Source organism: Gopherus evgoodei, chromosome 18 (genome assembly GCF_007399415.2).
Source record: "Gopherus evgoodei ecotype Sinaloan lineage chromosome 18, rGopEvg1_v1.p, whole genome shotgun sequence".
NCBI classification, from domain to species: domain Eukaryota; kingdom Metazoa; phylum Chordata; order Testudines; family Testudinidae; genus Gopherus; species Gopherus evgoodei.
Genome location: NC_044339.1, coordinates 3,255,133 through 3,327,221, shown reverse-complemented (window position 1 = coordinate 3,327,221; position 72,089 = coordinate 3,255,133). Strand labels below are relative to the sequence as shown.

Below are 72,089 nucleotides of genomic sequence, written 5' to 3'. Positions count from 1 at the left end.
CAGCCAGGGGCACCCATGATAGCAGCAGACAGCACAGAAGGACAGATAACCATCATTTCATTGCCAAATTACCCTAGCAGCAGACAGTACAGAACAACTGGTAACCATCTCTGCTATCATGCAAAAGCAAATGAATGCTGCTGTGTAGCGCTGGAGTATCGCCTCTCTCCGCGCCATCCAGTACACATACAGTGACTGTAAAGAAAAAAAGCTGAACGGGCTCCATGGTTGCCGCGCTATGGTGTCTGCCAGGACAATCCAGGGAAAAAGGGCGCGAAATGATTGTCTGCCGTTGCTTTCCCAGAGGAAGGAATGACTGACGACATTTACCCAGAACCACCCGCGACAATGATTTTTGCCCCATCAGCTACTGGGCTCTCAACCCAGAATTCTAAGGGGTGGGGGAGACTGTGGGAACTATGGGATAGCTACAGAATAGCTACCCACAGTGCAATGCTCCGGAAATCGACGCTAGCCTCGGACCACGGACGCACACTGCAGAATTAATGTGCTTAGTGTGGCCGCGTGCACTCGACTTTATACAATCTGTTTTATAAAACCGGTTTATTTAAAATCGGAATTATCCTGTAGTGTAGACATACCCCCAGTAACAACAGCAGTCCTGAAGGTTCGTTCAGCAGATTGGTTGTTACCTGGGCAGCCCACAGAGCCAGGTGTGTGCCCCAAGCTGCTGAGCTCCAGCCAGGATGAAGGGTGGAGAGGCTGGTGCTCTCTGGGATCAGCTCTGGGCCCAGCCCCATTGAGTGTACATGGATGGGAACTGCTGCACCAGCAACCATGAGGTTGCTGAGTGCGGGGCAGGCATGTGCTGCAGAATTCCTCCCTTTAGGAGGTAGCTGTTGTCCAGGTCCTAGCCGTAAGCTGCATGTGCCACAAAGGGAGGCAGTGACGCTCAGCTGGTTTCTCTCCTCACATAGGCCTAGGCGTGTGGAGACCAGAAAGGACAGTGATTCATTGTCAGTTTAGAGAGATTTTATGAGAGGATGGGGGTAGGGGAGAGAGAAGTTCCTGGCCTGCTCAGTACAGTTACGAGGGGAAGGTGCTCCTCTGGGACTTGTGAAACCTGGGCTCAAGTCCTGCTTGGTCAGTGACTTGCTGCGTGACCTCAGCTGAGCCACGTAACCCCTCTGTGCCTCAGCTTCCCATCTGTAAAATGGAGACACAGCACTGCTCTACCCACAGAGGTCCTGGAGGTAAATGTCTGCCAGACTGTGAGGTGCTCGGCTACTGTGGTAGTGGGACCAGCTATCTGCCTTGGGTAATGGATAGTGCTGGGACAGAGGGGAGGCTCCCTTAGGCCCAGGAGCATGGCCCAGGGGGCTCCAGGGCTGGGAGATGCTGGTCAGTGGGATTTGTTGAAATTCAGATTTTTTTCTGTTGCTCTGTATCTTTCTGAGAATGAACTGAGAGGGGCTTGTTCAGAGCCCCTTTCCACCTCTGTCTTGGAACAGCCCTTTTTGATCAGGAATCAAAGTGCGACTCAAGCCCTTGAGGTGACCGTGCGCTGGTGTAATTAAAGACTTTACATTTTCACTGAATCATCAGGGCTTCATGACATGGCTGTTCCTTAACAGGGGAGAGCAAGAGAAGAGGGAGGTGACCGCGCTAAAACCCATGTTTTTTTGTTCAATCGCTTTAAAACATCTCTCCCCCTGCTCTGTTTTAAACCGGATTTTCTTCTGTTAATTTTTTGCCCTTTCCATTAACAGAAGGGGCATTCAGATCCACCTTTGTGTCAGAGCACTGAGGTCTCACCCTGCAGTGTTACCACACAGCTGTAACATCAAAGGCCCAACCATTCAATCAGAAATCAGGATTCCCAGCCGGACCTGGACTGTGGGAAGAGGAAGGGCGTGAGCCAAGTAGGATTTGACTCTGCACATGTCAATGGGAAGTATGGGAGACTTGCTGAATGAGGCTAGCGTCCTGAGGATACTATTCCCACATGCTGCTAGCTAATGCTGCAGGGTCCCCCACAAGAAATGAGATACCTCAGGAGGCAAGCTGGCTATAATATAAGCAGCTACAGGTGGGCGATCTAGGAGAGGCTGACCCAAAAAGGAGTCCTACGTAGCCAAGGGCTTCCTGGGCTTCTGGCAGTACTGATCCAGTAGCCAGCTTCCCCGCTCAGTGTGCTTTATAAACTATGTATTGCTGACTCCAAAATGCTAAATGGACATGGGTCCCAAACCCAAATACAGATGTGCCTAGCCTGGCTGGGCATCTGACAGATAGCTGTGGGGTTTGTCTCTTTCTTACAGTTAAGCAACACTGGTAATGCTTGTCATGCCCAAAAAGTCTGATTGAATTGAAAGGGCCAGTCCCTGGGCAGGAGGAGCTTACAACTTGTGAATGCTAGAGCTGGCCACAATTTTTCAACTTCCAAAATTCTGAAGGGGACAGGGGGGAGGGATATGTGTGGAGGAAATAATGAGAGGAGGCCCAGAGCCAACCATGGCAGTGTTCGGAGAATCTATAAAACAGTACATTCCCTTTTACTACATATAGCTGACCATGATCACGCTACCCTGCACAGTTGCCCTTTTCTGAACTTTTTCTAATGCCAGTATCTCTTTTTTGAGATGAGAAGACCACATCTGTACACAGTATTCAAGATGTGGATGGACCATGGATTTATAGAAGGGCAGTAAGATATTCTCCATTTTATTCTCTATCCCTTTTTGAATGATTCCTAACATCCTGTTTGCTTTTTTGACTGCCTCTGCACACTGCATGGATATCTTCAGAGAACTATCCACAATGACTCCAAGATCTCTTTCCTGACTCATTGTAGCTAAATTAGCCCCCATCACATTGTACGTAGAGTTGGGGTTATTTTTTTCCAATGTGCATTACTTTACATTTATCCACATTACATTTCATTTGCCATTGTGTTGCCCAATCACTTAGTTTTGTAAGATCTTTTTGAAGTTCTTCCCAGTCTGCTTTAACTATCTTGAGCAGTTTAGTATCATCTGCAAACTTTGCCACCTCAGTGTTTACCCCTTTCTCCAGATCATTTATGAATAAGTTGAATAAGACTGGTCCTAGGACTGACCCTTGGGGAACACCCCTCTCCATTCTGAAATTTTACCATTTATTCCTATCCTTTGTTCCTGGTCTTTTAACCAGTTCTTAATCCATGAAAGGATCTTCTCTCTTATCCCATGACAACTTAATTTATAAGAGACTTTGGTGAGGGACCCTGTCAAAGGCTTTCTGAAAATCTAAGTACACTGTGCCCACTATATCCTCCTTGTCCACGTTTGTTGACCTCTTCAAAGAACTCTAATAAATTAGTAAGACATGACTTCCCTTTACAGAAACCATGTTGACTTTTGCCCAACAAAGTTGTGTTCTTCTAGGTGACCATTTTATTCTTTACTAGGATTTCAACTAATTTGCCCGGTACTGATGTTAGACTTACCGGTCTGTAATTGCCGGGATCACCTCTAGAGCCCTTTTTAAATATTGATGTTACGCTATCTTCCAGTCATTAGGTACAGAAGCCGATTTAAAGGACAGATTACAAACCATAGTTAATAGTTCCACAATTTCACATTGGAGTTCTTTCAGAACTCTCAGGTGAATGCCATCTGGTCCCGGTGACTTGTTACTGTTAAGTTTATTAATTAATTCCCAAACCTCCTCTAGTAACACTTCAATCTGTGACAATTCCTCAGATTCCACAAAGGACGGCTCAGGTTTGGGAATCTCCCTAACATCTCCAGATGTGAATACTGAAGCAAAGAATTAATTTAGTTTCTCCACAATCTCTTTAAGCGCTCCTTTTGTATCGCAATTGTTCAGGGGCCCCACTCGTTGGTTAGCAGGCTTCCTGCTTCTGATGTACTTAAACATTTTATTACCTAGATGTTCTTCAAGCTAGTTTTTGGCTTTTCTTACTACATTTTTACACTTAATTTGGCAGTGTTTATGCTCCTTTCTATTTACTTCACTTGGATTTGACTTCCACTTTTTAAAAGCTGCCTTTTTTATCTCTCACTGCTTCTTTTACATGGTTGTTAAGCCAAGGTGGCTCTTTTTTAGTTCTTTTACTATGTTTTTTTTAATTTAGGGTATACATTGAAGTTGGGCCTCTATTATGGTGTCTTTGAAAAGCATCCATGCAGCTTTTCACTCCATGCAGCAGGGATTTCACTCTAGGCACTGTACCTTTTAATTTCTGTTAAACTAGCTGTGATGCAGTAGGGACTGTCTGTGTGGGGAGTGGGAGAGCAGGGGAGGACTTTAGGGGATGGACGACGCCAGGGCCTGTAACCTGAGCTAGGTAAGGGAGGGGAAAAGTCAACACCTTTGCCCGGGAAGGGGACAAAGGAAAGGAGTGGCAGGAGGGAAGCAGTTTGAGTTTGAGCTTGGGGCTGGATGGGCGGAATTCAGGGTATCCTAGCTAGGATCCAAGCACCCTGAAAGCCCAAAAGGACTCGGTGGAGGGGTCCTGACTGTGCCTGCAAGCCCTGCTGTAACCTGTGTTCCTGTTGTCCAATAAACCTTCTGTTTTACTGGTTGGCTAAGAGTCACTGTGGGTCCCAGGAAGAGGGGTGCAGGACTAGACTCCCCACACTCCGTGACAACTGGTGGCAGCGGCGGGAGATACTGCACCCCGTGGACAGCGCTTCCTGGAGTAAGTGATGGGGGAGCAGTAAAACGAAGGGGTGGTTAACCCCTGGGAGTGTGTGCCCAGTGAGAAGGACTTTGCAATAACAGGGTCCCCCGGGGGATTGCAGCAAGCGGTCCCGGGGCGAAGGAGTCTGCAGCTCGAACCTGGCAGAGAGGTGGTGACCTCAAAAAGGGCTGGTGCACTGGGGGTCCCCCTGGAAACTGTGGGGAGCGGTGAGCACCCCACCCTGTGAGTGGCCAGCAGGAAGATGTATGCCAAGCGGCGCAAGTGCGACCTGCTGGAGCTGTGCAAGCAGAGGGGGCTGCGCCCGGGGAGGCTCAGCAAGGACCGGTTGATTGCCCAGCTGGAGGAGGGAGACCGCATGAATGAACGGAGCCATGTCTCTGAGGGAAGCAGCCGGGCAGATGCAGCGCAGGCACCAGGGTCTGTCCCCGCTGGGAGTGGTCAGCCGGCGAACGAGGGCTTCCCGAGACCCCCCCTTCCTAGGCCTAGGGGAAGGGCAGGGAGGAGCCCAGTGTATACCAAGGGCACCGTGACACCCCCGACCAGCAGGGAATCCTCCCGGCGAAGCTCACCCCCCAGCAGGGGATCCTCCCAGCGACGCTCGGCATCCGTGGAGCGGATGCAGCTGGAATATGAAAGGGAGCTAAGACGGGAGGAGCTCAAGTTAAAGAGGCAAGAGCTGGAGGAGAAGGCGAAACAGCGTAAACATGAGGAGAACCAGCGTAAACATGAGAAGAACCAGTGTAAACATACACGGGAGAAGAAGAAGAAACAGCGTAAACATGAGCTGGACCTGGCCCAGCTGAGGGGAAGTGAGGCCCCAGCTGCGGTGAGTGAGGGGGGACCCAAGCCTACAAAGAGCTTTAATAAGCACTTGCTGACCCGGCGTAAGGAGGGGGAGGACATAGATACCTTCCTGACGGCCTTTGAGAATGCCTGCGAGCTGCACAGGGTTGACCCTGCAGACAGGATCGCAGTTCTCACCCCCTTACTGGACTCCACAGCCGTGGAGGTGTACAGCCGACTGAAAGGGGCGGAGGCAGGGGACTACGAACTGTTCAAACAGGCCCTGCTCCGCGAGTTTGGGCTGACTCCTGAGATGTACCGGAAAAAGTTCCGAAGCCAGCGTAAAACCCGTGAGGTCACATACCTACAACTGGTCAACCGGGCGCAGGGGTATGCCCGCAAGTGGACAGCTGGGGCCCAAATTAAAGAGGACCTGCTTGACCTATTCATACTGGAGCACCTGTACGAGCAGTGCCCGTCCAACTTGAGGCTGTGGTTGATGGACCAGAAGCCGGAGAACCCACAGCACGCAGGCCAGCTGGCCGACCAATTTGTGGACAGTCGGGCAGGGGATGGCAGGAAGAAGTCTCAAAGGAGCAGGCCTGCCTCAACGCAGAGTCATCATGGGACCTCCCAAAGGGGGCCTATGGAGAACCCCCCCAAAAGGGGAACATCCAGCGTCAGGTCCCTCCAACCCACTCAAGGGGACTCACGAGACATGGGCTGCTATCGCTGTGGCCAACGAGGCCACATACGGGCCCAGTGCCCCACGCTCAGGGACAGACCAAGCAGACCCAACCCGCAGAGGGTGGACTGAGTAAAAACCCAATCAGAGGAGGGGCTACATTCCCAGGAAACGGGGGCTGGCAACATACCACCTGTGGATGCTCTAGGCTCCGGGTTTTTGGTTTACCGGGCGGGCGCGGGGTTGCCCCTCCGGAAAGGGTGCATTGTTTCCCTGGAAGTGGATGGGAGGAAGGTCACTGGGTACTGGGACACGGGCGCAGAGGTGACGCTGGCCCGGCCCGAGGTGGTGGCCTCAGATCGGATGGTGCCCGACACCTACCTGACCCTGATGGGCGTGGGCGGGACCCCATTCAAGGTGCCCGTGGCAAGGGTACACCTGAAATGGGGGGCCAAGGAGGGCCCCAAGGATGTGAGGGTACACCGATATTTGCCCACTGACGTGTTAATGGGAGAGGACCTCAAGGACTGGCCTAGTAACACCCAGAATGCCCTGGTCGTGACTCATAGTCAGAGTCGGCAAAGGGCACTGCACCCCGACAACGGGGAAGGTACTCGACCCAAGGTGCAGGACCCAGGGAGCAGGGAACGCCCAGGGGCACGGTTCAGAGAGGCTGCGGCCTCAGACCCAGCCAGCAAGAAAGAGCCGGTCCCCATCCCTGTCCCAGCTGCTGAGTTCCAGGACGAGTTGCGAAAAGATCCCTCCTTGCGGAAGCACAGGAACCGGGCTGACCTTAGTGCAGTACAGACCATGAGGAGAGGTTGCAAGGAGAGGTTCCTGTGGGAGAAGGGGTTCCTGTACGGAGAATGGGCTCCCCCAGGGGAAGTAGAGTCATGGGGAATCAGGAGGCAGCTGGTAGTTCCCCATAAGTTTCATCACAAGCTGCTGTACCTGGCCCATGACATCCCTCTCGCAGGGCACCAGGAAATCTGGCGCACCAGGCAGAGGCTGCTACGGAACTTTTACTGGCCTGGGGTCTTTACCCATGTCCAACAGTACTGCCAATCCTGTGACCCTTGCCAGAGGGTGGGGAAGGCCCGGGACAAGGGGAAAGCGGCTTTAAAGCCTTTACCCATCATAGATGAACCTTTCCAGAAGGTGGCCATGGACACAGTGGGACCCCTCAGCAAGACGACCCGGTCAGGGAAGAAATACATCCTGGTGGTAGTGGATTTTGCCACTCGCTACCCCGAGGCGGTGGCCTTGTCCTCTATCGAAGCAGATACAGTGGCAGATGCGCTGCTGACAATTTTCAGCCGGGTGGGGTTCCCCAAGGAGGTCTTAATGGACCAGGGGTCCAACTTCATGTCGGCCCTGCTCCGGTCCTTATGGCAGAAATGTGGGGTCCAGCACAACTGGGCCTCAGCGTATCACCCCCAGTCCAACGGGCTGGTAGAAAGGTTCAATGGGACGCTAAAGATGATGCTAAAAACATTTATAAACCAGCACCCGCAGGATTGGGACAAGTACTTACCTCACCTGCTGTTCGCGTACAGGGAGGTACCCCAAAAATCTACCGGGTTTTCACCTTTTGAACTGTTGTATGGAAGGCTGGTAAGGGGGCCCTAGACCTAATGAGGGACAAATGGGAGGGAAAGGCCGCTCCCGAGGGAGAGTCAGTGGTGAAGTATGTCCTGACCTTCCGGGAAAGACTGGCCGAGCTCATGGGCCTGGCCAGGGAGAATCTGGCCCGAGCCCAGAGGAGGCAAAAGGTCTGGTATGACCGCACGGCATGGGCCCGTGCCTTCGCTACCGGGGATCAGGTGATGGTTCTCATCCCCGTGAGGAGAAACAAACTCCAGGCCACCTGGGAAGGGCCCTTCAAGGTTATCAAGCAACTAAATGAGGTAAACTATGTGGTGGAGCTGTCAAACCGGGCACATCACCGTCAGGTGTACCATGTAAACATGATGAAACCATACTATAAAAGGGGGAATGTGGTGTTGGCCGTGTGTGAACATTGGGAGGGGCAGGGAGATGACCCCTTAGTAGATCTATTCCCTGGGACAAAAGCTGGTTCCCCCCTGGAGGCGATTCCCCTCTCTGATCAACTAACCCTGGGCCAGCACGCTGAGATCAGGGGGGTGCTGCATCTATACCGACAGCTGTTTTCCAACCAGCCTGGACGCACTAATTTGACTGTCCACCGGGTGAAGATCGGGTCACATCCCCCTATAAAATGCTCCCCTTTTCGGGTCACTGGTAAAACTGCCCAGAATCTTGAAAGAGAGGTCAGGAACATGCTGGCTTTGGGGGTAATCCAGCCGTCTTCCAGCCCTTAGGCCTCGCCAGTGGTGCTGGTCCCCAAGAAGGATGGGTCAATCCGGTTCTGTGTGGACTATCGAAAGCTCAATGCCATCACCGTATCTGATGCCTACCCTATGCCCAGGCCTGACAAGCTCCTAAACAAGCTGGAAGGTGCTCGGTACCTCACCACTATGGATCTTACCAAAGGCTACTGGCAAGTGCCGCTGGACGCAGATGCCAGGCTAAAATCGGCCTTTATCACCCCTCTGGGGCTCTATGAGTTTCTGACCCTGCCCTTCGGCCTCAAGGGAGCACCGGCCATCTTCCAGCGCCTGGTGGATCAGCTACTGAGGGGAATGAAGAGTTTTGCCGTGGCGTATATTGACGACATCTGCATCTTCAGCCAGACCTGGGAGAACCACATGTCCCAGGTTAAACAAGTCCTGGACCAACTCCAAAAGGCTGCGTTAACAGTAAAGGCTAAAAAGTGCAAGGTGGGGATGGCTGAAGTATCTTACCTGGGCCATCGGGTGGGGAGCGGCTACCTAAAGCCGGAACCAGCCAAGGTGGAGGTGATCAGAAACTGGCCTGCTCCCCAAACCAAAAAGCAGGTCCAGGCCTTTATTGGGATGGCGGGGTACTATCGAAGGTTCGTGCCCCACTTTAGTGCCATAGCCGGCCCCATCACTGAACTGTGCAAAAAGGGGAAGCCAGACAAGGTAATCTGAACTAAGCAGTGCCAGGAGGCTTTCCGGGCGCTAAAGGAGGCTCTGGTTAGTGGCCCAGTTCTGGCAAACTCAAATTTTAACAAACCCTTTATGGAGTTCACCAATGCCTCAAACACGGGACTGGGGGCGGTGTTAATGCAGAAGGATAAAAAGGGGGAAAGACACCCCATCATGTACCTGAGTAAAAAGCTACTACCCTGGAAACAAAGCTACGCGGCCATCAAGAAGAAATGCCTGGCCATGGTGTGGGCCCTTAAGAAGCTAGAGCCATATCTCTTTGGGCGACACTTCACCGTGTACACCAACCACTCTCCCCTAACCTGGCTGCACCAAATAAAAGGAGCCAACGCCAAGCTCCTAAGGTGGAGCCTGCTCCTGCAAAACTATGACATGGACGTGGTCCATGTGAAGGGAAGTGCCAACCTAACAGCAAATGCGTTGTCCCGGAGAGGGGGCCCTGAACTTCCCCAGGTCACTGGGCAAAGTGACCCTGCTCAGTTCAGTCTCAAAAGAGGGAGAGATGTGATGCAGTAGGGACTGTCTGTGTGGGGAGTGGGAGAGCAGGAGAGGACTTTAGGGAATGGACGATGCCAGGGCCTGTAACCTGAGCTAGGTAAGGGAGGGGAAAGGTCAACATCTTTGCCCGGGAAGGGGACAAAGGAAGGGAGTGGCAGGAGGGAAGCAGTTTGAGTTTGGGCTTGGGGCTGGATGGGCGGAATTCAGGGTATCCTAGCTAGAATCCAAGCACCCTGAAAGCCCAAAAGGACTCGGTGGAGGGATCCTGACTGTGCCTGCAAGCCCTGCTGTAACCTGTGTTCCTGTTGTCCAATAAACCTTCTGTTTTACTGGCTGGCTAAGAGTCACTGTGGTTCCCAGAAAGAGGGGTGCAGGACTGGACTCCCCACACTCCATGACACTAGCCACCTCTTTTTTTCATAGTTCCCCTTTCTGAAATTAAATGCCATAGTATTGGGCTGCTGAGGTGTTCTTCCCACCCCAGGAATGTTTAATGTTATTATATTAAGGTCACTATTTCCAAGCGGTCCTGTTATAGTTACCTCTTGGACAAGATCCTGTGCTCAACTCAGGCCTAAATCAAGAATTGCCTCTCCCCTTGTGAGGTCCTGTACCAGCTGCTCCAAGCAGCAGTTATTTAAAGTATCAAGAAATTTTGTGTCTGCATTTTGTCCTGAGGTGACATGTACCCAGTGAATATGGGGATAATTGAAATCCCCCACCATTATCGAGTTATTTTGATAGCCTCTCTAATCTCCCTTAGCGTATCATCGTCACTAGCACTGTCTTGGTCAGGTGGTCGATAACAGATCCCTACTGTTATATTCTAATAGGAATATAACAAAGAAAGTCCTGGCAAAATTCAAAGGGTGGATGAAGAGAGAACAGGCCTCAGAAAAATAAAACCTATAGCTCACTCACTTTATTAACAGAACAACAGTAAAGACAGAGCGTGAGAAAGAGCAGCTAACAAATCTAGGAAAGCAGGACCCTCATCCTCTCCCCTTGCCATTTTGCCTCTGTTACTTTTGTGCCTGCAGCATTTCAACTTGCAGCAGTGTGACTGAACCAGCACAAACTGCACTCATGTGATAAGTTCATACCGCCTAATGTGGCTTGGATGCAAATGCTGCAGGTTCTGTAGCAGATGCATATGGTATATTACTTACCAAAGAATTATAAGATAATTAAAGGTATCAGAAGAATGTTAAAGTTGAAAGGTCAAGCATGCAGCATTAGGAAATGCTAGAATGCAGGTTATTCATGCAACTTTAATTCAGCCCTTTGTGTGTATATACACTGGGATATAGTGTGTGCATCCTAATGCCTCCGGCAGTAGAAATGGAGAAAATGAATGAGTGCTACAGAACCCCAGTGAGATAGATGATTTAAAGGCAGCTGTTGGGAATTAAGATGTAGAAGTGCATGGACTGCCTAGCAACCCCCGTACTGTACCTGTGAGAGGGTTGGGTCTCTTGAAACAATATGGCTGTTAGTATTCTCTATTTAGAGTGGATTTTTTTAATTGATCAGCATGGTCATTGGTTTGTAGATGGGATTTTGTTTATGGGTTTACAAGGCTTTCTAACAGGATCACTTCTACCTGCACAAGGCAGGGTACTACATCTATGTCATTTCCCATCACCAAGGCAAGAGTTCTGCCTTTGCACCAGTGAGTGACTAGAACAAAGCCCCTTCCTAAAGCCAAAACGCTAGAGTGCAGAGGTTGCAGTCTACTCAGGTACAGCCCGAGGAGAGAAGTAATTTAAAAAACTGAAAATAATAAAGATACTCTTTCCTAAAATTTTGGCCTTTACAAAAATAAAGGCAGCTGGACAGCAGAGCAATACGACAAAGCAAGGAGCAGCTGGAGGTTCTTCTGGCACTTTAAACCAATAATTAAGATGCCTGAGAGGCCGGCAGGACCACAGCTTTTGAGAAGGGCCTGCATCCAATCCTCCCACCTGAAGAGATGACGGGGCTGGGTAGCACACTTTGTACAGTAAGAGCAGACAGATGAGCTATTCCTCCATCGCTGTTCTCAATTGTGGTGCAATTTATTACCAATTTATTACCAAGCCCAGAGAAGACACAAAAGATTCCCAGCAGTTTATGCACTCTCTTCTCAGGTGTGCTGGAGTGATGCATAGCACCACACAGCTCTCTTCTGGATGGGCAGCAGTCAAGGTGCTTGTTTTTCCTACACAATACTCTGCCCACATTTTGACAAAAGCTACATCCCGCAGAGTACAGTGTGCACCACAAAGGGTGGGTGCTTTCCCAAAGGGACACTAGGAAGTTCGCTTATATTTTCCCAGCTCAAGCCTGAAGCTAAATACCACTGTTCTGTAGGGTAACTGACCCCAGGTCATGGTGACTTATCTACCCTCATTCCGGGAGAACAGTTCCTAATACTCTAAAGCAGGAGGGCTAAACATGCCAGGGGAAGCAATAGTTGTGACCCTCAGCATAACAGTACTAAGGATCAAATGTGTATTTGACTCTGAAGTGAAAGCACGTCCCTGAGCTGTGCCCTGTAACTTCTAAGTGGAAGTGTCCGAATCAGCCCCGGGGAGGTGGCCCCTTTCCTGTAGCCCCAGGGCCACTGACAATACAATCTGGGAGCCTCCCACACTGCTGCTGCCGCCTCTTCTCAGTGCTCAATAGCACCTCCACGGGGCACCTGTACTGGAGAAGAGCAGCCCTCTGGCTATTCCAGTGCCTGCTTCCCTGCCCAGCTGCAGTAGCCCAAGAGACAAATCGGAGCTCAGTGGGCTCCAACTAAATCTAGGGAACCCCCTAACACAGGATAGCCCCCATCCTCCCAGCCATCTAGGGTAAGGGGGGAGCTGAGAAAGAAAGGTTACTCACCCTGTGCAGTAACTGGAATTTTTTTGAGGTGTCCCCCCAGGGGTGCGCCATTTCAGGTACGCATATGCCCTTGATGGACTTTTAAAAAAAAAAGTAGGGTCTATTTTGCCTGTGCATGCACCCTACACACTCTTTGACCCTACACCAAGGCTGCATAAGCAAATGACTCAGTTTCTTCTCTACCATTACTGCTGAACAGTATCCCCAGGAGGGAGCATCAGAACAGAGTCTGGTACAGCCGACAGAACTGCACTTCCCAGTCCACGTCAGATCTAAAGGCATGAGGGGGAAAAGCATCATACTGGGAGAAGACCCTGCAGATTTCAGGTACTGGAATGTCCTTAAGAAAGGCATAGATGTAAACTGATCTAGTGCAGAGAGGGCCAGAACTCTAGCAGGAGGCTGAATATTGTCAATTTTATAGCAATGGATAATACAGCCCATCCGCAATGGAGTCAAATAGTCCAGACTTCCAGAATGGGTTGGTCCTACTGAGATAGAAAGTCAAAGCTCTTCTGATATCTAATGTATGGAAGAAAGATTCTTGACCCAAATTATGTGGTTGGGAGTTGTGGGGAGATGGTAAATGTATGGCCTGGTACAAATGAAACTCAGACGATACCTTAAGAAGGAATCTGGGATTTGGTTGTAGGGAAACATTATCCCTGGGGGAGAAAAAAAAAACAGTAAAGAAAGAGCCCACTATCAAGGCCCCCATTTCCCCAACTCTTTGAGCTGATGTAATGGCTACTAAAAAAGGCAGTTTTCATGAACAGGTTTAATAAAGAGCAGGTTGTCACAGGTTCAAAAGGAGGCCCTGTGAAAGCTGAGAACTAGACTGAGATCCCACACTGGAGTGGGGGCTTTTACTTGAGGGAAGTACCTTTAACAAACATTGCAATTGTGGGGTGAGAGAATACAGAGAACCTCTCCACTGGAGAATGGATGTTGATACTGCAGCCAGGTGAACCTTAAATCAAGCTAATTGATAAGCCTGCTTTCTTTAATTGCAGCTGGTAATCCAGCATAAAGGAAGTGAACTATCGAGGTGGAGAATACCTCTATTGGAGTGAAGCATTCAGTCGACATCTTGAAAGAGATGACAGCATAGAAGATTGATCGCTTGATGAAGAAACAGTCAAAAGAGGTAAGGAGTCTATGCTTGTCTAGACTACATGGGGACTACCTGGATGTCCTTCTCCTGCCTGATCCTGTTAGTCACTTTTAGAATTAGAGGTGTTGAGGGAAATGCCTAATATATATCCTTCATCCTGAGGTGACTGACTGCCCCGGACTGTATGAACACAAACATTCCCCTCATCCAAGCAGCAATCCATCTGTTGTTATGGTAACCATCAGCATTAACCAAAGAAAGAATGCCATCCCCCACACTATGGTGGTATTTCCATCAGTCTAGGGAATGTTTCCTTTGGTGTGGAACTAAAAAACAATTGTCCAGGCAGTGTCTGTTTGATGAGTAGACTGGCCTGAGCCACACCTGAAGGCAGAGAAGACGTAATCTTGCATGATCTGTGATGAAAGTACAAGCTGCCATGTGACCTAGGAGATGCCAGAGCCTCTCAGAGGTTTGAGGGTTCACTTAAACTTCACCAAGACTGTTGGATAACGTTACGCATCTGTCCATGGGAAGATAGGTCCTGGCAGTCAGCAAATCCAAAAACAACCCTCAGAAACGTATGGTCTACATCAGGCTGGAAGCCTAACTGCAGGAATAGTGCTAGTGCCCTCTCGGTGGCCGCCAGTACCTCCCTGTAAGACAGATCTTTGAACAACTGCTTATCAAGGTATGGGAATACCGTAAGAGCCTCTCAACAAAGATGAGCAGCCACTACTGCTAGAACCTTTGAGAACATTCTTGGAGCTGAAGAAAAACCACAAAGAAGCACACAATACTGGTAGTGATCCCAGCCTATCAAAGTGCAAGTACCTTCTGAGGGCTGGGTGTATGGCGATATGGAAATATGCATCTTGGAGATCAAGAGCTGAAAACCAATCCCCTGGGTTCAATGAAGGAATTATAGCTGCTAAGAGTCACTATTCTGAATTTTTGAGACTTCACATTTCTTTAGGCGTCTTATATCTAAAATTGGTCTCCATACTCTGGGTGTGGAGTTTTTGGTACAAAGAAATATCAAGTAGAAACCCCAATCCCGTGCAGAGCTGAGATAGACTATTGTTCCTAATCAAAGGAGGGAGATTATCTCCTGTCTTAGTAGGAGCTCAAGAGAGGGGTCCCTGAAGAGGGACTGGAAAGAGGGGTGTGGGTGTGCGTGTGTGAGATAAGCTGATGGCATAGTTTCATTGGGCTATCTCCAAAACCCATTTGTCTATGGTGATATGCTCCCATGCACATTGAAAATGGGAACAATGGCTTACAAATGGGGGAGGGTGGGCAAACTGTTGGAGCTGGCAAGTTAAAGAGTGGAGAGGCTTCAAACCTTAGACCAGCCCATCAAAATAGCTTTGAAGACAAAGCCAACTGAGTGCTTGAACCAAATGGTTTTGTGCTTCTCTTCCTATGGAACCCGTGCTTTTTTCTAGGGGGCTCAGCTAGCCTCTGGAACCCAGAGAAATGTATTGGATGGGATCTTTGGGCAGTGTGATATCTACTAAACCTCCTCTTGCTTGCAGGAGTATAGATTCCTAGTGACCACAGCTTAGCTCAAGTCTTTTAGAGTATGGAGGGACTCATCCATGTTCTCTACAAATAACCTGAGCTTGTCAAATTGAAAGTCCTCCACCATACTCTAGACCTCCCTTGGGAAGCTGGACTGCTGAAGCCGTGACTGGTGCCACGGAGATGCATCTAGGGACGGTTGAAGGGATGTTGACCAATAACTGTCCTTCCACAATGAAAGCTTGGAATGCTCTCTTTGTTCCAGAGGAAGATGATTATATCAATTATGCAAAGTTCAGTGCATTTATTTGTATTTGGACATAAGTGCCTGATTAGTGATCCAAAATTGTACGGCTGCTGATGAATAGGACATCTAAAATGATCAAGACTCTTCTGGTCCTTATCATATGGGGTTCCCTTGGCATGATGCTGCTTCCTCCATTCATTTACTAACCTCCACCAGCAGGGAATTAGGAGAGGGATGAGAATTCAGAGTCCCTGGTTGAAATGTAGTATAGCTTATCAGACCTCTTGCAAGTTGGTGGTGTTGGTGCTGAGGTCTGTCAAACAATCCAGTCAGGATCCAAGATCACCTTGTTAATCAGAAGAGCAACTCTAGATGATGTAACTGATTGGAGAATATCCAATAACTTATGTTGTGGCTCCTCGGGCAGTATCTGAAGGGAGTCTGCCACGTGCTTGATGAGGTCTTGGAATCACTTACAGTCATCAGCCATAGATGGTTGAGGGAGCATCACTGCTTCATCAGGTGATGATGAGATAGCAGTAGATAATGTAGATGAGAAGGCTAACCTGTTCCTCAAATGTCTCCCCCTGCTTGAGAATGGTCTGACGTAGCAGAGATTGAGTCTCATCCCGGTGGGTTGGGTTTGGAGTCCAAGAAAACTGCTGATGGTAAGCAGTCCTGTGGTCCCAGTTTGACCACTGGAGGGGTCCATAGAGGAGCAATGGTGGCACCAAGGGTTGTGATGTCTTGCTCTGGACTCTTCCTTGTCTCCCTGGTGCACATATAAACGGTTCCGATATGAGTAGATGGGGGAAACGCTACACAAAAATTGACAAGACTGAATGGACTGAGTGAAAGTCCCCTTCATTCTCCTCTTCCTCAGAGTAACGGAGTCATCCCAACTGAAAAAGAAGTGGTGAATCAAGTGTCAGTGATAAATGGGAGTCCAACAACTAAACTAGTCTTGGTACCGTGGAAACCTTGGTGCCCAGAATCAGCAGAGAATGCAGTTCCTCTACTACGGCTAGGTCCTTAATTAATCAAAATCCCTGCAGTACCGAATGGGGTGACAGCACTGACGCAATTGTCTCTGGAAGCTGACAATACTGAGGGTTCAGAATGCTTTGATGAAGGTGCTGAAGTAAGATGTTTACATTATTACAGCACCAGTAGGCCTGTCGGAGATACTGATGAAAGATACACCTTGTCTGTATGAGTGTTTCTCCTTATCATTCCTGTTGTGCCTGGTTGGTATCAAGGCTTACTTGGAGCAGTGTTTACTCTAACTTTCTTGGTTGTCTAGCCCTGACCGCAATGAAGGAACCTGCAGCCTCCACAGTACTGGATCTAGAAGTCAATTATTCCAAGACTTTTGATTTAGTAGGAGACAAGGCCTCTTTGGAGCAGATTCCTTACAAAGTGAGTCAGACCCCCTTTTCCTGGGGCCATTAGAGGTCTCTGAGGCCTTCTCCTTCTTGGGGGAGTGATGGGCTGAGGTCAAAGGGGCACTAGATCTGCCCAGAGACCGATGTAGAGGGGAATCCTGATCTTGCTCTGCCACAGGGCAAAGAGAGTACTCCACCATCAGATGTCTCAGTTTGATCTCTTGGTTCTTCGTAGCCATAGATTTGTTTGATGTGCAATTTTTCAAGGCAGCGCAGACACCTGGAGTGGCCATTGCTAACCAGCAAAGCCTCTTGGCAAGTGAGGCAATGTTTGAAGCCCAGGGAGCTGAGCATATCCTCCCAAAGAGAACTCTCCTGGATGGGAGAAGAGAGGAAAAGAAAGAGGTGCTCCTCTAAAACTAGACTAAAAACTAAACTATTACTCAGATAAAAAGGGAATGATTCTAGGAAGAGGAGGCATGCTGGTAGCGGACATGCTACAGTTCTGTCTTAGGCCAAGGTGGTTGAGAAGGAACTGACTCAGGTTTGCCTGCACAGCCCTCTATAGCCTTGGTGCTGCGTACAAGGGTGTGTAGAGTGCATGCAGAGGCAAAACAGCACTGCTAACAAAAAAACACTAATCAAAAGACATCCAGAGCGCGTTTGCACCTGAAGTCGAGCAGCCACAGGGATGCTACTTGAGGAACCAAAGCTGTGGCCCCTAATTCTCTGCCCCAGCTCAGGATACAGCAGCTTGTAGGGACCATTTGCCATCAGTTCCAACGTCCCCTGAAGCAAGAGCTGAAGAAGAAAACAGATGGGGTAATTGGGTCCGCTGTGGACATACTAGGGAATCCCCGGGGATTCCATGTGATTTCTGCTTCCCTTGCACTGGACTGAGCAGAACTAGACTGAGAACCTGCCCCAGGATATTGTGGCCCCTTGAAATTTTTCCATCGTATGTTTGGCCTTTGTGCTGGAAAGGGTGTACTGCAGGGGTATAAGGGAACCAGGTGCCATTGGAGACCTATTCAACGGTTGTTTCTTTTAACATCCTAAATTAAAAGTAGCAAATAAGCAGCACATGTAGTACATCAATAGATTCAGAGTGTATTGCCACAAAGCGCCACAGTGATCAATTCAGGGCTTCTGCCTAATGAAGACCAGAGAATTTCACACACTACACTTGCCATGTTAGTGTAAATATGGGGGAGAAGCAACTTCCATGGCATTTCTTTCTTTTCTGCTCTTTAAGATCATCTCTCCTAATGACACAAGCTACATCTGAAGTTTGGACTGCAGTTTCCCCTGTGCCATATTTCTTTAAAACTGTTAAAAACACCACAAGTGAGTCAACAACTGTATCTACCTGATGATGATGTGTAGGCCATCGGTTCGATGGTGACATTTTCATGCTCTCTTTTTGTGGATTCTGGAGTGACTCTGGAGTCCAAAGCGTGACATGCAGGCTCATGAGCAGATGAGGCAGACAAAGTCATTGGTAAGAGTCTTGATAGCTATAGCAATTGTATGACGCTTTTCTTTCCCTTGCAGCTAACAAAGCAATTATTTCTGTACTCTTCAAAGGTTTGGAAAGCTCTGAGTGCTGGGTGTTGTCAGACTGATCCATTTGACGCAGCCTTCTTGAGATCATCCGATTTTATTGCACCAAAGTGTGGGCTGTTCTTGATGCTGTCCTTGTAGCGTTTTCTGGGGTGGCCTTGATTCCGATGTCCTTGTGCCAATTCTCCATAGAACATTTTTCTGGGGAATTGATGTTCAAGCATCCTAATGATGTGTCCAACCCATGTAATTGGGCTTTTATCAGCAGGGCCTCGATGCTTACGGCATTTGACCTTCAGAGAACCTCCAGGTTCATAATTTTGTCCTGCCAGCAGATCCCCATAATGGCAAGCAGAGTGTGGTTATGGCCTCTAGCTGTTTGATATGCCATTTGTATGGTGTCCAGGTGGCACAGCTGTAGAGGAGAGCTATGAGCATAAAAGCATGACAAAGTTTTGTTTTTGAGAGGGTTCTGTTGTGGGATTTCAGGACTTTGCCACATAGCTTTCCTAATTACTGAGAAGCTTTCTGTATCCTGTTAGTGATCTCTTTTTCAAGAGCTTCATCATTGGAGATGTTACTGCCGAGATAGGTAAAACTGCCAACTTGTTTTAGTTGGATTCCACTCCCGGATACGCTAGGGATATAGCATGGAACCATGAAGATGACTGGTGCAACACCTACCTGCCTAGATAGATCTATTCTCCTAATCACCATAATATCTGTCAGCTCCTTGTGCATTTAAACAACAAAGTGCATCTCTTCCCTTATTTCCAGACTGTAGGAGAAATAGGAAGTAGTTTCCTGCCCTCTTCTTTCTAAAAAAAGATAATGGGAATATTAAGTGGAAGAGCTAAGTTCTGAGTAGGGTGAGGCCTGTGGTCTCTCTCTTGCGGAGAGTGTCTCCGTCCAGGTCACAGTCTAGGTCCAGCTCCAGTGAAAATTCTGGTTCCAGCACTCATAAGCCTCCTCTCCACTGGTCACAGGTTTCATTGTTACAGTGGAATACAGCCGTCAGAGTGCTAGGGCCAACTGCACTGAAGGCTTTGACCATCAGGGCAGATAGTGATCTTGACTCTATTCAATAGGGAAACCCTGCAAAGCATCAGGGTGATGTGTCTCACAACAAATCTTCAGTTGCCAAGAGAGGCTGCTGCCTTTTGTACAAAATGGAGCTTTTACCAATGCTTAGGACTTCATTCTTTAACAGAAGCTTTAACCGAGCCTGGAGATTGCACCAGGTGGCTCTCTCTAGCTAATTCATAACAGATTCAGAAAGCACTCAAATGTGCCATACTATGATGCCAAAAAACTGTCTTACAAGCCCTGCTCTAGCCCACTGTTGCATATACACAGGGCCCTGTTCCATCCTTACCAGGGGTGAAAGTAACTTAATGGACTTACCGGTACTCCAGAGTCCTGAGCAGGGTGTGTGCCCTCAACCAGAAGAGTCATGGCCTCAACTGGAAGAGGCAGGGCCTCTAAATTCCCCGGGCCCTTTAAAATCAAGATTTAAAGGCCCCAGGGCTCTGGTTGCAGGTGGGAGCCCCGGAGCCTTTAAATCACCCCTGGAGCTCACAGCTGCAGAGGCAGTTGGGAGCCCCAGGGCTCCCACCGCTACCACAGTGGAGTTCAGGGCCCTTTAAATCACCATGAGAGCCCTGCCGCTGCTACCTCAGGGCTCCAGCAGCAGGGCTTGGGCAGCGCTTTAAAGACCCTGGGGCTCCTGCCGCTGCAGGGAGCCCCGGGCCCTTTTAATCACCAGCCAGTCTGGTCCAGCATGGCGTACTGGCTCTTGCCAATACACCGTACCGGCTTACTTTCACCTCTGATCCCCACTCTTACCAATACATCTTTGCAAAAAATGACCAAGACACAAAGCTGGAAGTTATGGTGAATTTGGAGCCAACTCCCTATGACTAGGCAAGGATTAGAAGTAGCTTAGATTTAGAGAGAGTAATTCCACATCCTAGCCACTAACAGCCTCTCTCCACTTGAACTGCAGCTGTGTTCCAGACCCAGAGTTAGTTGGGGACACAGCCTTGTAAAGCTGTAGGGAAAAATCTCTATAAATGATTTCTCTGGTAGGCTGCTTATTAACAGCAGGAAGATAGTATAAGCATTGTTCTGGGTACCTGCTACCAAAAAAAGTTAGACCATTGCTCCTTAGGACTTAAATGTAATATTTTCAGAATAAAAAGTTTTGGATGCGTGCTATTCTACCACAAGGACGAAATTAATACAAGTAAACCTGCTAGGGAATTTCTTCCTTAAGTGGCTTGGTTTTACTAGTTAGAAGATATATGGCCCATCAAGCACTTTTCTGTTGCTTGGGTTGGCCTCACCTCCTCTTTAAAAGAGGATTACAACTCCCATTACTGCGGAGCACGAGGCTGAGGGATGTGCAGCATGGCACTTCTCTGGTACCATATCTATTTCTGCAGAATCAGAGCTTTCATTAAACCAAAACTTCTGCTTCTAGCCCCGATACTTAGGTTAAAGATTTTCCATTGCAACTACCAAATTGCCTACTAGAGACCTTTCCACCCACAGAAGTTTCCAAAAATTTTCCACCATTTCTCACAGCAGTTCAGCTCTGCTGATATTAGTGCCATGAGGACATGCAGGCAGGCTACCTGGCTAACACTGATGTAACCTTGCTCAGAGCAGGTCTAGATGACATGTATAAAAACGATCAGAGGTCTGTCTACATTTGAGCACCCAATATTGCTAAAGTGGGGAAAGCTGAACTAGTACTGGCACCAGATTTTTAGCGTTGACCTAAACAGAAAAAATACTTGAGAAATGGGAACTGTTCACAGCACCGGAGTAATAATTTAAAAAGTTATATTATATCATCTGCAGTATTGGTATAGCCATGCTGGTCCCAGAACATGAGAAAGATAAGATAGGTGAGAGAACAATATTAATTGGAACAAATTTTGGTAGTGGAAGGTACAAGCTTTTGAGCTACATAGAGCCCTCCTTCAGGTCTGGGGAAGGAAATCAGATTTTCTAATAACTAAAGTCGGTCGAATAAAAACATTACCTCACTTACCGTGCCTTTTATTACAGTGTTGAAATATCAGCTGTTCACTGGCAGGATCTTTCTGCTAAGAAACACTGAAAGTGGGGCAGGGAACAGAATTTCTTTCCACACCTCATCTCCAGCCCTTACCCATCTGATATTACTACTGAATTAAAGTACGTTAACTTTACCATATAGCCTCTTTGAAACAGGCAACTACTTTATATGAAACCAGGACTCTGCTCTTAACTATGTTGTTAGGCAGACTAAAGTTCTTGGGGATGCTCTAATCCACCTCTTGTGAGAATACTTTCCAACCTTTGAGTGCACTCTCTTTTCTGAATGGACAGATAATACGAGAAACAGCCTAAAGTCACAGCTTCTGGAAGCACTGATACAGGAAAAGATGGGGATCAATATGAAAACTGAAAGGTGGATAAGGAACTGGTTAAAGGGGAGACTACAATGGGTCGTACTGAAGGGTGAACTGTCAGGCTGGAAGGAGGTTACTAGTGGAGTTCCTCAAGGATCGGTTTTGGGACCAATCTTATTTAACCTTTTTATTACTGACCTTGGCACAAAAAGCGGGAATGTGTAATAAAGTTTGCGGATGACACAAAGCTGGGGGGTATTGCTAACACGGAGAAGGACCGGGATATCATACAGGAAGATCTGGATGACCTTGTAAACTGGAGTAATAGTAATAGGATGAAACTTAATAGTGAAAAGTGCAAGGTCATGCACTTAGGGATTAATAATAAGAACTTTAGATATACATTGGGGACGCATCAGTTGGAAGCAACAGAGGAGGAGAAGGACCTTGGGGTATTGGTAGATCACAGGATGACTATGAGCTGCCAACGTGATATGGCCGTTAAAAGAGCTAATGCGGTTTTAGGATCCATCAGGCAAGGTATTTCCAGCAAAGATAAGGAGGTGTTAGTACCATTATATAAGGCACTGGTGAGACCCTACCTGGAATACTGTGTGCAGTTCTGGTCTCCCATGTTTAAGAAGGATGAATTAAAACTGGAACAGGTTCAGAGACGGGCTATTAGGATGATCCGAGGAATGGAAAACCTGTCATATGAAAGGAAACTCAGAGAGCTTGGCTTGTTTAGTCTAGCCAAAAGAAGTCTGAGGAGGGATATGCTTGCTCTTAATAAATATATCAGAGGGATTAATATTAGGGAGGGAGAGGAATTATTTAATCTTAGTACCAATGTAGATACAAGAACAAATGGGTATAAACTGGACACTAGCAAGTATAGACTTGAAATTAGACGAAGGTTTCTAACCATTACAGGAGTGAAGTTCTGGAACAGCCTTCCAAGGGGAGTAGTGGGGGCAAAAGACATATCTGGCTTTAAGATTAAGCTTGATAAATTTATGGAAGGGATGGTATGATGGGATAGCCTAATTTTGGCAAACTGATCTTTGATTATCAGCAGATAAGTATGCTCAGTGGTCGGTGATGGGATGGGACCTGAGTTACTGCAGAGAATTCTTTTCTGAGTGCTGGCTGGTGAGTCTTGCCCACATGCTCAGGGTTTAGCTGATCGCCATATTTGGGGTCGGGAAGGAATTTTCCTCCGGGGCAGATTGGCAGAGGCCCTGGAGGTTTTTCGCCTTCCTCTTCAGCGTGGGGCATGGATCACTAGCTGGTGGATTCTCTGCAGCTTGAAGTCTTCAAACTACAATTTAGGGGTTTGTTATAGAAGTGGATGGGTAGGGTTCTGTGGCCTGCTTTGTGCAGGGAGTCGGACTAGATGATCACATTGGTCCCTTCTGACCCTAGAATCTATGAGTCTGAGGTACAACCTGTGACCAGGACACTAGCAGGCAAATTCAAGGCCATTGAGATCAAGCCAGTAGTCTGTACTAATATCTTGAACATTAGAGTGCTGGTAGTGTTTTAATAAAGTTCTCCCACAAAATTATTCTCCTTCCGCTTTCCTAATGACAAACCACTCATACAGGGGGATATTTGTTGTCAGAGACGGAAGGGCTGGGGATCTAGCCATCTGTTCTCCTATTTAAAAGGATAAGCAAAGGAGGCAACATGCTGTAGTAAACATGCTTCTATTAAGCTCACCTCCTACCACTCTGAGCCTGACAAATAGAATCCACAGATTATCACACTACATTCAACTTGTATAAAAAGACTTTTTGGATGTGGGAGCCAGCTGCTAGCAGCAGCCTTGTAGATTTTTAGGACAGATGGGTTCCAAAACAGAAAACTGATCATTACATTTAAGCAAAACAATTGTTTTCCTTCCTCTAGCAGTGGAAGGGAAGATGGTCCAAGCATCCTTTTAGTGTAGTGCCGAGCTAAGAGAAGCCTTGTCACCCGGTTGTGCTACAGGTGCAAGGCAGCACACCATTGCAGCTAAGTAATAGAAAGAGGTAGTAGCTATGTTATCAAAGCCACAAATTAAGCTGTTTTCATTATCCAGGATCTCATCCCCTTCTAAAACAGGAATATGCTTAGAGGTACATAGTAGGAGATGTTGCTATAGCTACTGGGGGTAGTAGGATGGGAAAAGAGGCCCTCTGCACAAGGTTTGTAAGCTAGTTTTGCAATTTAGATAATTCATCCTACCAACAACTAAGTCAAGACAGTCCATTGAAAACCCACGTTTCTCCATGAATCAAAATGCCTTCAGCATTCTTGTCCAGAGAGGTTAGGCACTCAGCCAATTCTGACTGCAGACCTCTCTTCCTAGCTAAGTTGCTGGGGTTGGGTAGAAGACTGGCATATCCCTTTTTGAGAGGGAGGAGGTACACGATGAGACATTACTGGTCTTGAATGAGACCGACCAGCCAACTAGCTGCATACACAGCTCCTCCATGAGGATGTACACAGGTAAAAAATGAGATGCTTATGAGCGAGAGCAACAGCTTTAGAGAGTAAAACAGCTACTTCAGGAAGAATAATGGAAATTGATATGGTCCCCAAACTGGGGGGCGTGCTCCCCAGGGGGGCACAGAGGAACATTTGGTGAGCATTGGCAGGGCACAAGCCAACACCCACAGGGAAGGGAAGGAATGCCACCCAGCCCTGCTCTGCCCCCAGCCACAGCTGCACTCTTCCCCCCAGCCCAGTCCCACCTCTAGCCCCAGTTCCTCCCATCCCCAGTTCTGCCCCCCAAGCTCTGCCTTCAGCCTAAGCTCCTCTGATGAGGAAGCCTTAGCTGTGCAGACAGATTCCATTACTGGAGAGGAGCACAACAGGAAAAGTTTGGGCACTGCTGCTTTAGTGCCTGCCTGTAACGAAGCAAGCTCTGATCTAAATTCAACAGTGAAACTGGCATGTTCTGCAGGAGCATGGTCAGCTCTGGGGTCTGAGGAACAGCATGGGAAATACAAGTCCCTGTTTCTCCCTGCCATAGGCTCTCAGAAGCCTGCAGCCTCCAACCTTTGTTGGATGTCAAAGCCAGTATTTCAACAGCATTGACAAACTTACCTTGAAGCCAAGCCTTCGTACGCAATCAGATAAGTTGAACTCCACAAAAGCAGTGCTGAGTGGCAGCACCAAGAGCAAAGCTTAAAAGTTGGAAGCCACCTGGATTTTAAGTTTGGTTACGTAGGTTTTTGTACAATTCTATTCAACTTCTTCAAACAAAAGTAATCTTCAACAAAGCTCTCTGGAATGTGTTTTAATCATTAATACAAAATAATGCTTCCATACTGCAAGACTTCACTGATCTCCACAGCTGAGAGAAATTGCTAACGAAACCAAAATAGACATTTGGAGAGGGGAATATCACAATATTTGGTTTCCGGAGATCTATGCACAAGCAGAAAGCAACATGGAGTTTCAGTAATAGCATCGCATCTCACTCCAGAAAAAGTAATCTGAAGAGGTCATCTTTTCATTTACTAAAGATTTTGGAACATGTGAAATATTAAATGGTGAAATCTCAACAGCCCTAAGTTTAAGAGAACAGCATGCATCTCTTTACAGACCCTGATGCTATCACAGTAATTTTCTGATGTGGAAGAATTACTTTTGAGCATTACAGTAATGAGACCATTAACGAGGGAGGAGAGCACGGGAGGGATAAATATTTGGAACCAGGTGTAAAGAATGGAATGAAAGCTACTCAACTGGAGAGCAGGGCTCAAGGGAGAAAAGTTAGCTGTGTTTGCAAGTCCTTAAGGAACCATAATGAGAGAGTGAGGGGGAAAAATTACCCTTAGGCGGGCTTGTGAAGATATTTTATGTTTAATACATCTGAAAAGAATGCATATACAAAGAACTTAGACAGACAAAGCATTGGTTCAACATTAATGAGTTTACAAGAATTAGGAATTTGGGAAGACTGAAAGAATTCCCCATGTACTAAAAAAATTTGAATCTGCAAGCCAAAATATAGTTTTGGTAAAATCCCTATTAACACTGGAGTCTAAAGATCTCATACACGATCCTTATTAGACTGGAACCCATCTTACAGGCTTTAGGGTTACTAACATGCACAATGCAGATAAAGGAGATTCCCCTAACTGGTCCCTATGGTGCCACACCAAACACTAGACATCCCTCCCCTGCAGTTCTTTCCTACTGAGGCAGGTCTATTTTTCCACTCCTCCTAAAAGGATGCTGAACTGTTCTGTAGGATATGCACCCACCAGCACCACTTCCCCAACTCACCTTAATACATCCCAGGCTCTTTAGAAGTGTTCTAGTAACATCACACTGGTAATTTGTAAGCCTGTCCGTACCAAGCAATTCAGTGATTGAGAGGAGTATGGGGGGTTTTGCTTTTTTTTCCTTGTTAAAAACCAACTATAAGTTGGGTGTGCTTAAAAATGTGCGGTTATTTCTTCACATTTGATGAAAGCCTGTAATGTGTTTTGAGGAAAAAAGTGACCCATTCCTCACCTCCACTGCCAATAATAAACTAATTTTCTTAAATACAAGTTGATGGTGCATCCACAGAGAAAGGAACAATTCACCTCTCATTTCAAAGGTTTCATAACTTAAAAGGACAGGGTAGGAATTTCTGACCTGCTCAGAGAAAAGTGAGGGAGAGAGATAAGGCAACTTTTAGAGAAGGAGCACCAGCTGGGGACATCTTAATTTCAGTCCTCAAAACTGAGTCACAAACATGCTTATACCCAGGCTGCCTGCTGATTACAAAATATAGCCCCAAAAGGTCAATGAATCAGAGTCTTGCCAGCTTGGGACAAGATTTCAGTAACACAGCCCAGAATTAGTCTGTTACAGAGAAAGTCATCAGAAGCATGCCTGGATTTTGAACAAAAATTAGAAACAGTAAACGAAATAAAAAAACTAGTACTGATCAGTATTTTCTGATAATACGTAATTACTCAAAATTAACTAGTCTGTAACTGAATTGGGAAGGGCATTGGGAATGAACACTAACATTCTCAACTCACACAGGGAGAGTGTGGGGGAGATGGGAGTGCAGGGCATTTGTCATTATTGCAAAAACAAATTTTAAAATTTGTATCTTTAGTTTGATTTAAACATTGCTTTTAGTATGACATCAAACATCAGCTTTGCAGAGGGGCTGTGGAGGGACGCTCATAGCAGCACACACCTGCGACTCTTCTTCGGCTCCGGAGGCTCCAGGGCAGCCAATATCGCCTCGTCAAATACATTCTTTAGGCCTTTCTGAAAAGGGGCAAAGAGAGAAAGGGGCGGTCTCATTTTCTGGGTTGTTATAAAAAACAAAAATAAAACCAAGGCGGAATTAAACCCCAATAATGGTGAATAAAGCATTGAGATCTACAATTTCCAGAAAGTCATTTTGCTTTGTCCAAATTGTGTTGCTGTACTGAGCAGATCTTTAGAAGAGTATCTGATATTCAGAATAGTACAGTAGTCCTTTGAAACCATTTTCTGCAGACCAGTGTATTTCATAAGCAGCAAAACAAATACAGAAGTAACTGCCTCAATCAATGGCGGTTTTAAGATTATTTTGCTGGTAACGAATTTCACATGCTAATGACAAAGCAGAAAGTACTGCATTCAGATGAAACAGCTGAATCTGGAATACAGAACAGTAATGATTCCAGAACATGTCGCAATGACACCTGTGTTATACAGGAGGCAAGCATGCAAAGATGGATCGCAGTCTGGTATATTTCAATCAAGCTTCTGTTCCCCGCACCAAATGTTTAGCAGCAGCCAGATAGAATTCAGAAGCTGTGCATGGTATCCGTACTAGAATTCAAATGAGAGAATTACAAAACGAGTACTATAACATTGTATAAATGTTAAATTGAAGCCAGTGAATGCAAACAGAAATAAAGCTTCATCAGTCATTTATACAAACTGCACTTTTTAATTCCAAAATTTAAAGTAACTACAATTGAAGTTTTCCCCTTAAGACAAAAATCAGAACCATGAAATTAAAAGGCAAACTTTACATGTTACATTAACAAGCTAGCTTTAAGAATCAGTTATTAAAATGAAGCGGTCTACTGGTGTTAGTGAAAGCAAGAATTTAACATCTTTGTAAAGCAGTAGCAGATACATTGATATTTCCTTCCCCCGAGGACTGACAAATACTCCACTACAGCACAGACAGCCAAAGCAATAGCAACAGAAAGTCTCACTGCACAAAGGAGAACCAGAAAATCCTTCACATTACACCATTACTTGCAGGTCACTTTCATGTATGTTTATCATGCAAATACAGTTAACAATAGACTCAAGTAGAAAATGAAGTGTGCATTTTTATCCAGTTGGAGCTCAGGAAGATAAAACATGTCTTTATTCCTTCTTGATTAGGGGTTTTTTGTCGTTCTGTTTTTACATGAACACCCAGGCCCTTTCCTCAATAACCTAAATTGTAAAGCTATCCACATCTGGCAACCCAAGCAGCAAAGAGTTAAAGGAGTCCAGTTCATGTTCCACAGTGACAAATGTTTTACTAAAGAATCTATATGTTGTTTTCAGTCCAAAAGCTAATACAGAGGTTGCTCTAAGATGTTAAGTAGAGACACAGAAGCTTTCAATCAGGATGGTTTTATTCATTTTTAATCAAGTTTCTACAGTAGTGGGACAGAAGAAGCAGCAGCAAGAGGGGAAGGAGAAAACAGTTTAGAATATACAGCACTTCCTTTTGGGCTGAGTTTCCGGAGGCTCGAGGGCAGCTAGGATAGCCTCATCAAACACATTCTTCAGACCTCTCTACAAGACAGAGGGGAGGAGAAAAAACAGCAGCCAGGTTAGAGGATTAGAGAAAAACAAGCAGATAAAGAGCATTCAGGATAAGTTGGGCTGAATTCACAGAAGCAGCAAGCAGATTTACTTTGTTGTAACAAAGTAGATCCTGGGGAAAATAATTCACCATTTCGATGATCAGGAGATCAAACTAACAAGACAGATGTGTTCAGAAAGCTAACAACTGAATGAAACACATACACCCATAAGGACAAACATAGCTAGAATCTTAACAGAATCTTCGCTGCCACCTATCTGAACTATTAGACTGAACATTTCCAATGAGTTTTACATACAAACGTGATACAAAAGTAGCTTGTCCCATGTGGCTGCAATGGAAGGTCAGGTACATACACATCTTTCCTATCCATATTAGATACGTTATTTTAGGTATGTGACGTTTCAAACCTGTGCTGCTATTCCCCACTTACTGCAGAAGCAGTTAGTTTTAAGTGGTACCTTCAAATTACTGGATTGCTATGTGAATTCAGCCCCTGAATAACTGAAGATTTCCAACACACAGACGGCGGGCAGGTGCACGCTGGGATGGAAGCAGGACTTGTGTCTGGTAAACCACTCATCCAATGTAAAGGCTAAGTAATTTAACATAAGGCAATGCCTTATCAGTGCTATTATTTTGACATTTAGAAAGCCAACTACAGAAATGGTATATTCCAGTTAGTCAGCTATACTGTTACTAAAGCAAGTATTATAACCATTCAAGTTACAGGGAGACAGAAAAATGGTGTTAGAGTTGGAATGGTTCTTTGACACTATGGAATCCAACATCAAGCAAGCAGTCAAAAGCTTTAAGCAGTCTGCAAGGATTACACCAGCACAAAGCATGCATTAGAGCTCAGCGGTTCTCAAACTTCATTGCACTGTGACCCGCTTCTGACAACGAAATTACTACATGACTGCGGGAGTGAGAAAGGCAAGTCCAATCCCCATCACCATGAGAGGAAGGGGGTGCTTCAGCTTCAGCCCTGGGCCCCAGCAAGTCTAATGCTGGCCCTGGTGACCCCATTAAAATGGGCTCCTGGCCACAGTTTGAGAACCACTGCATTAGCTCTACAGAAACAGGAATTCTACAATATATTCTCACTGCCATACAATTCTAAAAAGTTAAACGTGGGCACCAGAAGAGAAACCTTGCTCAGTTTATACTAACTGGACTTGCCTAGCTTTACTGTCATGAGTGTGACCTGCAAAAATTCAGAGAAAGGAGGTTTACAAGATAAGAAAAAGGAAAACAAAGGTAAAACTCACTCCTCAGACTACCATCTGTGCATAGGGAGGAAATTCAGTCACCCAAGATGAAAAGCATTTCTCCCCCACTGATTTGAATAGAAAAAGCATTCAGGTTTGAATACTGGTTTTAGGAAAAGCTTTAGTGTATGTTTTTAGACGTGTGTTTACGGGAATATATCTAGTTGTGCTTTAGAGCTTGCAGGAGACACAAACTGGGGAAGCAGTAAATAATGAAGAGGACTGATCATTGATTCAGAGTGATATGAATCACTTCATAAAATGGGCACAAGCAAAATGCAAGTGTATGCATCTAGAAAAAAAAGAATATAGCCCATACTCAAAAGATAGGAGACTATCTTGGGCAGCAGTGACTCTGAAAAAAATGTGGGGGTCGTGGTGGATAATCAGCCCAACATAAGCTCCCACTCTGTGTCCAAAAGAGCTAATGCACTCCTGTTCATGCATCCAGGGTTATCTTCAGTAGGAGCAGAGAGGTTATTTTATCTCTGTTTTATTTTGTCATTGATGCGACTGCTGATAGAATGTTTTGTCCAGTTCTAGTGCCCACAGTCCAAGAAAGACATTGATCAAGAGGGTGCAGAAGAGAGCCACAAAAATGATTAAAGGATTAGAAAATATGCCTTACTATGATAGACTCAAGGAGCTCAATCTAGTTAGCTTAGCAAAGAGAAGGTTAAGGGATGACTTGATTGTCTGCAAGTACCCACCCGGGGAACAAATATGTAATAATGGGCTCTTCAATCTAGCAGAAAAAGACCTTAGAATCCATTAAAGGAGAAAGTCACCTTTTGGGGAAAAAAATCACCTCTAACTGAAAATGTTTAAGCCTATTATTGTTACAGGTAACATCTAAGATTGTTACAACTGAAATATAACTGATACAGAATGTTTCTCCTCTATATTTCATAAATATGTCAAACATTTTGTGTAAAATCCATTTTCATTTCTCCTGGAAAGGAAGTGTGTTTCTCCTTTTGTTTCTATGGCTCTTTCAAAAGCACCAACCAGAGGAGAGGGGAAAAATTGAACGGCAAATGACCAACGTCACCAAGGCAGATGCAGAACTATTTTGAAAATAGACTTCAAATCAAGGGGTCCTTGACATGGAGAAAAAAGGTAGTCCATTAAGAGTCATGCTTGAAATCCTTATTCAAAACATGACTCAGGCTGAATATGGATGTGTCAAAATGGTCAGTTAACAATGCTGAAGTCTGACTTAGCAGGGAGAAAGGAAGGAGACCAGTTTTAAAAAAGAAAAAGAAAAAGAAAAAGAAAAATTCAAACCTCTCCATGGTCTAGAATAAACAGAGCCTTTCAGTGCTCAATACATCTAGGACAGTTTAAAGATTAGGCTGCAAATGTGATATATTGAGGAGATAACAGACCAAAAGCAGGTTAAGTAGCCTCTTCATAGTCACTAACACCTACTTTAAGACATGCTTTTAAAAAAAAAAAAGTATAGGTTTTTCAGCAACATAGAACTGTAGTATCCAAGCAGCTCACAACCCTCTTATGACGTAAGGAAGTAGTACACACTTTTTACAGATAGACTGAGGCACTGGTTTACCAAAAGGAGTCTGTTAGCAGAACTAGGAACAGTATTAAACACAAGATTACCCTTCCTCTCAAATCAAGAGAGACACCTATGAATTGACCCTGTACCTCCTATATGACAAACTCTGCTACTGAATCTCTAATGCTGTACAACACCACAGACTCATCCAGCCAACACAAGATGTGTACTGACCGGATAGGTGCATGTTTATCTTCACATCAAAGTCCCAGAACTTATCTGCCTATGAGTCGCTATTATTTTGATGGAAACACTAGAGCTTGAAACTTTTTTTTCCCCTCAAAAGACTAAATCCCATCCATCAAGCATTGTCTCTGTCTGCCACATGGAAGGAACTCCACCAGATTTCCCAATCATTCGTCTGTCACTAGCCATGACACACTGCCAGCAGCGGAGAAGCACTTTACATATAGAATCCATTGCAAAGGGAAACCAACAAGGACTGTACAATTCTAATCCATTCCCAGATGCCTGATTTGATGAGTTTCCTTTGAAGGAAGGAAAGAGACTAATCCTACTCAGGGAAAGTCAGATTCCTTCTACATTTAGCTTACATACAATAGATCAGCAAGTGGAAGCTAACTAGGAACTTTAGTTTCCCTCTGCAGGCTTCCAGTGTGTAAATTTTTGTTCAGTGGCTGTGGCTGATTTAGTTAAAGAAAAAAAAACAGAACAAAAAATAAAGATACAATAGCAAATTAAGAAGAATAGGGAAGAGAGATGGGGCTGGGCAAATTAAAAAGAACAGGGAATTAAAAAGATGAAGAGAAGAAAAAATTAGTGAATTTGCAATTTATTCCATTAAGAATTCTTGGTCAAGTTTAGAGATGCATAACAAGTGTATTTGGGTCATACAAAAGACCATAAGCAAACAGTTTGTTTACTCCAGCTAACCACCAACAGTAATTTTGGTGAACAAGGTATTAGAACACAACGGAGTAGTTATATTAAAGAGATATTTATCCATCCCCTTTTCCCAAAGCCCTGGGGGAAAAAAACACTAATTAGTCTATTTAATATTAGAGTAGATACTAGAGCAGCAATCCATGGACACTAGGTGAGGCATGAAAGGCATCTTTATCCACTGATGGGAATGTCACAACACAATACCACCATCTCACTCTTATATAGCGCTTCTCATCCGTGGATCTCAAAGTGCTTTACAAGAGGTCAATCGCATTATCCTTAATGATGGGGGGAAACAAGATTTGCCCACCGTCACCCAGCAGGCCACTAACAGAGCCAGGAACAGAACTCAGATCTTCCAGGCCACTGCACTATGCTCTATGGATCTAGACTGTTCTCAGTTGGATCAGATGACAGAACAAGGAGCGTTAGCCAAGTTGAGACCTCAACTTGAGGTGGGGGAGATTTAGGTTGGCTATTAGGAAAAACTTTTTCACTAGGAGGGTGGTGAAGCACTGGAATGGGTTACCTAGGGAGGTGGTAGAATCTCCTTCCTTAGAGGTTTAAGGTCAGGCTTGACAAAGCCCTGGCTGAGATGATTTAGTTGGGGATTGGTCCTGCTTTGAGCAGGGGGTTGGACTAGATGACCTCCTGAGGTCCCTTCCAACCCTGCTATTCTATGATTAGCCATCACTGCTTCATACTGGTCACAAATTTTAAAAAACTCATATTGGATAGCAGTAAGATTAGCAATGGATCCATTGCGCATGGATTTGGGTCTCTCAAGTAAAGACCTGTTTGCTCTCATTTTCAGAGAGCATCAAGATGTCCATTAGCAGAATTTTGGAAGAGGACAGAGCCCCTGAGGAAAAAAGTTTCCAGATGGTTTGAGACAGAATTAATTACTTACAAATTGAACTACCATTTCTAGAATAAATGGAAAGCAAGAAAGGGCCCCAGGAAATATGGAAATTTCTCCTTCTGCAAAATTTTGAGTATGTAGTTTCTATTTTAATATCTGGAAGTAACAGAATTGATGGATGTTGAATTTCTGATACTGACTGACTGAGTTCTTACTCCAACAACTGTCAGTGCTGCATGTAATTTAAAACAAAATGATTTTATCTTGCATTTGCTCAAAGCCTGCAAAATATAAGTAAAAGAATTGAAGTCCATGACATGGATTACCAGGAGAGTTGCCTCTAATTTAATTGCCATGGGTAACAACAAGTCCCTGGACACATTGTTCAGCGAGAATGCACTAGAACCTGGTTAACAGCATGTGGACAGTTATAAACAGGATGGAATTATTCAAATCACAGATTTAAATCAATTTAAAAGTCAGCAAGCAGAAAACCTTGCTTTACATCTTCCTGGGAAAACAGTGACTGGAGCTTGTGGTGAATAATCAGCTGAACATGGAACTGCCAATGTGACACTGTGGCCAAGAGCTAACATGATCCTCAGATGCATAAATTGGGTAATCTTGAGTAGGAGCACAGAGATTATTTTACCTCTGTATTTGGCACTGGAGCAACTGCTGCTGGAATACAGTGCCCAGTTTTGGTGCCTATAATTCAAGGAGGATGTTGATAAATTGGAGAGAGTTCAGACAAGTGCCATGAAAAATGATTAAAGGATTAGAAAACATGCCTGAGAGTGATTGAGCTCCGAGTCTATCTACTCAGCTTAAACAAAGAGAGGTTAAGGGGTGCCTTGCTTACAGTCTGTAAGCACCTACATAGGGAACAAATGTTTAATAACGGGCTCTTCAATTTAGCAGAAAAAGGTATAACATGATCCAAAGACTGGAAGTTGAAGCTAGACAATTAAGGCATAATTTTTTTCCAGTGAGAGTAATTAAAAACATTGGAACAATTTACAAAGAATCAAAGGTGGATTCTCCATCACTGAATTTTTAAATAAAGGTTGGTTGTTTTCCTCAAAGATCTGCTCTAGGAACTATTTTGAGGGTGTTTATGACTTGCGTTATACAGAAGGTCGGATTAGATTATCATAATGTTCCCTTCTGACCTTGGAATCTATGAACAACAAATTGGGATTAAGGCAAGATTTACAGAATATAAGAAACTGAGGTAAGGCTTCATACTCCAGATATTGGACCAAGACAATGCATGGAATTGAGAAAAGCATGCCATTTTATATCTCATATCTTTCTACAGTTCCCCATGCATGTAAGGCAGGGACATATGAAGCCAACTCTCAATTGTCAGCTATCTATGGATTCAAGTCAGATTAGTATTATTTTAATGTAATTATGTGATTAAGAGCAGATATGCCAGGATTTTAAATTACTAGGGTCTGTGTAATTATCTAAAGAAGCTGATTACTCTCTAGGACCTCCACAGGATTTCCAATTTTGTTGGCCTTCAATCACCACTGACTTTGAAGTTAAACATGTTGGAGTTTATTTTTTTATAGAATAGCTGCCCCTGTTTATCTCCATTTCTGTGGATGGGGTAATGTCTTAGAGTTGCCATTTCATGGTTAGTCGTAGTCACATTAGGCTTCTGGTGGGAGGCAGACATAAGAAATGCAGTTCATCATAGACTGCACAGGAAGGGAAAGACTGTCAAGACTGCTATAAGGTTATTAGACTGGGGGGCGGGAGAAGGGGGGGGTAATTTAACCTTATTTAAAGGGAATAAAACCGACCTTGGCAAAGTCTCTGCTTTCCCCAGTGATGAACTTCATCTTGTGTTCTAACACACAAACCATCCAGCTCACAGCTTCTTCTTTAAATGTACTCTTTAAATAATTAACACTACACTGCAGTTCCTCCAACACAGAACAAACCCAGGCATGAGATCCCTCCTCTAACTACACAATCCCCATTCCCCTCTAGTTAGACTGTGCTCCATGCTAGGATTTTCTTTCGTGCCACTTCTAATCCCTCATTCCTCAGAAACTTCCTTTCTGCTCAGCCATTTTGCATCCATACCAGCAGAAAGAGTGTTCTCACCTTTTAACATGCCCTATTTAGCTGTACTCCACAGCTGTGAAGGAGAAAAAAATGAGTAGTGAACACAACCACGAAAGATGTTTAGCGGATGATTCTCACCTGTGTAAGTGCAGAACACTCTACATATTTGACAGCCTTCAGGTCCCGGGCCAGTTTTTCAGCAGTCTCTGGAGTTATGGGCTTCTGCTTGTTCTTGGCAAGCTTCTCAATTGTTGAGGGGTCATCTCTGAGATCAATTTGGGTCCCAACAAGCAGGAAAGGGGTTTTTGGACAATGGTGAGTAATTTCAGGCACCCACTAAAGGGGACAAAGAACGTCTTGTTACTATTCAAGCTCTTGAGGCAATTTCAAATGACACTGCCTAAAGCATTGCTACAGCTCCAGTTTTGGGTAGAAAGATATCTGACAAACCTTTTCTTTCACATTTTCAAATGAAGAGGGAGAGACCACTGAAAAACAAACCAGAAACACATCTGTCTGTGGATAGCTGAGGGGTCGTAATCTGTCATAATCTTCCTGTCCTAGAAAAAAGAAAAACAGCAGCATTAGAAGGGGAGCCTTCAGAAGTCTCTCCTAGAGAAGGATTCTTTTTTAGTCAGATTACAAATGTTTATATGATGTATTGGTGAAGAGTTGCACATCCAATTTGTATTCCAATAAAAATGACATTTTGCTTAACCTTACGCATTAGAGAATACCACCGTCCACTACCACATAACAGGGCAGAAATCTAGTTATGTCAAATATGTTACATGGCAAACCAAACCAACAATTTATAGAAAGCAGTCTTCACACCCAGTTCAACACAGCACATCACCACACTCAAAAGGAAATAACTCATCAAAACTACCTTAACTCTGCCCTTGGAGTGATGTAAACACAATATTTACAAAAAAAGAGAATCTCCATATAAGACGGTTACTCACCTTTGTAACTGTTCTTCGAAATGTGTTGCTCATATCCATTCCAGTTAGGTGTGCGCGCCGCGTGCACGTTCGTCGGAAGATTTTTACCCTAGCAACACTCAGTGGGTCGGCTGGGCGCCCCCTGGAGTGGCGCTGGATATATACCCCTGCCGACCCAACCACCCCTCAGTTCCTTCTTGCCGGCTACTCCGACAGTGGGGAAGGAGGGCAGGTTTGGAATGGATATGAGCAACACATCTCGAAGAACAACAGTTACAAAGGTGAGTAACCATCTTTTCTTCCAGTGCTTGCTCATATCCATTCCAGTTAGGTGATTCCCAACCCTTACCTAGGCGGTGGTGTCAGAGTGAGATATGGCAGAATGCAAAACTGCTGAGCCAAAGGCTGCATCATCTCTATATTGTTGAACCAGAGCATAATGCAAAGCAAAGGTGTGGACCAAGGACCAGGTAGCTGCGTGACATATCTCCTGGCTAGGTATACGAGCCAGGAAGACAGCAGATGAAGCCTAAGCTCTGGCAGAATGCGCGGTGATGTGGCTTGGGGAAATATGAGCCAAATCATAACAAGCACGGATGCACGTCGACACACAAGATGAGATCATCTGAAAGGAAACAGGTAGGCCTTTCATTCGGTCTGCTACCACGACAAAGAGTTCGGGCATTTTACGAAATGGTTTTGTCCGCTCAGTATAAAATGCGAGCACTCTACGGACGTCCAGGGAGTGCAATTGTTGCTCCAGTCGCGTTGAGTGTGGCTTCGGGAAGAAGACCGGGAGAAAGATGTCCTGGTTAACATGAAAGGCCGAAACCACCTTAGGGAGGAATGCCGGGTGTGGTCGCAACTGCACCTTGTCCTTGTGGAACATAGTGTACGGCGGCGGATCCACCGTAAGAGCCCTAAGCTCGGAGCCTGGTCTGGCCAATGTAATGGCTACAAGGAAAGCTGTCTTCCAAGACAGGTATAGTAGAGAGCAGGTTGCTAACGGCTCGAATGGGGAAGACAAAAGTCTTGTTAAAACCAGGTTGAGACCCCAGGTCAGGGCTGGGGGGCGAACTTGAGGGAATAAGCGCTCCAAGCCCTTGAGGAACCTCGAAACCATAGGGTGTGAGAACACGGAACAACCACCTTCGCCTAGGTGGAAGGTAGAGATGACTGCCAAGTGTACCCTCAGTGATGATACTGCTAGGCCCTGCTGTTTGAGAGACCAGAGGTAGTCCAAACTAGAGGGGATCAAGACCTCAGTGGGAGTAAGATTAAGCATTTTGCACCAGCAGGAGAAACGCTTCCACTTGGCCAGGTACGTTGACCAGGTGGAAGACCTCCTGCTACCCAGGAGAACTTCTTGTACTGATTCAGAGCAACATAACTCTGACTGGTTTAGCCACGCAGCAGCCACGCCGTGAGGTGAAGAGCTTGCAGGCCTGGGTGGTGAAGCCTGCCGTGGTCCCGAGTTATGAGGTCTGGGTGGAGTGGCAGGGCAATTGGGTTAGCCATTGACAGGTCGAGCAACGTGGTGTACCAGTGCTGCCTGGGCCACGCTGGAGCGATCATGATGTGCGCTCTGTCCCTGCAGAGTTTCAGCAGGACCTTGTGAACCAGCGGGAATGGTGGGAAGGCATAAAGGAGCTGGCTCTTCCATGGCAGCAGGAAAGCATCCGAGATCAATCCCGGGGAGAGACCTTGGAAGGAGCAGAACATCTGGCATTTCCTGTTCTCGTGGGAAGCGAACAGGTCTATGTGGGGAAATCCCCACTTCTGGAAAACAGAATGAATAACGTCCGGGTGGATCGACCACTCTTGAAAAAGGAAAGACCTGCTGAGTCGATCCGCCAGAGTGTTCCGAACACCTGGGAGAAAAGACGCTACTAGATCTATCGAGTGGGCTATGCAAAAGTCCCAGAGTTGGATGGCCTCCTGACAAAGGGGGGAGGACCGTGTCCCTCCCTGTTTATGTAGTACATAGCCGTTGTGTTGTCTGTAAACATTGAGACACAACGTCCTCGCAACTGTTGCCGGAACGCCTGGCATGCCAGGCGGACTCCTATCAGTTCTCGGACATTTATGTGTAATGCCAGCTCCTGAGATGACCAAAGTCCTTGAGTACGAAGGTGCCCGAGGTGAGCACCCCAGCCGAGTGATGATGCGTCCGTCGTCACGGACATTGAGGGTTGGGGCAGATGGAACGGCATCCCTGCACACACCAGGGAGGGAGTTAGCCACCATTGTAGGGAGCCTAGAGAGCTCGGGGGAATGGTGACTATCATGTCTATTGGGTCCCTGCCCGGGCAGTATACTGAGTTGAGCCAAACTTGGAGAGGACGGAGGCAGAGCCTGGCGTGTTTGGTTACAAAACATGCAGGCAGCCATGTGACCCAGGAGACCGAGACAAGTGCGAGCCAAGGTCATCGGGAAATTCTGTAGACCTCGGATGACTGCTGCATCGCCTGAAACCGCGACTGTGGTAAGCAGGTTCTGGCTAGATTGGAGTCCAGGATAGCTCCTATGAAGTCTAACCTCTGCATGGGAACCAGCGTGGATTTTTCTATATTGATCATCAGGCCTAGGTGTGTGAATAGGTCCCTGACGATGCCCACATGCTGAGTGACTTGTGTCTCGGAGGCCCCTCGGATGAGCCAATCGTCCAGATACGGAAAAATGTGTATCCGACGTCAGCGGAGGTAGGCGGCGACTACAGCCATACGCTTTGTAAATACCCTTGGGGCTGTAGAAAGGCCAAACGGCAGGACCGTAAACTGGAAGTGCTGACGGTTGGCTACAAAGCGGAGGTATCTCCTGTGCGGAGGAAAGATGGCGATGTGAAAGTACGCGTCCTTCATATCGAGGGCGACATACCAGTCTCCAAGGATGGGATAATGGTCCCCAGGGATACCATGCAGAACTTCAACTTTATCATAAACTGGTTGAGTCCTCGCAGGTCTCGGATAGGTCTGAGACCTCCCTTCGACTTGGGGATTAGGAAATAACGGGAGTAAAACCCCTCGCCCCTTTTGTCCATCGGTACCTCTTCTATAGCTCCTATGGCGAGCAGCGTCTGCACCTCTTGTAAGAGGAATTGCTCGTGAGAGGGGTCCCTGAAGAGGGACAGGGTTGGAGGGTGAGGTTGAAATAAATTGGAGGTGGTACCCATACTCCACCATACGTAGGACCCAGCGATCTGAAGTTCACTGGGACCACGCCAGGAGGAAGTAGGAGACACGGTTGGAGAAGAGAGGAGAGGGATCCTGGCCTGTAACTGGTATGCCGCCCTTGGGCGCACCTTCAAAAGTTCGTCTTTGGTCCCGGTGGTGGTTTCAAGGGACCTTGATTTTGGCCCCCTTGGGGTCCTGATGGTCGTCTGCGACCAACTCGGCCACGCCGCCTGCCAAAATCCTGTCTTTGTCTAGGCACAGAGTATGGGCGGTGAGGCTGAGGACGGAAAGGCCTGCGCTGGGTCACCGGCGTATGCATGCCGAGAGAGCGCATTATGACCCTGTTGTCCTTCAGGCTTTGCAGCCTGGGGTCAGTCTTTTCCGAGTAGAGGCCTTTACCATCAAATGGCAAGTCCTGAATGGTATACTGCAGCTATGGTGGGAGGTTTGACACCTGAAGCCATGAGATGCACCTCATGGCAACACCCGAGGCCAGAGTCCTGGCTGCTAAGTCTGCTGAATCCAACGAGGCCTGGAGGGAAGTTCTGGCCACCTTTTTCCCTTCCTCCAAGAGGGCAGCGAACTCTTGGCGGGAGTCTTGAGGGAGAAGCGCCGTAAACTTATAACACCTGGGTAGCGGTGGGTGATTATAGCAGCTAAGCAAGGCTTGTTGATTTGCCACCCGGAGCTGTAGGGCCCCTGCCGAGTACACCTTGCGGCCGAGTAGGTCCATTCGCCTAGCCTCCTTTGATTTTGGGGCTGGTGCCTGCTGGCCATGGCGTTCCCTCTCATTAACAGACTGGACAACTAGAGAGCAGGGAGGAGGATGGACATACAAGTACTCGTACCCTTTAGAGGGCACCATATATTTACGCTCGACTCCCCTGGCCGCAGCAGGGATAGAGACTGGGGACTGCCATATGGTATCGGCATTCGCCTGGATGGTCCAAATAAATGGTAGGGCCACTCTAGTGGGGGCATCCGCCGATAGAATGTCCACTACCGGGACATCTACCTCCGAGACCTCCTCCACCTGGAGGTTCATATTGAGTGTTATCCTCCTTAGGAGGTCCTGATGGGCTCTCAGGTGGATTGGAGGAGGGCCCGAGGAGGATGCTCCTGCCACTGCTTCATCTGGAGAAGAGGAAGAGGAGATGCCAGCAATGAGCAGGTCCTGTGTGGCCCGTTGCTCTTGGGCGACCTCCTGCTCCAATGGAACCTGGGAGTCCGGTAGGTGAACTGGTGCTTCCTCCGCAGCAGTCGGAGGGGGATGGCTAACCGTCACCTCTGGCACTCAGTGCTCTGATGAGACAGAGCAGAACGGCACTACTGGTATGCCTTGGGCCTGGTGGTACACCCAAGGTGTCCAGAAAGACCACTGATGGGGTCCTTGGTCCCAGACCTCTTGGAAGACTCTGGTGGGCACATCAGAATCGCGGTCCTGAGCATAAGAGCTGTCCACGTGGGACAACACTGATGCGTGTCTGGATGGCCATGGAGGTGCTGAAAAGCCCTGGGCAGAGTCTCTGTCTCTAGTGGACCTTGCTCTACTCAGCACCGGGGACCTACCAGTACTGGGAACGAGATCAGGACCTGCGACCGGAGCGGTGCTGGGAGGTCGACCAAGATCTTGATGCTCAACGTCGGGAGCGGCTACGGGAGTCACGGTGCCTGGAGTGGTGCCGGGAGCTGGAACAGTGCTGAGAGTAGCGGACAGGATACCAACCGGTGCCACGAGTGCGACCGGTACCGGGACTGCGAGCAGCATCGGGAGCGCCGACAGTACCTGGAACGTCTGCGGGACCGTGATCGTGAACAGTGCCGCTCTGCTGTGCCGACAGAGGATGGTCTTATCAAGGCAGGCTTGCCTATAGACTGTATTACCTGCACCGGCGGTGCCGGGGGTTGAGGCAGCGTCGACTCTGTCATGGCAATCAGATCCCTCGCCGTTGAGAATGTCTCCGGCGTGGATGGAATAGTAAGCTCAACCACAGCTTGCGCTGGGGAGGTGACAGGCACCAGACTCGATGGCCCTTGTGGGACCGGAATCGACGGTGCCAACGTCGTAGGTGCCACGGCAGCTGTCGGTGCCGGGCAATCCGACTTAGACGAACTCTCTGGCTGCAATGCAGGTGGCACGGAAGCAGCAGGAGTCTTAGGCCTTCTCGAGCTCGGGGAGAGGAAGTGGTGCCGAGTAGACTTCGATGCTGGCGACGGCCGGTGCCGAGAGGTCTTGGCAGTACCGGCGCGGTCCGGTGCTGAGGAGACGCTTCTGCCTGCCGATTGACCAGCGCTCGATGCTGAAGGCGGAGGGGTAAGAGCCGCCTCCATAAGGAGCTACTTTAGCAGAAAGTCTCGCTCCTTTTTTGTTCTTGGCTTAAAAGCCTTGCAAATGCGACACTTATCTGCCAGGTGAGATTCCCCGAGGCACTTAAGGCAGGAGTCGTGTGAATCTCCTGTTGGCATCGGCTTATGACAGGCCGAGCACGGTTTGAAACCCTGTGAACCAGGCATGGGCCCCGGCACCAGGTGCGGGGAAGGGGCTAATCCTTGAACCCCTCTTAACTATACACTAACTATTAACAATAAAAATTAACTATAACTATATAACTTTGAACTATATACACAACAAAATAACTAGAGAACTACGAGTAGCTAGGGAGGTGGAGGTCAGTAAAACTGCACTCCACTGTTCCAACGACCTACACGGGCAGTAAGAAGGAACTGAGGGGCGGTTGGGTCGGCAGGGGTATATATCCGGCGCCACCACTCCAGGGGGCGCCCAGCCGACCTACCGAGTGTTGCTAGGATAAAAATCCGACAAGTGTTCACGCGGCACGCGCACACCTAACTGGAATGGATATGAGCAAGCACTCGAAGAAATAACAGTTTCAAATCGTAAGTATTCCAAACTCTAGAACACTTTACTCTTGATTGTACAGTTCTGCAAATTCTAGCTACAACAGAGTCCACACACAAGACGTGCTTAAAATTTGATAACAGCATGCTGGAAGCCATCTTCATTCATTAAAAAGCCTTGTGCCACCAATGCACATTGCTCCCATGTAAAAAGCCTAAGCAAAAAATAAAGTTACAGAAATGATACAAAAAATGACGTCAGAGTGGTGAGAAAATGTTTTTAATATCAGATGCAGATCACAGAATAAAGGCCTTATCAATTAAAGATAAAAGCGAAGCAGAGATGGAGACTATTTGATAATAGTGTTGTTACAGAAAATACAGATTTAAGGGGGAGTAGTTAGGATTATGAAGGATCCATGACAGCACCACATTAAATGCCTTAAGAGGACTCAAGGAGGGCCCTGGATGATGATGTGATCTAAAGGGATGCCACAAGCTCTTCAAGGCTATGAGATGGTTCCTCCCTCTCTGCAGGGCACAGTTAGATTTTGCCCAACTCATTAGTTTGGTACTTAACCCTAAGTGATCAACATCTCTGCTTTTTCTTATTAGAAAGACAAGGTGGATGAGGGAAGATCTTTTAATGGACCAACTTCAGTTGGTGAGACAGACAAGTTCCAGGCTACTCGGAGCTCTTCCTCAGGACTAAGAAAGGTGCTCAGAGTTTCACAGCCAAATATAAAGTTGAACAGATAGAATATGTTCTAACTACCTATGCTAAACTAAGAGAATATCTAAGGTGAGGTGGCCTGTTAACACACTTTTAGTCATAGGACAAAAAAGGAGGGTTTAATGGGTTACAGATGGCTGTAACACATAAATCCAGTGCCTTTATTAAAAATTATTATTTTAGTGTCTAACAAAGTTACAAATTTAAGCTCCTAGGCTCATCTTTTGAAAGTGCTGTGCAGATTTAAAGAAGGATTTTAAAGAAACAGTTAAATGTGGAAAAGTATTGGATTCACAGATTAAGGCCACGTCCACACTACAGAGTAAAATCGAAATTAATAAAATCGATTTTATAAAACAGATTTTATAAAATCCATTTTACGCGTCCACACTAGGGCACATTACTTCGGTGGTGTGCGTCCATGGTCCCAGGCTACCATCGATTTCCAGAGCGGTGCACTCTGGGTAGCTCAGTAAAAGAATGGGACCAATAACTTCGATTTCCGTCCACACTAACCCTAAATCGATTTAGTAATATCGATTTTAGGGTTACTCCTTTCGTTTAGCTGGAGTACAGAAATCGATTTTAAGACCCCTTAAAATCGATTTTAAGTGCCTTGTAGTGTGGACGGGTACAGCGTTAAATCGATTTAACGCTGTTTAAATCGATTTAACGCTGTAGCGTGGACCTGGCCGTAGAATGCAACATCACCTGTTTATCTCTAGATTGCTGTTTGTCTGTGCTGCAACTATGAATGCATCCTCAGCAAATCAGTTCTAATATGGAACTGCCGCTCGTGACAAAAAAAGTGGTCTCCAAGGCCCATTCAATACTGAATTACTGAGATTTAACAAGGACATCAGTTATACTGGGTTTTGCAACATGGACAAACGACTGCTGTTTGATAATAACTATTTTCCGTACAACTGACCTAGCTTAGAGTTGAGCTGGTAAACAGCTCCAGTCTCTCTCATTAACTCCTCATGACATGCAGTCAAAGACTTGCTATAAATATTTTACAATTTGTAGAGCATTAATGGCATCAAACCTTTCCCCTAAACTGCTCTAAATAAGAACTGTCCTCATTTTCCTTCAGTGTTTCTAGTAATACAGTAACTTAATTGAAAAGGTCATTAATGTCCCCACTATTTTAATCTGAATCATTGTATATTTTTGGAACTATTTTTCATTGCTCCCATCTACACTGTTTGTGCTACATAGTTAAGGGTTAATCAACAAATCTACTACACACTGTACTGAAATTGTAGGTCCACAAAGAACAGAACTGAGGAGGGTCAGTTTGGCTTTGTTATATGGCAGCTTTCCCCTGGTTCTGTGTGTTTTGTTCCTATTTGCTCATTGTCTTAGATAGACTAATCTCTTTGGGACAAGCACGGTTTTGGATAGCATCAAGTATCTTGACGCTCATTCACCTCATAATGACATAACAATGCCCCTACTGGGTCAGACCAATGACCCATCTAGCTCAGTATCCTGTCTTTCGACAGTGTCCAATGCCAGGCACTTCAGAGGGAATGAACAAAACAGGTCATTGAGTGATCCATCCCCTGTTGTCCACTCCCAGCTTCTGACAAATCAGAGGCTTGGGACACCCAGAGGACGGAGTTGCATCCTTGACCATCTTGACTAATAGCCATTGATGGACCTATTCTTTTTTGAACTCAGTTATACTTTTGGCCTCCACAACACTGAATTTCATCTTCTATTTTGTTACCCAATCACCCAGTTTAATGAGATCTCTTTGTAACTCTTCACTGTCCGATTTGGACTTCACTATCTTAAGTAATTTTGTAACATCTGCAAATTTTGCCACCTCCGTGCTGACCCCTTTTTCCAGATCAAGAATTATTTAGGCATTGGAATTATAGGGGCTAACAAACCCCCGAGTTTTAAACAGTTTGAAAGTTGAGCAAGAAGAAGATGGAATTTTTAGTCACTCATATATATATCATCACCTATTTTCCAGTCACCCTAGAGCATTTCAGTATAGACCATACACTAGAAACTCAGGTTAAAAAAAAACAAAACACATTTTAAAATATAAAGCTTTCTAGTCTTTATGCTCCAGCAAAAATGGGCAGACACCTAATTTCTTTCTTCAAATATCACGTTTAATGAACAATAATTCAAACATCGGGCATGTATCCTGCTGATTTCACTTCTTTTATTACAGATAAAGGCAGCATGACAGGTTGATGCCTAAACACAAGCAAATTTTTAATTTTACAAATTCAGGTTCTATCTAGGCCAGAAAACAGGCTACTGGAAAAATAAGTAAAATTACTGTACCACATAGACTCGAGAATGAAAGTTATGCAACAAATAGGAAGGAATTTTAGTTACGATTTTTAAGAACTTCTAATGACTCTTATTTAACTTCAATGGCTAACATTTTGAAAAGAACCCTTAGTCCAAGATTCAACACACCCAGCTGTCTAATAAAGGTTTATGTTCAAATATCTTTCAGTTATCTCAGGGTTTATCTGAACCAAGAAGAGTTTTGTTTTTTAAATGTGACAGTTAACATTTTAGAACTCTAACGCAGATAGGACTTTGAAAATATATTAATTGATCCTAGTTTATGCAAGCCCCCCAGAGATCCACCAGAAAAGCCGGAGAAGAATGAATTGACATCTCAGAGGTGTTTTAAGATTTAAAAAGGCAGAAAAGAGTACAAAAGCCTATCAGACTCTTTATTCATCATAAGATAAAGAAGGCACAAGCTCAAATTAAAAAAAATACTTAAGTCACCTTTAAAAAACTGGAAAGTTGTTATTAACCGAGATAAGTCTTCCATGATGGCTGGCAAGATAGATTGTTGCATACTAGTATAGTTTTTTCTACAAGGAACTGATTGTGTGTAACTAGTACCTAAAATATACCTAAATGTTACAGAGTTAGTGTAAATACAGAAAAGTTAACTTTCTCACCTGCAGTATCAAACAAGCCTAGAGTATACGGCTCCCCACCAATCATCACTGTTACAGCATAGTTATCAAACACCTGCAGAGGGAAAAAAAAGTAGGTCAATAATCTAACCTTTCATTTTAAAAAAGTTAAGCCCATATAGATCAAAGAAATCCTTCCAAACATGAACTGAATATAAATTAATAAAGCGAAGTCTACTTGAGCATGCAGACCTGAAACAGTAACTCAGTGGAGTGAGCTCTGGAACACAATGTAAAATATCAATATTAACCATTTCACTTGATCATTTTAGCAGAATTAAGTTCATGTGTTCCCCCATTACTGTTGGATGTAGTAACATATCAGGGCAGGAGTACACCTGGGAAGCTAGTTGCTGACAAAGGAAGTGGGGCATTCAAAGCACTCCACTTCTAAACAGAATCACTGCTGCCCAAAATGGGAAGGAAATATACACCTTTCTTAATACCAGAAGCTCCAGTGCCCACCCACCCATCCTTCCCTACCTTTCTGGGCACCAAAATATTTCATTACCCTATTCAGCTGCCAAAAATATCCACCATCTCTCCCAAGTCTACAGTGTAATTGCACATTTTCAACTATGAGCTTCTATGACAGTGAAATTTTAAAATTTGGTGAAAGCATCAACTAAGCTATGTCTACTAAGGGTTCATGCCACATGACAAGGGACTTGATCATTTCTGGCCTCTGGAAAACTATTATTGCCCCGTGAACCTTTGTTCTCATATTTTAATCTAATTTCATCCTTGTTGATCCTCCAATACTGACTAGCATCACTGCAACCATAGCCAGTCTCCTCAGCTGAAGAAAATGTATAGTTTGAACTTTCTTTTCTTGATCACCAGCCTTATGTCAAGAGATTCCTAGCGATATTCCCATCCCCTCAAAATGGTGCCTATCATAGGAGGCATCCTGCTAAAGGTTTGAACTGCATATGAATGCCCCACTTCCTTTGTCAGCAACTATCTGCCCAATTGCACTCCTGCCCCGATATCTGTTATTACATCCTTTCAAAACTTTGGGAAATCTACCATTGAAAGAAAAGGAATCTGATCTGAAGATCTGAACCAGGTTTCTCATGAAGGAATGTTCCTTGGGCTACTGTGTGAACAGAAGATACTGCCTTAACCACCGCATTTTCTACAAAGATCCAGGAAATTGTAAGCAGCACCCTCATTACCACAAAGGGGAAGTGGCCCCAGTTTTGGCTTTCTTCTATAATCTGATTTTTATCTATGGTGGAACAGAGTTTCTGAAATCTGAAGTGTTGGCAGGCAAATAATTCCTTCTTTGGGGTCAAGTACTACTCCCATGTGAATTATGGTATGTGTAGGCATTGGGTGGTCAACAATTAAGCAGTGTGCCACTAAGTATCCTCAGAGTGAACTCCATAATGGTCTCTATCCTCTAATAGTTGAAATACCTGATAAGTAGATCAACCAGAAGTAGACAGACAAGTATTCCCTGTACTCTCAGGCTGCGGATCACTGTGAATATTATGCATGCTGTCACGAGGCCGAGTGGGTAACACTTGCTACTGGATGTCTCAGTGGAAGATAAATCGGTGACCACTTCAAGAATAAACTTTGGGTATGGTTTAACACTTCATCCTTTCACACCAGAATTATAGAGTAGGTCAGTTATCAGGGCTTGAAGTTCACCCAACCTCTCATAGAAGTGATGGGTATTAAGAATGCTGCCTTGAATGACAGGCAGGAAAGAGCATTTTCCTAGTGGTTCCATCAGTTTTGTTAGCACTGAGTTTAGAAGTTCCAAAAACAGGGACTGGTCCTTTTGCAGTGGTAAAGTGTTTGAGGCTTTGCAGGCATCAAAGTGATGGGATGAAAGAATGCTAACTCCATGTGCTGGCAGCCAGACTGATTGAAGGATGATAGAAGTATTGCAGCTGAATTAAGTGACTTGGTGTCGAAAATGTCTTTCATGTCTTATTGTAATTTTATTTTGGGTAGAATTCCTACATTGTAGCAAGGCTGCTTGAAATTGAAGAAAGTAAGCTAGCTCTGTGGAAGCCTGCTTCCTATGATACATGCTATCAAGTCTAGAAACTACAAAATGGGATGGAGAATTTGATCATACCTCTACAGAGTATAGGAGATCCTAAAAGAGAGGCAGTTGATAAGATGTAAGCTCTTTGGGGCATGGACTGTCTTTTTGTTTGTACGGTGCTTTGCAATAGAGTCCTTGCCTCTAGGCCAGAAGTGGGGAACCGTTTTTGTATCAGGGCCATTCGGGGGAGGGATAGCTCAGTGATTTGAGCATTGGCCTGCTAAACCCAGGGTTGTGAGTTTAATCCTTGAGGGGGCCATTTGGGGAACTGGGGTAAAAATCTGGGGACTGGTCCTGCTTTGAGCAGGGGGTTGGACTAGATGACCTCCTGAGGTCCCTTCCAACCCTAATATTCTATGATTCTATGACCCACTGAAAAAAATAATCAGTTTGGGCCACACATGTTCAACTCGTGTGTGTGTACGTACATACGCACACACATGAGTACACGGGTGAAGGCTTGGGGCTTCCCCCCCAGAGGGTCAAGCTGGCAGTCATGTTTCCAGCCCTGCGGGGGGGTGTTAAGACTCACAGTATTCCCTCACCCCCACCCTGGGGAAAGCTGGCACTCACGGCTCCAACCCCATGGATGGGAAGACAAAAGTCTCTGTGCCTTCCACTCCGCAGGCTGGAGCTGTGAGCATCTGTGCCCCCCTACAGGGCTGGAACTGTGAGGGCCAGGTGCCCTGAACCTCCGCGCTGCCCCACTAGGTGAGCTGAATGTGTGTGGCCCGCGGACCAGACAAAAGTGAGCAAGGGGCCAGATCCAGCCCACAGGTTCCCTACCCCTGCTCTAGGCATTAGCACAATACAAATAAAGGCATTAACAACGACCAGCACAGTTCCTGTGGCTGCTCTAGAAGTTAGCCTGTCAGTGATCCTTAGCCATCCTGAAGCCATGGAGACTATTGCTCGGTCTTAACATATCTTCTGAACGACCACAGGAGTGAGACGAGTTGGAAGGAACTCTTCTCCAATACTTGAGGAAAGTATTCACCAGAAATATTTTCCCTGAACAGAAGAAGGTATAACTTTGAATTTCCTATGAACGCAAAGGGTTCTACTCAAAAATCCCTACCTGAAACTATCACTCATTATTTCCGACACCACTCATGCTTGCTTTGAAGCTTTTCTGTCAAGCGCAATCCAACCACTAGGTGCATGGGATGGTCAAGATACCAGTCAAAAAAAATCAGGCCTTCTTTGCAGAGTATTTGGGAGTGACTTCTCTTATGCTTGTTCAGAACGTTCACTGCCATTCTGGTTCTGTCAGCATCTGAACAACTGAACCTTGCAGAGATGGCAGAAGTGACTTTAGGGCCCAAACAAATATCTCTGCATTCCAGCGCATTTAGGTGGCCATGGACTTCTTGTTCATGTAAATGGGCTCCTAGCCCAGTTTGGAAGCATCTGTGGTGATAATTGCTAAGGAAGCTAGTGGATTTGAAGGAAGCTTTCATTACATTGTCCCTGGGCTTACACCATCTGAGCTGTTGCAGGATGTAAAGAATTGGTGAACCAAGTCTCTAAGGTGTCCATTTTTATGGTTTGATTTAGGGACACCCAGTGTGGTAGAGGCTTCATGTGTAGGTATTTATAATCATACATGAACAAAGACACCAATGTGAGGAAAAACGCTGTTCCCTGACATGGTTTCTTTAAGACAGACATGGCTTTTCAGATCTGTCTTATGGCAGAAAGGCTTCTGCCAGAGTTGGGGCCAGAACTGCTCCTCCTTATAAGATATCCTCCAATATAAAACAAGCATACTGTTTATTTGCAGACCAAGAGTCTGCAACAGAGGATGTTAACCTAGAAGTAAGTATGCAAGTGCCTGGCTGAATCATGCTTGAATGAGCCAAAGGTTCAGGTAGGGTTAGATATGTAATTACCATAGCTAAGCACTTTGAATACCTTTGGTGCCATGGACAGCTCAAAGGCCTGCCCTCTGTACCAATAGTAACTTTTTCCCCCAACAGTTAGATATTTCCGGTGCAACTGTCAGATGGCTATGTAGAGCAGGGGTGGGCAAACTACGAGTCGCATCCGGGCTGCCAGACCTTTTAATCTGGCCCTCGTGCTCCACTGCCCCACTCCAGTGCTCTTGCTCCAAACACCTAGCACTCCAGCTGAGGAGTGGGGTCGGGGGCTTGCCCCGCTCCAGCCGCCTGTGTGTGAGAACACACGTTACTCTGGCTACCCAACCCAAAAGTGCCTCACGCGCCCTCAGAGCCTGGAACATGCAAGCCCAGGTGTCTGCTACTTGTTGACTTGTGATTTTCCAAGCACCCAGACGCGATTTGATTGTGGGCTGTTGAGACCTACGTGGGAGGAGATTTGAGAGCAGGGGGCTGGTGAATCTTAATGAGTTCCAATGACTGGAAGCTGATGCCCGAAAAATCCAGGGTAACATACAATTTCTGTTCAGACAGAAGCAAAACTGCAAGGTAAAAATCAACAAACAGCCCAGTAATGTAATTTTCTAACAGCACATTGTTCAACAAAATTATTTTAATAGTGTTGATTTTGAAACAAACCTGTGTTGTCCCTGTCTGAACATGAACTGTTAATTTTGTAAACATTCATGGCCTGCCAGAAAATCTCCATACCCAGATGTGGCGTTCAGGCTAAAAAGTTTGCCCACCTCTGATGTAGAGGCTACCATTTTGTTTAGATGAAGACCTGCACAGCCAGCTTAGGACAGGGTAGAGATGACTATTCAAGCTCAGCATTTTGAACTTGAGGGACTTAATGAATCTGCTTCATCTCGGATTCACAGAGACCTTCTACCTTCTTTGGTATCAGCAAGCACCTGAGGTAGGATCATACCCCCCTATACCCTCTCCCACAGATACTCCTTGAGGAACTGTCTCTATAGCTCCTTTGTTGCAAAGGTATTCCCAGAGGTGGTGAATATCTTGGACTTCTCTGCATTATTCCCCTTCCTTCCATTGTTGAGTGTGCTCTAGGAAGAGGGGAATAATGGAAGCTGAGGAGGTGGAATAGAGTGAAAGAGAAAGGGGATCCACCACACTGGTGTAGTGACAATGCATCACTTTCAGATGAAAGCCTTGTCTATACTGAGGTTTTCACTATTGCAACTACAAAATGGCTTGTGCGGTACAGAAGTGAAAACCATTACTTGCATCAGTGTAGCTAACAGGGGTAAGATGAAAGTGGGAGTTCACAGCATACACCAGTGCCTAAAAACCCAAGTGTATGCAAAAAGTGGCAATCCCCCTTCTCCTTTACTCTACTCCAAGAGAAGTCAATAGACAGACCGCTGGCCAAATCCGGACCACCAGATGCTTTTGAACAGATGCCCAAATCTTTTTTTACACTTATTATAATTGTTATTGTTTTTCCTCTGGAGTCTGGACCTTCACTAGACCTTCATCAAGAAATTTGGACCATGACAAAAAATTGACTATCCCTGCACTTGCCAGCTTCCTTCTCCTTGAGCACAACCAGCAAAAGGGGATCTCCACTTTTTTCTTGCTAGAATAATATGACTTACTAAATGAGTCATGTCTAGCCAGTTACTCTCTATTCTTACTGGTATGCTTGTGGGCGGGGGGGGAGGAACGACACAACACACGACTTACTGTCCATCATCCCAGATTCTACCTCTGAGGTAGAAAATATCAGTGGGGGTAAGAAAGCGTATTTCAGCAATCCCACACAGAACCCTTAGCTGCTTTTAAAGTTTCCTTGCCAGGAATCACAACTGATCATTTAACACTGTTGCAGGCACCACAGCAGAAAACAGCCTTGCAGGCACTCAGTCAAGTTTCTTTTTCAGCTATAAATGCCTCTGAGACATTAAGGCTGGCTGACAACAAATGGATGACTCATTTTCATTTTAGAAACAATATTGGCTGTTGTATTTCTATATTTTTTGCCTGTGTTATTACTATGAGCATTGGCAAGAAAAATGAAAGTCACTGTCCATTAACAGAAGTTTGAAATAAGCCTCTGTGCATTCACACTATAGGGAGATGGGCCTGTAGAGTTGCAGGCCAACGGAACATTCCAACAGCAGTGCTTGTTGGGGCTCCTGCAAGCAGATCCTACCCACTTTCAGACTCTGAACATTCTGCATGCAAGGCTAGAAAAGGGGATGTAATATAACCAAAGTTCCTTCCACCTGAACCTCAAAGCTTGAGAGTAACAGAACTCCAAGGAAGAAGGGAAGATGGGCAGATGGACAGTATGAACATGCAGAAGCCTATCTTGACTACCACCAGCTATTGCTAAGTAACTTTTGTTTCTTTAAACAAACTTAAACTTACCTTACAATAACTGCTGGGAATTTAGCAAGCAATGCTACCCTTCCCCAGAAAGGTGAGCTTAGGCATCCTAGATAAACAAAGACTGAACACTGCTCTCAAGTGTGCATAATATATTCAGGCTTGGTGGAAGGCATAAGGCTTATTAAAAGTATGTATTGAGCTCCATGTAGAAGCCCTATAGATTTCCTACTATGTGACACCATAGTCAAGCCCAAAAGAGGACTTAATGACAGGCATCTGATGCCTCTGATGTTGGATCTGGTCTCTTGATGCTGCCCATACCAGCCAATTGTCCAGGTAAATGAAAGTTTGAATGCTTAAATGACAGATGTGCTGCTAACACTGACATACATATGGTGAAGACCCTTAAAGCTTATGACAAACTGAAAGGGAGCACTATGTACTGATAGTGGTTGGTGCCTACCACAAATCGAAGGTAATTAATGTGGGAGGGACGTATCACAATGTGGAAGTATACATATTGTAAAAATCGAGGACAGCTACCAGTCTCCAGGGAAGAAGCAAGGGCAACCATCCTTAACTTGATCTTTCTGATGAATCCGTTCAGCTTTCTTAAGTCTAGAAGAGGATGGATGCCCCCAGATTTCTTCGAAATCAGAAGGTATCAGGAATAGAAGCCTTTCTATTCATGTTGGTAAGGAACTTCTTCTATTGCTCCCAATTCCGGAAAAGACCACAGCACTTGAAGTAACAGTCTCATGAGAGGGGCCCTGAAGAGGGACAAGGAATGTGGGTTGCTAAAAGGAACTGGATAACACGTCCCTCCTTAACCATGACCCACTTGTCTGATGTGATGTTTTCCCAAGCGTGGTAAAAAAGGGATAGACATGACTCAAAAGGAGATACTGTTGATGTACTGCCTTCAACCAAAATATCAAAATGACTGTTCTAAAGATGTCTGATGAGAAGGATCCACTACATTAAAGACAGCTATTGACATCTAGGAGATCTTGGTTTCTTCTTAGAGGGATATTGAGGTCTGTGTTGGAGAGGGTCTAGTGCAGCAGTTCTCAAACAGTGGGTCGGGACCCCAAAGTGGGGGTTGCCAAGAGTGACATTAGACTTGCTGAGGCCTGGGGCTGAATCCCAAGCCCCACTGCCCAGGGTCCAAGAACTTCAGCCCTGAGTGGCGGGTTTCAGGTTACAGTCCCCACCCCAGGCTGGCAGAGCTGAAGCCCTTGGGTTTCGGTTTTGCCACACACACACACACACACACACACACACACACACACACACACGCAGCGCCCAAGTTTTGGCTGTGGGCCCCCACCTGTGGCCTTCTCCTGTTTCTCTCTTATGCCCACCTGACCAGATAACAGCCTTGCATGTGGCACATTGTTTAGACCCAGGGATCTCTTCACAATAAGTCTTCCAGTAAAACTAAATGACATTCCCAGGTCAATCTACCCCACTCTCTACTGTGTCAGTTATACTTTTATTACTACCTGGAACTGTCTGCATGGGGGATGAGAGAGCAGGGGATTACTTTAGGTGAGGGACGGTACCTGTGCCAGGAAGGAGGATGGGGCAAGTCGACACCTTTGCCTAGGAAATTGGACAAAAAGGGAGAGAAGGAGGGGGAGAGAGCCTGCTCGAAGGGCTTTGGTTTCAGTTTTGGGCTGGCTGGGAAGAGGCAGAGAACCCCAAGTCTGGGGTCTAAGATCCTTGCCCCCATCCTAGAGGGACCTGGCTGAGGGGTCCTGGTTGTACCTACAAGCCCTGCTTGGAACTGTGTTCCTGTCATCTAATAAACCTTCTGTTTTACTGGCTGGCTGAGAGTCATGGTGAATAGCAGGAAGTGGGGGATGTAGGGCCCTGACTTCCCCACACTCCGTGACAATAACTATACTATTCTACACTATATACACTTATACTATAACTAGAACAACTTTATAAAAAGTTTTCTAAAGCTGGTTGACCAAAGCTAAGGCTACATGGAGCTACAGCTCTTGCCACAAGCAGTGAGAAGAGAGTCAGAGGAAGGTGGTGGACATGCCCCTTTTATGCCCTTGCCTGAGACCCCAAGGGCACATGCGCTGACTATTGCTGACAAAAAAGTCTCCAACTCAAGTGCATTGCACACACGCACACACACTTACAATGGAATGTATATTTGCACAATCACTTGAAGGAAAACTAGGTAATCAGTTCCAATAGAACCAGAAGCTTGTACTGCCACCTCACTCTCACTTAGTGATTTTTTTCCTCCTCCAAAGGAAAGGAAGAAGAGGTTCTAGATACCTCCCTCTTGCCCTCGGGACCACAGAGAGGATTAGGACCTGCGGGGTAATGCTTCTTAGAGCTATCAGATAGATCCTCTGCAGCCACAACTTTGCCATGGTTCTTCCAAGTTTAAACTGGAGAGGGAAGTATATTGATACCTTGTACCAACAGACGTTCTGATCCTTGCTGGTCAAATTCCTTTGCCTTGATTCCTGGAATCTTAAGTATACGGCTACCTCCACTACCCCTTAGCCCCTAGATGGGTCATGAGACAAACATGGGTCCATCATAGAAACTGAGGTATTGGAAGCCTCAGAACCATAAGACTTGATTGTCAAAATCTCTTACAGTAAGAGAGCCTGTAGGCAGTTCTGCCTCTTTTCTTGTCCTCAAGATCTTGCAGATGGAATACGAGAAGGGACAGTATCACTCCCCAAAGACCGAAGAAGCAGCATGAGCACATGCATTTGAGGCTGCAAAATGGTCAGGAATCGTCCCTATTTAAAATTACATCTTTTAAGCATGTATGCTGCTCATACCCCACTTAAAGGTAAAAGAGCTTGAAATAATCCCACCTCACAGCACCCAACTGTACCGTCAACAGATGAGAGGGTTAGGTCTTCAGATGAAGGCTATGCAGCAGGAACAGATAAATCATGGACAAGAATTCACTTATACCAATGTCTCAAAACATGCAGAGAAGCCATACAGACACTATAATAACTTTTGCTTATTATAAGCAGAATGTGCCTTGAACATGTTGCTTTCTAGCTTGTCATAAGACGTCAGGTCTGGGTACCAAGTAGAGAGGGAGAGACGTGATAAAAGCAAAGATCTGGGAGGAGCACAAGAAAGTAACAGTATATAGACCATAAATCAACTACAGGATTATGCTTTTCCTTTCGCCCGCCCCCAAAACCCCAAAACAATGACATTTTCACCATTTATACTCACCGTTGGTACATATTCCGATGGGAATTTGTTTGTTGTGTAAGAAATTAAGAGACATGTTTTACCAACAGCACCATCACCCACAACCACACATTTAATCGTCTGCATAGCTGAAGTCCGTTAGTATATCAAATCCAATATGAATCTAAGGGAACAAAAGAAAAAATAAATATTTAGATTTTTTGCTTACCTTCTCACAGAAAAGCACTAAGTGTCATCATCAACCCAGTTTCATCGAGCAGTCTCAACTGCAGAATGAGCATCTTTGGTCACTGGAGTTCTCTGACCAAGGTAGCCCCACACTCATAATTTCACACAAATCTCAAATAGGTCGTAAAAAACTGGTTAATACACTAGGTCATTTTTAGCCTTAGTCCAGTGGATTTTTCTACTCAGCACACCTATTGGTCAATTTATGGTATCAGCTGGCATCTTGCCTCCAACTGGTGACAAACAGCATGAACAAAACAAGAGTCCAGAAAGCAGCTTTATGGGAAGGGTGTCCAGAAGCCCATGTCACTTACAGATGCAGCAATGCAAATTAACTGAAGAGTACAGGGTTGGGCCACAACAAAAAACTAACTTAGGCCTTGTCCACATCACTGGTTCTCAACCAGGGATCCAGGGCCCCCGGGGGGCTACAAGCAGATTTCAGGGGGTCCGTCAAAATAATCCAGAGAGCAAGAAAGGTGTTAAACTCACTGGGGCCCAGGGCAGTAAGCTAAAGCCCGAGCCCCACCACCTGGGGCTGAAACCTGAGCAACATACCTTCATAGTGCCCCCTGTGGCATGGGTCCCCAAGCAGTTGCCCTGCTTGCCACCACCTACTGCCAGCCCTGGCTTTTAATCTACTGGACATGCAGAAAAAAAGTTGTTGTGGCACAGGTGGGCTATGGAATTTTTATAGCATACTGGGCAGGGCCTCAGAAAGAAAAAAGGTTCAGAACTGCTGGCCTACACCACCACTTTTGTTGGTAAAACTTGTCAGTCAGGGGTGTGAAAAAACACGCATACCCCTGACTGACATAAGTTTCACCAGCAAAAGTGGTGGTGTGGACAGCTTTATGTCAGCAGGAGAGGCTCTCCTGACAGGGAAAGCTTTCAGCAGTACAGTTGTGCTGGTGTAAAGTCTGTAGTGTAGACATAGCCTTAATTTGATTGTCAATGTTACCTTGGGTTTAGGAAATCAGCCCTGATTTAAGAAATAGGATTCTTACTAAAAAAAAATTGGAAATTTTTTTCCAATAATTATTTCAATTCAACCCAAGTATTTTAATGCAATCTGCATTTTTTGTAACAAGTTCTCCTCCATCCATGTGACAGAAGTGAAGAATTACCGTTTTTTCTTCAAATGCTTATTTGTTTTCAGAACAGATATGGAAATTGTTAGACATTTTCAGTGGTTTCTAAAAATAAGGTTTGCAATAGAACCCTCACTACAATCTTATCTTTTAAGCCATGGGTGCATAAGAATTAAGAATTAAGCCAATTTTAGGAAATGGTGCTTTATATCTTGTTCTGAGAAATTCTTTGCTACCATCTGGCATTTCACTCCTTCAACACTCATTTATACTGCTCTTTTCAAATACATTAAGCCCTTTACTACAGGGAAGACTTCTGTAGGCACGGTAGACAATGACATTAAACCTCTACTCCATGTCATACTTTGGCTAGCACCAGAAAAACCAGGAATTTGCTAACCTATGTAGACATGGTAGAGTAAGAAGCATACATATGCTGCAAAAATTCCAGTGTCTAATCTGATGCCACATTTTAGGGAACACACTCCAGTCATGTGCCAAACATATAATTTCAATAATCTGGCCACCCAGGAGAGTGCAGGGTTAGTGTATTTTCAAAGGACAAGTCCTTGTTCAAAGGGATTATTGGTAAATTTAGTCCTTTCATTCAGGTCAATTTGACTACATATTTGAGGTTAAGACCAGTGACCAGAGAAATATTTAATGACCTACACAATCTCACTTAATATTTTCCCTACATTCTATGGCACTTGCATACAAAGGCAGAGTTCAGCATTTAGTTATAAGAACGAGAAGTACTTGTGGCACCTTAGAGATGAACAAATTTATTTAAGCATAACCTTTTGTGGGCTAAAACCTACTTCATCGGATGCATGCAATGGAAAATACGGTAGGAAGATATACAAACAGAGAACATGAAAAAATGGGTGTTGCCATACCAACTATAACAAGTGTAATCACTTATAGTATGACTGAGGGACAAAAATAATGTTTTTTTTCTCTGAAACATGTCAGTGAAAAGCAGACAACATGGAGACCAACTCAGTCCTGATTTAAGAAATAGGATTCTTACTTAAAAAAAAAAAAAAAAAAAAAAAAGAGGAGAGAGGGAGTGTTTTACAGCAGTGATACTCAGACCTCAGCGTTCAGAAGACAAATTAGCGATTACCCAAAAGAGCCACAGTAGTGTGAATTCATTGTTTCATTTACTATAGTACTATATATTTTTAATATATAAAATTCTCACAGCAAATACATTAATAATTTAGTGCCAATAGATAACTTAATTGGTTAACAACATAGTAAAAGCACAGTGTTTTAATATGTCTCCTGCAGCTCTTTGCAGCACACATTAAAGAGCCTCAGTTTGAGTATCACTGGTTTAGAGAAACAGATCCATAAGAAGATAGGGACTAGACTACTCTACTTTAAAAATGATTTATGGTGAATCATTCATCCTAGGATGCGGAACTGCACTAAAGACATAAGGATTCAGACGCAATCCCCATCGGTGGCAAGAGCAACACTATTGCAGCTGCTGGCAATACTATAATATACCTTGTCAAACAGATGGTTACGGGTTAACGTCTCTTTTTCCTGTAAAGGGTTAAGAAGCTCAGTAAACCTGGCTGACACCTGACCAGAGGACCAATAGGGGGACAAGATACTTTCAAATCTTGGGGGGGGGGGGGGAGAGGGAGTGTCTTTGTGCTTTTTGTTTGGTTCGTTGTTCGCTCTCGGGACTGAGAGGGACGGGACATCATTCCAGGCTTTCCCAATCTTTCTGAATCAGTCTTTCATGTTTTAAAATTGTAAGTAATAGCCAGGCAAGGCGGATTAGTCTTAAGTTTGTTTTCTTAACTTGTAAAGATTTCTTTTGCTGAAAGGATTTTTTACCTCTGTTTGCTTTAACTTTGAATCTAAGGCTGGGGAAGGAGGGGTCCCTCTAGTCTATATGAATCTGAGTACCCTGTAAAGCATTTTCCATCCTGATTTTACAGAGATAATTTTTACTTTCTTTCTTTAATTAAAAGCTTTCTTTTATGAATCTGATTGATTTTTCCTTGTTTTAAAATCCAAGGGATTGAGTCTGAACTCACCAGGGACTGGTGGGCGGATAAGGAGGGGGGTTAATTCCTCCTTGTTTTAAGATCCAAGGAGTTTGGATCGGTGTGAAGCCTCTTAAGGCAACCCAGGGAGGGGAAAGTCTGGGGGGGAAAAGGAGGGGGATGGTTAATTTCTCCTTGTTTTAAGACCCAAGGGGTTTGGATCTGGGTTCCCCAGGGAAGGTTTTGGGGGAACAGAAAGTGTGCCAGACACTAAATTCTGGCTGATGGCAGCGTACCAGACCTAAGCTAGTAATTAAGCTTAGAGGTGTTCATGCAGGTCCCCACTTTTTATACTCTAAAGTTCAAAGTGGGGGAAAAAAACCTTGACATACCTGATGCAAGAAATAGCTAAAAATTCATGTGCTCAGTCATGGGAGAAATAAGGCAAAAGAAAGATGTTGAAGGTCAGAGAGGATAAGTGACAAAAGAAAGTTGGTTAAGAAGTGAATTGAGCAAAGACTAAGCTTTAGTGAGAATTTACTGGTTCATTTTATTCAATTTCTACATGAAAATGGAGGGAGTATAGAACTCCAACTAAGTTACCTAGTATATTCAAAAGTGATATCAGGTCACAACTAACTAGCTCAAATACTAAGTGTAAACCAATTTAAAACAGATCTAAATTATGAATATGCCACACTAACTCTCCAATGGGATCCATTCAGGAAGATAGGCTGATCTGTATTTTTTTTTTTTGTTGGACTTATTATAAGGTAGGCTCTCTGAAGCTGTGGGACCAGGCTGCATTGGTAGGGAGTGGATAGTATCTGGGCGAGGCCTGGAACTCACTTCCTGTTTTCAAGAGGGTGAGTTGAAAATGTAAGTTGCTGCATGGGCTTCTCAGTTTTTTGTATGCTTGTAGCAGCTTTAGTTACAATCTGTCACCCACCCACCCAGCAGCGCTTTCTCTGCAATGACGACTCTTGGCCACCTTTGGGAGCCACTACAATACCAGCACCGAGAACAAGATAATTCTTCTCCACGCTAAGTGCTCCACTTATTGGTGACTACAGCCAGCCTGCAACCTTTCAGAAGAGGTGTGCCGAGTCTTCATTTATTCACTCTAATTTAAGGTTTCGAGTGCCAGTGATACATTTTAATGTTTTTAGAAGGTCTCTTTCTATAAGTCTACAATTTATAACTAAACTATTGTTGTATGTAAAGTTTTTAAAATGTTTAAGCAGCTTCAATTAAATTAAAATACAGAGCCCCCCGGACCAGTGGCCAGGACCCGGGTAAGAGTGCCACTGAAAATCAGCTCACATACTGCCACCACGCATGTCACAGGTTGCCTACCCATACAGAAGCAGATAGCAGATCCCAGGCATTAATCTCCTTTATCTCCCATTCTGTTGTTCTCCCCTTGGAGCCCTACTCCAAAATTCCACTGAAAGCCACTCCTAGTTTTAGTTTGGATAGGTTTTTCCACAACAAGAAATGCTAAACCCACAGTGACACTTTGTAATGAAATGGATGAGGTTCTGATTGTTTAATTATAAACTTTATAGCTTCAGCCAATATGAACATGGGGCCTGAACTAATCTCCTTTGACAGGAGAGTGAGGTGTGCTAGTAAAGAGGTTTCAGAATCACTTGCTCTAAATGATACCAAGTGCAATAATTAAATACAACAGGGAACATAAACAAAGATACACAAAAAAAAAAGGAAATTCCTTTGTGGAATTTAAGCCTGTAACTGAATCTTTCCAAATTACTGACATACCAAATGACCCCTTTTCAATAACATGTATAAAATACTCCCAAATACAGTGGTGTCCTTTTAAAGACACATTCAGCTTTTTTTTTTATTATTTTTTTTTGGCAGGGGAGGAAGACGGAGATAAGAGAGTCAGGTTTAAGGATTTATCCATGCTGCTTCTTGTCCAAAAAATCTTGCGTTACGATTTAAAAAAAAAAAAAAAAAACCCACACATTTTGGCTTTTAAGGCCATATTTTGGCACCTAAATAAATGGTCTGATTTCCAAATACAGATCTGGTCTACACTGTGGGGGAGGGGGATAGAAAACAATCTAAGATATGCAACTTCAGCTATGAGAATAGCATAGCTGAAGTCATCGTATATTAGATTGAATTAAAATTACTTACTTCATGTCCCAATGGCGCGCCACGACTCCCCCATCAACTTTGCTTCCTCCTCTCGCCGAGCTGGAGTTCAGCAGTCGAAGGGAGAGAGATCGGGGATCGATTTATCGCATCTACACTACACGCGATAAATCAGTCGCTACCCGACCAATCTGGCAGGTAGTGTAGACGTACCCTTAGGATCTTAAGTTTAGACTTTCATTTCTGAAAGTCTTACCTGACACCTAGTGTAAGTCTAACAAAGAAAAATTAAACATTATCTACAGATTTTTTTAAAAGTGCACAAACGCACACACACACAGATTAAGAAAAAAATAATCCAGTTCAACCCAAGATACGAGCAAATTCCTCACACCCAATAAAAAGTGTATCATTTGCTGAGAAAAGCAGGGAAAATACTTGTTCATACTTTTATAGATAGTAAGTACTTCAAGGCAGGAACAGAGTCCGTGTGTGTGTGTATATCTAGTAGAATGGGGTTCCTGGGTGTTATTAACTATAATTAAGATGAAATTATTTATATAAAACATTTCCTTCCTTTGTTTGCCTTCTCTCCATGTTTTCTACCCAGTCCATCTCTCTATTCCTTTTCTTTTTACTTAAGGACCATTTCTATCTGCTCTATGAAGTACATAGCACATTATAAATAAAGTCTGTCCCCTTAGCTCAGCAAAACTACTAGATTCCTACAGAAGGAGCTTCAGTGGTCAGGAATATTACATGTCACTTAGGTTGATGCACAGCTCAAAGAATTACAGAAGTAGATGCCTTGATTTCTTATTTAAGCACAGTCTCATCAGTAATTAAATTAAAATGCAAGTTTCTTGATTTACTTCCAAATTTAAAACAAAAAGCTACAAGGTTCCTAAGGCAACATAGTAATCCACACATTGCAGACTAGTTAAGATATGCTCTAGTTCAACCACAAGTTATTGGGATCATTGCAAAAATTAGATGGCTATTCTATGGGCTGTTTGCAAAAGATCAGATGATCACATCCTTTCTAGCCCTAAAATCAGAACCTATAAGCTATTAAGTTTTTACCGTCATATATGCAGCATGAGCCATTAAAATTGATAAGACAGACATAGCTTTTCCATTTCCAGCCTTGAGTCTAAGTTTGGTAACTTACACTTGCATCAATGCCTCTTTTTTAGGTTAAAACATACAATACATCTATCTAGTCTGAGGAAACTGATCCGTCAAATTTGTGTACACATCCTGTATTAGTTTCCTGTTGAGCGCCAGCTGCATCACAGCTTCCTCTTTTATGGACCATGTAACTGCGGCTGTTTCATTGCATAGATTGGCTGAACTTAAAAAGTTCACTACAGGTAAATAACTGCCTGTTGGTAACTGAGAACTTATTTAATCAAGCTCTTTGGAACATCAAAACTCATTTGCAACACATCAACTCTATTATTAGAAGATCTGAGATTAAGTCACAAATTACTCAAGTAAGGAATTTGCTTAGTGAGGCATTTTGCTTGTTGAATGCTCATATTTAACAAGTCCTCATTAGAACAAAGTGAAACTATTTTTGAAAGTTGTTTCAGATGCAAAGCTCTGTTTTAAATGACTTGACAGTCTATTTACAGCATTCATATTATGTCTCTAGAAACCAAGGCTAAATGTGCTTCATAATGCATAGAATCAGGGACACAGTGGAACCACATGGATCAATTCCACTCACACTCACCTCCCTTGAACATTTTGACCCTTCCCAGAACTTCAGTATTAACCAACAGTGTTAACTATATAACTGACAGATTCCAAGAAATTAATGCACTGTTAACTTTACTGAAGTTCATATTTTAGTTTCCATTTTCAATAAAAATACAAATTCCAGTTTCAGCTACCTTACTTCTGCTGAGCATCAGACTTTCCCAGGTCTACTAGCTAGTATTTAAGTAGCACAATTAATAACTTGGGGCTTGGCTACACTGGCACTTTACAGCACTGCAACCTTCTCGCTTAGGGGTGTAAAAACACACCCCCCTGAGCGCAGCAAGTTACAACACTGCAAAGCGCCAGTGTAAACAGTGCCCCAGCGCTATAAGCTAATCCCCATGGGGAGGTGGAGTACGTGCAGCGCTGGGAGAGCTCTCCCCCAGAGCTGGCGCTGCGATCACACTCACACTTCAAAGCGCTACCGCGGGAGAGCTCCTGTGGCAGCACTGTGCAGCTCGAATGTAGCCATACTCTTGGATTGCAATGATAGCAAGACACTTAATTCAGAGTACATCTCCAATGGAAAAAGAAAAAAAAAGAAAAAAAAAGAAAAAAAAGAGTACTCCTAACTTGAGGTGAAACAGTAGTGAGAGCAACTGCTTTGAACTCTGGTTAGCAGCTCAAGTTCAACTCTCCCCCCTCCCATTCCTAAAAGCTTTAACTTTAGCTGCTAAGGAAAGCTAAAAGCCAAGGTGCCATGTCTTCACTGCTATTTAAAGTCAAGTTAGCTAACCTGAGATAAGCACACAACCTCTTTTTGTAGTGAAGCTATACTCTCAGTTACTTTGTGCTTATTTTGAAAGTTCACAAAGTAACCAAAGAGCATCTTACCTGAAGACTTCTGATATTAAAGTTCTGCATGTAAAAAAAGCTACCTAAAAACACAAGCACTTTTTTTACCCCTGTTAATTCAAATTGGTTTAGAGCTAATTTGAGCAAAATTCCCTTTCAAAAGTGACTTCTAAACTAAGACCAAACATGGAAAATTTCAGCAGCTTACAAGCACCTACAAAAAATAAAAATGAAGGTTTATCTTCATCACTGAAACAGCATGTTTAGTAAAATGGAACACAATCCCATGTAAATGCTTGTTCACGGTGCCTTAAGAAACTGATGTTATCTTCCTCATTATCTTAACTCCAAACTACTTCCACCCCGAAACAATTTTCACCTCACCAAAAATGTTACAGGGATGGACACATACACCACCCTCATTAACTTGTTTATTTTTCAAAAAATAAGCAAGTAATTTCAGGTTGTACACATTCCCTCAAGTCTCAATATTCTTCCCCCACCCACCCCTTTTTTGGTTAAAAAGATTTCTTACTACCTTACTGCTGTGTGAAAGGTCGAGGAAACTGACCATAAATGAAGTGCTGTTCAACACAAAGTATATAAAGTGAAAAATAAAATGTTTTGCCTCTTAAGTTTAGTGATATTCAGCGTTACCTGCAGTAGGTAAAAACGTCAGTTTTTTTTAAGTTAATTTTATGCCCTTTTACAGTTTGTGGATGTAATTATTTGTTCACCAATTCCAATACCTATTCACAACTTTTACAGCTAGTCTGTAACTGGTTAGTTATTCGGTTGGCTCTTGACATTGTTTGTGTTTGCTTACCCCATGGTTAACACTATTAGTAACTGAAAGCTAACAGTGTTTAACTTTTGCCAATATCCTACTCTGACACATTGGCTTCCTGTCACTGGTTGAGCACACATTTTTTGAAGCAAGGATAAGACTATGCCCATGTAATTGGTTTTGACTGATCATCTTTCCTCTCAGCTTTCTGTCCAGTGGATGTCCCAGAATATTGTGCTCTGTGTGTGCACCTTCTAGGCATTCTATCCCACCACAATGCAGTATTGTAATCTGTGAGATAACTAAAGGCCCATCACTAAAATGACAAATTATATTTGCCTCCTTCTGTGAGTAGCTGTGGTGTCAGATTTCACTCAAGTGTATGAAAGGAGGATAGCACAAAAAGTACCCTGAAAGCATCAGAATACTTAAAAATTTGTAACATTGTCAAAAACAACCAACTCAATTTGAAGAGGGCTAGGAGCCTGGCCAAAAGCCAGACTAAAGAGAGGTTCCTCTCCATGCAGCCTAACCACAGGAAGGAAGTGAAGCAGTTGAGTCATACCTCCCTTGTGCAACACCAGGTGCTGACCATTCAAATGCTGTGGTGAGCATGGACCTGATAAAATTCACAAGCTTACAATGCTGTTGGTGACTTAGCCCAAGAGTAGGTATATGCAGAGGCCTCCCTAAGGAAGAAACAGCAATTATTGAGGGCAAAAAGTGGAAGAGGAAATCTTAGACCTCCTGCCTCCCAGTTTTGTGCTCATTACCCAGTGGTTCTCAAACTGTGGGTCAGGAGATACCAAACTTGGTCACAACCCCATTTTAATGGGGTTGCCTGGGCAAGTATTAGACTCACTGGAGCACAGGGCTAAAGCCCTAGCCCTGCCACTCTGGGCTAAAGCCGGAGCCCAAGGGCTTCAGCCTAGGGCGGTGGGGCTCAGGCTCTGCCTCCACCCAATCTGCCCAGGGCAGTGGAGCTCAGGCTCCACCGTCATACCTCCACCGGGTATTTTTGTTGTCAAAACAGAGTCAAGGTGCAATGAAGTTTGAGAACTGCTGCATAAGCTAAGGAGGCCTTTTCTCAATGAGAGCAACAGCAATTCTTACAAGACCATGTTTCTGATAAGTGCTTAAAAATCTCTAAAACCCAGCTCTGCAGAAGGTTAGGAGAGAACGGAATTAAGCTTATAGTGCATGAGGATCAGGCAGCATGGACACACAGCACTTGGACTGTCAAACTTGCTGAACTCAAACCAACTCTACTGCACATGAGCAAAGGCTTAAAAAAGCAGCCATATCAAGACTGATTTTTACCAAGCAGCTAGAAGACACTTCTTAAAGGCTATTCCCATGGAAAATTTCAACCTCCTGCACTCAATTCCATCAGCTTGAAACCGTTTTCAAAAGAATACAAAATTGCAGATTTAAGTAGTTTGGGCAGGGGAAGAATTTTCCCATTAAATTTCACAAAAACAGAAGTAGTTTTGCTCATCTTTTCCAAACAGAATTTCACTATTGGACAGAGACCAGGCATAGTAAATTTCAGTTTGAAAGGTGGTTAAAATGGAACTAACTAAGACAATTTTAGCTATTGCTACAGCTATATTATATAGAAATAGAAGGTAGATTTTGTTTCAGTTCAGAACCATGAAGTTGAAACCACAGACGGCTACGCGCCTAATCTTCTCTTGCCTTGTCTATTCCCTCCCACTTCTCGTTACACTGACTTGTAATATTTGGTCTTATTTCCTTTGCAAGCTTTTTGGAGCAGGAAATGTGCCTTCTCATAACTTTGCCAGTATTAAGCACTGGCATTCTAGATTGTTAGTGGTGTAAATTTTCAAAATACAGAAAAGGCCCATGCCACTTAGCATAACGGGGCCCAGATCCTGAATAATGCGCCTGGCGATACTATGAAACAAATGATGCTTCACGAACGGTATGTGATCAGTTTTCAATTTTACTGTCTGTTCCTTAGACAGTTGAAAGTAACGTGCACAAAAAGTTGGATGCTCACGCAGTGATGGTGTAGTAAGAGATCCTAAACAGGACAGAAGGTAAAGTACCAGTAGAACATCTGAAATTCAGAAATGTTGATTTAAAAACCTGTGTGTCTTTCTTCTACATTTCCAAAAACTTTAATAATGGTATCAAAAATCTCTCTCTCTTCCATCTCATTCCTTTTCATTCAGAAAAAGGATCTGCATGGTGACCTGATTATCAACTGAAGATGCTGTGTCCAATTTGGAGATATAAACTGCTTCTCTTTAAAGTGGGAATCATTAGCAAGAGACAGAAGCAGCAGTTCAAACAATTAAATATTGGTATCTCTAAAAATCTGGACCTTGCTTGCATCAGTTTAACTTTACTCTGTGTCTAGGGACTAAAGGTATGTGGACTTGTTTTTTTCACCCAGCAATTCAATGAACTACAGGATATGTAGCAGAAAACCACAGACCATCTCCTGCCTTAAACTAAATTCTTCACACCTTTCTGCTCTTCCCACTGATTTTAGACATTTATACCCACACTATTGTAGGGAGGGATGTGCTGGAAGCTGTAATATAGGCTACAGAATGCCTTATAAAGCAGCAGCAGGAGATGGACTGTATTCCCATATGGCTGTGCAAACTCAAGACATCCACAGCTCTGCACCAAATTTAAACCCTACAATATACATGACAATCAGTTTTAGAGTCTGCTAAAGTGTCAGAATTGGTAGCAATTCCCTCTCACTGATTCCTTTGCTTAACACAGCATATGACCCATTCATTATGGCTGAGATTTTCAGAGGAGCTTAAATAAATTAGATCCCAACTCTCCCTGAACTTCAATAGGATGTGGGTGCCTAAAGAACGGAAAGTCATTGATAGGTTGCTGATATTACAAGTCAGTTAAACAAAATCTATCTAGGCTACTGTGATTGTTATAATGCATGTTGCTTATAGCAGTGGTTCTCAATCAGGGGTACACGTATCCCTGGGGGTACGCAGAGGTCTTCCAAAGACTCATCTAGATATTTGCCTAGTTTTACAACAGGCTACATAAAAAGCACTAGTGAAGGCAGTATAAACTAAAATTTCATACAGCAACTTGGTAATACTGTTCCATATACTGAAAATGTAAGTACAATATTAATATTCCAATTGATTTATTTTATAATTATATGGTAAAAAATGAGAAAGTAAGCTATTTTCAGTAATACTTGTGCTGTGACACTTTTGTATTTTTATGCCTGATTTTGTAAACAAATAGTTTTTAAGTGAGGTGAAACTTGGGGGTACACAAGACAACAGACTCCTGAAAGGGGTACAGCAGTCTGGAAAAAGTTGAGAGCCACGGGCTTATAGTATTGTTATTATGTATGTTATGAGGTTCCAAGCAGGGATCAAGGCACATCTTCCTGATTTGTAGGCAGAGGCAGCTCCAGGCACTAGCACTCCAAGAGGGTGCCTGGGGCAGCAAGCCACGGGAGGCACTCTGCTGGTCGCCGCGAGGGCGGAAGGCAGGTTGCCTTCGGCGGCATGCCTGCAGAGGGTCCGCTGGTCCCGTGGCTTCGGTGGACCTCCCGCAGATGCGCCGCCAAATCCGCAGGACCGGGGACCTCCCGCAGGCAAGCCGCCGAAGGCAGCCTGCCTGCCGCCCGTTTGTAGGGTTGCACACATTCAAATGCTAAAAAGTTGAATTTAGAATGTTTATGGGTATGGCTAACATGATCTAGGGCTTTTTAGTTTTGGTACTAGATCAAAGGTCTAGCAGGAAGAAAGAGACTGCTACACTGAATCAGACTAGTGATCCGCCTAGTACTGTATTTGTCTCTGAAAGTGACCATAGTAGATATTTTACAGGAAGGAGCAAAATAACAGATACTTAGACTCACATGCTCATAGTTATTTATCAGTTCCATTTCAATTTATCATTGTTTTTGTACTAAGAGAATGGACAAATAAAAAGCACCCAGATTACCTGCTGCCAACCATACATCCAGTTACAAGGTAATCAGACTAAATGCATCAGTTACACGTCATGAAAAACACAACCATAAGACATTACATACACTGCTACCTCAATATAACCCTACCCAATATAACATGAATTTGGATATAACGCAGTAAAGCAGTGCTCCGGGGGGGAGAGGGGGCTGCGCACTCCAGTGGATCAAAGCAAGTTCAATATAACACAGTTTCACCTATAACACGGTAAGATTTTTTGGCTCCCAAGGACAGTGTTATACCGAGGTGGAGGTGTATAAGCACATATAGCTCCGTCAAAGTTTCACCACATAAGCAAGTTAACAAATCTTGGACATGTTCCATCTTGCATCAGAAGCAATGTTTGTCACCATTCTCTGTTCAATTACTCAATGAAGACTTTTAAAACAAGTTGCTCTCTTTACAAAGAGTGGTAATAATGGAAATTTTGATCTACTGGTTCCAACATGCTGAGTCAATTCTGTGCTTGTACATGTATAAATTTTGTACATCAACATGCTCTTTTCTAACAGACTTTTCCATACTAATTTTTCCTTCAACACACTGAAAGGAAAACAAAGGTTAGCATAAGCTGCCATTTTACAAGACTGTACTTTGAAGTTTGCCATATTCACGTATTTCTAGTGACCAAAAGCTTCAGATAGAAATTTTAGGACACTAACAAAATAATTTCTATTTTATTATGGAAAAGTTAACCCTTTACTGACTGCAAATGATAGCTCTGAACATTTATAGATCTACTGCATTATTCTAAGAAGTACCATGATATTTCTTGACCCATTTCTCAAACCCACTTTCAAAAAACAAACCAACCAACCAAACTTCCTGGGCACTGCAATCTATAATGCCATACAGTTTAAATGAACCTTATTTTCCCAGAAGCAAGCCATACCCACAGGTAAACCTCAGACAAAGGACTCAATCACAAATGGCCAAACTAAACTATTTCTGACTGTATTCCTGTCAACCAATATGGTTTCCTCAAAGTGGTCTTGTTTATATTATGCATTTGGCTTTAAAAAATTCCCACCTTGCTAACAGTACATCCAGTGAAGTTTCAGGAGTATTATCGTAGACAAAGCAACAGGCTTTGTACCATCCTTTTGTGAAGATCTGCTCCAAGGACTTCCACCACACGGCACTTTGAATAGTGGCTACTGCTTGGACTCTTGCCCTTGGTAGCATTTCCACTGTTGCTACTACTAGTAAATATACACCAGCATGAAGTTTTTCCACACACAAAAAAGGGCTAATGCAAGTACAGTCTGAGGTGCCAAAAGAACACTTATAATACAAACAGGGGGAGGGTTTGTGCACTACAGTAGTTCATATGTATCACTTTCACAATACATTTGAGATTTGGAATGAGTAAAGGGGATTTATAAGTCATCTATCAGCCTATCCACCAAGCAGCACTGAATCTTATTCTCTTGTAGCTCTAGCCAGAAACAAAATGACATGACTACGGAAAGAGTTAAAAAAGGGGCAAAAAATGTACACGGTATTGGAGGGAAAAGTATGCTATCCTATGTGCACCTGCTTTTCCACTATATGAGATAGCCCATGACTGGACTACAAGGGAGAATAAGGCAAAGAAAGCAGCTTCCATGGACAAATCATAACTCGGATGATGTCAATGATTCTTTTTGAATTAAGAAACAAGGTTAAATGAAACTACTGGTTCTTTTGACGGGAACTCTTAATGTTGCAGCTCAAGTAAATAACCTTTAAAATATCTAGGAAGGAAGTTACTTTCACTCACTCTCTTTTGTTCACTGACTAAGTAAAAAACAATCCTGCAATTCTTTTAGACAAACTAGTATTCATATATTCTAGGGCATTAACCAATGGACCAGAAGGCTGAACCCATAACATACAAGTATACCAAAAAGTTAATGTCATATTACAGTTGAGTATCAGAGGGGTAGCCGTGTTAGTCTGGATCTGTAAAAGCAACAAAGAATCCTGTGGCACTTTATAGACTAACAGATGTTTTGGAGCATGATGCATCCCACCAAGTGGGTATTCACCCATGAAAGCTCATGCTCCAAACCGTCTGTTAGCCTATAAGGTGCCACGATATTACAGTTAAAATAGTCAATGAACAAGAATCAGGAAATGAAAAGATAAAGCTGGTAAAGTAATATTAAGCCAGCTCTACTCTGCACAAGTGTCACGTAGTGGTTGATGCATGAGGTTTTTAAGGTCAGGCTTGACAAAGCCCTGTCTGGGATGATTTAGTTGGCGATTGGTCCTGCTTTGAGCAGGGGGTTGGACTAGATACCTCCTGAGGTCCCTTCCAGGCCTGATATTCTATGATTCTTTGTGACATGTACCTCAGACAAAGACAGGATGGTTTCTGTCCCTTTTACACATCTCGCTTGTCATAGCAGTGAAGTACTGGAGATCTGAATTTAAAGTTAAAAAGCTTGAATGTGCAGCATATGCCAGGGACTAGCTAGGTGCTGAGCCCTCTACCTCCAATCTCTGCTCCCAGTACGGTGGAAGTATAAGTCTTCCGTGCTGGGAGTGCAGCCCAGTCAGCCCACTATCAATGGTTCTATACACAGAGGCCGGCGCGTTGGGCTCCTTGTGGATCTTTGTTAGCAGGATGGTAGTGCAGACCCAACATCGGCCCCTGGGCTCCCGGGCAGGCTGCGGCGGCAGTTGCTACGAGCAGGGAGAGCACAAGGCGTGTTCCTCCCGTACCCCACCCCCAGCGACGGCCGCTGGAGCCCCCTCCCCAGGCTGGGAGCGGACACGGGCGCCGCGGCCGTTCAGAACTGGCGGAAGGCGCGAGCGCCCCGGCCCGGGAAGGGGCGAGCGCAGAGGCCGGGCCCCACATCCCTCCCTAGTGCAGTAAAATGTCGGCGGCTCGGCACAAGCAGGAAGTCGGCGCCGCGGGGGAGGGGGAAGCGAGCAGGCGCCCCCCCCCCCGTATCCGCCCCCTACCCCCGGAAACGCCACCCGGGGCCCGGAGACTGCAGCCCCGCCCGCAGACAAACGGCCACGGCCCACCGGCCCCGCTGCGCCCGGGAGGCCCGGATCCTGCTACTCCGGCGGCGCGCACCGAGGGCGGCTCAGCGAACACCCAGCCCATGGCCCGGGCCCGGCCCGCTCCCGGAAAGAGCCCCCAGCCTCGAGCGCGGCAATGGCCGCGATCCCCCCCTACATGGCGGGCGCAGGGCGAAGCGCCCCCCGAGATTCACTCGGTCCCTCTCCCCGCAGCACTCCCTCACCTCAGAGTCTCCGCCGGGCGTTGGCAGCTCTGTGCGGGTTCTCCTGCGCTCAGGAGCAGGGGCACGCACTCTACGTCACCGCGCACGTACGCAGGGGCTGGCCCAAGAGAGGCTGTAGGTTGGGTCCGCTGAGTAGCGAATTTCCCGGCCCCGCCTCCCTGCGCTCCTTGCGGAGGTAGCCCCGCCCACCCGGGGCCGGTCTCCTCCCACTCAGGTGTTCGCCCCGCCCCCTGTCTGTCTGTACGGGAACGCCCATTGCACGCGGCATCTACCCATCCCGCGGACGCCCCATTGCACCCATCGCTATAGAGCCCTACGCCATCCCTTTGGGCGCACCCATCACCCCAGCGCCCTGCCCCATCCCCCGGGGTGCCCCATTGTGCCCATTGCCTCCTCACCCTGCCCCATCCCTCGGGACGCCCCATGGCACCCATCGCTATAGAGCCTTACGCCATCCCTTTGGGCGCACCCATCACCCCAGCGCCCTGCCCCATGCCCCGGGGGCCCCATTGTGCCCATTGCCGCC

At 44.9% G+C, this 72,089-nt stretch overlaps 1 protein-coding gene across 2 annotated transcripts; it reads right to left on the bottom strand.

The window, feature by feature from the left end:
- Nucleotides 1-25,628: 25,628 nt before the first annotated feature.
- Nucleotides 25,629-71,664, bottom strand: CDC42 (cell division cycle 42). 2 transcript variants are annotated; one of them, XM_030537301.1, is made up of 6 exons: nucleotides 71,564-71,663; nucleotides 55,547-55,688; nucleotides 45,974-46,046; nucleotides 35,764-35,873; nucleotides 35,452-35,649; nucleotides 25,629-27,061 (listed from the first exon to the last, which is right to left on the bottom strand). In XM_030537301.1, exons 2-6 carry the CDS (start codon nucleotides 55,649-55,651, stop codon nucleotides 26,972-26,974), a joined length of 576 nt encoding a protein of 191 aa, XP_030393161.1. In that variant the 5' UTR covers nucleotides 55,652-55,688; nucleotides 71,564-71,663; the 3' UTR covers nucleotides 25,629-26,971. The 2 variants fall into 2 exon arrangements, with proteins under 2 accessions (XP_030393161.1, XP_030393163.1); XM_030537303.1 differs by lacking the exon at nucleotides 25,629-27,061 and adding an exon at nucleotides 27,737-28,585 and having other exon boundaries at nucleotides 71,564-71,664.
- Nucleotides 71,665-72,089: the final 425 nt, after the last annotated feature.

Excerpts from the sequence above, each read along its gene's own strand:
- CDC42 (XM_030537303.1), bottom strand. The coding sequence starts at position 55,651 with ATGCAGACGATTAAATGTGTGGTTGTGGGTGATGGTGCTGTTGGTAAA. Across the intron at positions 35,874-45,973 it reads AGGCTTGTTTGATACTGCAG|GACAGGAAGATTATGACAGA; the intron begins GTGAGAAAGTTA and ends TCTTTTTTCTAG. Across the intron at positions 35,650-35,763 it reads TTGAAAATGTGAAAGAAAAG|TGGGTGCCTGAAATTACTCA; the intron begins GTTTGTCAGATA and ends TGTCCCCTTTAG.